Here is a 72,089-nt window from a genome sequence, read left to right as displayed (position 1 = left end):
ATGACTATTGATTGTCATACCGATTGTCATAGTAGTACAATTGAAATTGTTTTTCTGAATACATAATTGATTTTAATCTAATTGAAAATTCTATCAATACAATCAACTGAATTAGCAAGACATTCGGTATGACTATCAATTGTCATACCGATTGTCATACTAGTACAATCAGTTGTCTTTTTAGAATTATCACAGATTTTAATCAATTAACATTCTGAAAATCCTCATTATTAATTCTAAATTAATTAATCAATTTAATTCAATTAATCAATAAATTAATCCTTGCAGATTTAATTTATTCTCTTAATTAAATTATATGACTTAATTAATTAATAGTGAATTAATACTATCCCTGAGCAGCATCCATTCTTCTGACAATCTTCTGAAAGTCTCTGAGACTTATGAATCAATTCCGTCACTTCAATGCTGACACTCGATGTACTGTCTGGTTCATGAGTGACTAACTTTCGTGACGTTTCTTCATGTCTTGACTTTGTTGTTCTGATTGAATCCTTGTAATAAATGATACCTTGACGAGATCTCTGTCACTTGATTAAATCCACGATCTTGATTTATATCACTGAGGCATGATCAAATTCTTGAACTTCTTCCAGTGAATCTTCAAGTCTGCAGATGAATAATGTTTCTTTATTCTTTGACAGATGTTACTTTGTGAGATCTCTCTGATGCTTGATCCACTATTTACTTATTACATTCTTATTTGAGTTGAGTTAAATACTCGAATAAACGAGTAGGCTATGACATATGCCTTTCAAGCGTGGTTCGCGAGTTCTATGCGAACGCGAAGGTCGAGAAGAATGGGTTTTCTGTGGTCCGAGGGCTGACGGTTGATTATCACCCAGCGGCGATTCGCCGTGTGATTGGGCAGCGAGAGAGGAAGCCCGAGGAGGAGAACTGGAATGAGAAGACTGCTGAGGATTTCGACTTGGATTTGATTTATGCTACTCTCTGTAGGCCGGGCACAGTTTGGACCTTCAGGACAGGAACTAATGAGTATCGTCACTTCCCGGCGATCACTATGAACAGGTATGCCCGTGCATGGAATGCATTTATTTGTGCTAATATTCTCCCTTCTTCACATGCACATGAGGTCACAGTTGAGAGAGCGCAGTTGTTGTGGGGAATTTTGAATGAGGAGTACTATGTGGACCTTGGTGAGTTCATCTACCAAGGGATTTTGAAGTTTTTGAAGGGAGCTAAGCACATGAACATCCCTTATGCATCCACGGTCACGAAGCTTTGCCGAGCAGTGGGAGTGAAATGGCCGTCTCATGAGCAGTTGCAGTTGCCGGCCGTTCCGATTGATTCTGGGACTCTGAATGGGATGCAGGAGTGGACCGGTGGTGAACCCGAGGAGCATGGGCTGGGTTATCGTCTTCCAGGAGGGCGTCCAGCAGGAGGTGCTACTATGGCTAGGCCTAGGCGTGATGAGGCTGGTTCTTCGAGAGCTCAGGAGGGTGCTGGGATGGCAGATACCTAGTATAGGAGGCTGTCACGTCGGATGGATGCCATGTACGAGACGCAGAGCAGGTTTGCTCAGGAGCTCACCCTTGCGTTAGGGACTGCTTTTCGGGGCCTTGGAGCTGACATCCCGTGGCCAGTTTTTGGTGAGGACTCTGCATACCCGCCGCCTGATACTCCACCCACTGAGGGTGATGATGATGATGACTCCGAGTAGGTATACCCTATATTCCTTTCTACTACCTTCACTGGGGACAGTGAAGATTTTAAGTTTGGGGGTGGTAGTTAAGGAATATTTTGTGTGTGTGTCATATAGCTGCATATTCATGATAGTTTAGTTCATATAGTTGCATAATTTTTGTAATATAGTTTTTTTTATTTATTTATAGCTTTATTTGTTTATCATATCGTATAGCTCATGCATATGCCATGACCCCTTTTGCGATGATTTATCAACTAATTTGTGATGTTGATACGAGTGTAGTGATGGCATTAAAGTGATGATTGAGTCGTGTAAGTTGATATGCATGCTAGAAGCACTTGTATTTTCACTAAGTCTTAGAGAATGCTTAAGGACTAGATTGTTGTTATGATCTGATTGTTTTCGAGGTTAATCTAGTTATTATGCTTAGAATTTGATAATAGGTTCTTAGTGATAAAGGCATAAAAAAGAAAAAATGGAGTAAAAAATGGAATTTGTTGCTAGTTGTGGCTAGGCGTCAATTGGCTAGTAGCCGGCTCGCATGTTATGCGAGCAGTCTAGGGTTGAGCAAGATGGAGCGAAACGCACTTGCTCAGAAGTTTTGAAAAAAAAAGGAAAAAAAACAGATAAGAAAAAAAAAGAAGTATGTGTTTATGCATAACTGATCACGAGTGGGCTCTTTGGTATTCGAGTTATTAAGTTCTTAGGGGACTTTGTGCCTAGTGACCTAAGGCTTTTAGAGTCTGGGATCTGCTAACCTAACGCTCGCTACATGGATATCATTGTATAAGTCTTTTGTGGACCTCACTCATTGCACGGTCAAATAAGTATTATTGTTGTGAATAAAAAGCATGATTCTGTAATAAGCTCCATGATTCTTGTAGTGTTATAAGTCACTTTGTGCCTAGAATTTTTATTCTTTGTATAATCATGTGATTGCCTTGATGATAGTTGAGTCATAATAATTGGTCTAGTTCCGAAGCATATCTATAAGCATCTGCACACACCACGTTTCTGGCTGTATGTTTGTTTGCATGATTTGATTGATCTTTAGTCGCCTAATTGCATTTGTTGAGATGTTGTAAGTTGGTTGGACTGGTCGTAGTAAGGGGGATCGCTGCATTTCATATAGATTGCGTTCATGCATGTTTTTATTTATTTTTGAGTCTGTGACGCTTGAGGACAAGCATCGATTTAAGTTTGGGGGTGTGATAAGTGGCATTTTATACCACTTAGAACGTCTTAAAATGGCTTAAATTGGTGTCTTGAAATCAAGTATTTTGTGTATTTGATGCGTTTTTCTAGTGTTTGTGCATTTCAGGGTATAAGTTGTATTTCGGAGGAGTAATCATCAAGAATAAGCCTTGGCATGTGTTAAGCATTGCGAGAGGAAAGAAAGGGGCAGATTGCAGCGAGGAAACGGAGCAAACTCAGGAATTTTCCAGTAGGGTTCTGAGCGTCCGCTCAGCTATGCTGAGCGGCCGCGCAGAAGGCTGAGCGCCCGCTCAGCTATGCTGAGCGACCGCGCAGGGTCGGGAAAAATAATAATCTGTTTTAGACTTCTACTTCTGTTTGGCTTCCAACTTCTATGTAATCTGAGTTTTATGGGACTATTATATAAGTAGATTTGGAGACGTTTTCACAAGGTAGGATCGTTGTATTAAGCAAGGAACGAAGGAGATAAGGAAGAAGACCATTTTAGCACACCGCAACGAAGAGGAAGCATATTTTCTTGTGATTCTTATTTCGTTGTAACGTTGGATGCTAGTTTACTTGCTTTTGAACCTAATTACTCTTGTGACGTACTCTGGTTTAATATAATTAGTTTAGTTATTATTTTCTTGTGTTTATTTATCATGTTTTCATATGAACCCATGATGACGATAAGTGCTATCATGGGCTAATCGTGATCATGAGGTCGTTACGGATTTGCTATGGAATTCTTTAGTTAATTGTTTAATACCTTAGTATGTGATGATTGTATGATATATAGTATTGGTTGTGCGTATTCGTCTTATGTGCGTCGCGAACATATAAGATAGGGTGTTAATCTCTTGTGAAGCGACGGTGGATCTTGAGATTTAGAACTTGCCATGCTAGCATAGGTTCATGTATGATGTGCATGATTAGTGGGTAACTCTAACCGTTTTATTCGCCCTGTGTAATCAAAAGGGAATAACTTGCGCTTAAATCATTATGTTGTCAATTTCTGTAGACATATAGGGACTCAATATAATTGATGCATATTCAACTTCTTTCTTAATTGTGGATGTTTGGTAGAATGGTATTAGTACAATGAGAGTTGGCTTTTATCAGTTTCGTATTATTCGATTAATATCATCACTGTTGCATGCTAAGGGTAATAACAATAACTATTGAAGGAAGTAGTAATGAAGTTGTGATCTCATGAGTGTTTTAATATTGTTAATTTGAAGTGTTAATTAGGTGATTAATTAAATAGTTCATTGTAGTTAATATTTAGTCAATAATTCTAAGTGTTAGTGTCTTAACATTGAGAAGTAATCATACATTGGTGAGTGAGTTTAATTGAACAATAATTAGTCTGAGTCTCTGTGGGAATGAACTAGAAAGTATTCTATATTACTTGTGAATGCGTATACTTGCGTGTATTATTAGCGCGTGTTTTCGCCCTAACACTTCAGAAGTTAAGGTTGCACCCCCTCATCATTCAAAGAAATTATGATAGCTGAAATTGCTCAAGGTGAGCTGGAAGATGAAAGTGAGTTCTATACCTAGGAGGAACTCGAAGAGTTGGAAGATAAATCATAGGCAAACATGGTTTCAAAATTTAGTCATGTTAGATTTAGAAGAAAGCCCAACTACAAGTCAAGGAGTTCATCTGGAAGATTTCATAAAGAAAACTACTCATCAGCATCAAACTCCAGAGGAGGGTACAAGTTAATCTGGGTGGATAATAGCATAATAAGATGTTTCACATCTGAATGCAGAAAGACCAAGGCAGCAAAAGGAAAAGATTCTTATGAAAGAAAAAAACTTACGAAGATATGAAGAAACAGAATGAGAATCTAACATCTAACACAGAAGCTGAATGCATATGTGGTTAAGGAGACAGAAAGATCATACATTGTTAAAGGAAAAACTGGGATGATACTGATTCAGATGAAGATGAAGAGTATATGAATCTAGCTCTAATTGCAAACTCTGCTGAAGAATCACCATAATTATCTCAGGTTCCTAAACTTACCACTATTGATATATCTGAATTTGAATACAAATCTACTATGCATGAACTTACTTTAGAATGTACATGCTTGCATATAAACTTGAAAATGATAAGCTAATTTTAAAGTTGAGAGTCCGACCTTAAGGAATGAAGAACTAGACTTGATTATACTTGCCTTAAAAGACCTTAAGCTGAAAAATGAGTACCTGGAGAATAAGGTTAAGTGCAACACAACCATAGAGGCCATTCTTAGAACCCAAAATTTTGATCTAGAAAAGAAATTACAGTCCTTTAAGAATGCAGATATGACTCATAAGGAGATAATAGATAGTCAAGGGTTTAAGACTAAGACAACTATAGGACTTGACTATTCTAAGTTATCAGGTATGAAACATGTTGGTGCATCAGAGACAAATGAGTTTGTCCCTGAGAAGGTACCATATGTTATTAAGAATGTTATATCTTCGTTGTTCATTGAACCTGTTTCAGAACCTTTAGATGAAGTGAGTTTGTTAATCAATGATGATTTGATTGCTGAGGATAAGGAGAAGAAGAAGGTAGATGAATCCCCTAAAACCCCTAAAGTTTCAGTTAGAGAGGAGAAACCCAAAACTGACCAAAGTAACATGGTGGATAAACAAAGACCGAACACACTTAAGAAATTAGAGACCATATATGACTCTAAGGGTGATGGGAGTGTTAAGGTTAAGTCTAAGAAGAACATGAATGGAAAAGTAGGTGTGAATAAGAAGTCTAATTTTGCATCTTCCTCATCTACATCTATAAAATTGTGTAATAATTGGAAATCTGTTGCACACCTTACACATGCATGCACTAATGTTAAAGTAGAATCTGTTGCATCTTCTAGTATGCATGTCATACCTAACATGCCTAGTTTTCATGAGCCCAGTGGCATAGATGATTGTATACCATGTGCATTTGTTACCATGTCTGAGTATTTTAAATCTTTTCATGCAACTGCTAGCACTTGCATTGACACTAAGACAAGCATGAGTAATGAGCACACACAGGCAAAGACTATAGTACCTTCTAAAGCTGGGAAGGTTGCACATGTCTCTAAGTTTAACAGTATAGACATCAAGACTAGCACTGAGAAGGAAACAATTAAAGTGAAAGCTAAGCCTATTAAGGTCACAATAAATGTTGATTCTGTTTTTACCCCTAAACCTTTAGGACCCAAGCAGACTTGGGTACCAAATTCTTCTTAATCAATCTGTGTTTGTAGGGTAAGGTATGAAAGGAGAAGATCATGTGGATTCTGGATAGCAGGTATTCTAGACATATGACCGGTGAAAAATCCCTACTCACAGGTGTGGTTGAGAAAGTTGGAACCTATAGTAACCTTTGGAGATGACAACAAAGGATTTACTACGGGATATGCAATTTGGAAATTGGGAATGTCATAATTGAAAATATTTCTCTAGTGGAAGAATTAAAGCATAATCTTATGAGCGTTAGTGAATTTTGTGACAAGGGATATAGTGTTGATTTCAGACCTAAAAGGTGTTTGATCTCACATATGAAAGATGAAATGCTTGCTTTACAGGGAGTAAGACTAGGTAACATGTTCGTAGCTGAATTGAGTTCTACTTGTGATGGGGTGATGAGGTGTTTCTACAGGAAAGCTTCATCAGAAGAAAGTTGGTTATTGTTGCGCCCTACAAATCAGATGTCTAGATTTGGGAGTCACTAACTGATAAATAATAACCTGATATGCAAAATAGAATAAATAATAAATATAACCCCTTCATGCAACTAAATCGATCATATGTTATAGTATGAAACATGCACTATTACAAATTATAGGTCTATTTAGGTTTACAAACTATTTCAGATTTTTAATTACAACACACTACTATACTAGTTCAAATATCTCAAAACCTCTACATGTACAAGTACACCAAAACAAAAGATCTTCTAACAATTTTGGTTCAAAACCCTTCTTCGGGTGGCGGATAAGAATCCTGCTCTGGTTAGTTGAAGAATTAGAGTAATAAAATAAGTATGAGCCAATAAAATGCTCAGCAGATATATATAATATCGTAATCAAGCAACAACAATATATAACATGAAATCAATATGAAATATTAAAGAAATATTTGGATCATAAATCTTGTAATAAGTGAAATAATCTTTATCATAAATCTTTAACCAAATTATGTTTAAGAATTAAAAACTATACTTTCATTTAGTCTTTTATGATTATCAATAAATGATTGAAATCTCTCAAGACACATGTGTTACCTCCGATGATCAGTAGTGAAGCAACACCGGCATGCCAAAGCATATCCAAAAACAGGGGTATCCAAAAAGGTAACACATTGGTCTATAATAATAATCATATATATATATATTATAGTATGATGTAATGTATGCACACGTTGGGCCGGCGCCACGGCCTCTTACGCAACCATCCAATCTAGAATTTAAGAATTCAGTAAAAAGTAGAATTCTTATACAACAATAAACTAATATTCCTATTTCTCGGAATAGTCTCAAAATCAATATTTATATCAACAGTGTATCTCACTGTTCAACAAACAACAAAGGAGCCATTGTTTTAAAAATAATATATGAATTTGGATTCTAGTCGAATAATTACTAGAATTATATCTCAATTGATATCATAATGAAAGCTATACTGAAAACAATATTGAAATTTAATTGCCAAGATATCGAGTCAAAGTAGAAATACTTGCCTGGTATGCACAACCTGCTTTCTAGTTTTTTCTAACACCTGACTGGTACTTTTGGCCACTCGATTTTATAAGAAAAAGTACTATTTTAATAAACCAAAGAAAACTCGGTTGACGTAACTATACGTCTTAACGTCTAATGTCCACCCGATCGTTCTATATCTAAACTGTAACGCCCTCCAGACCTGGGGTATAAGTCTGGGGGTTACCAGCTAATCACCAAACATGTACAACCTGTATAATATTTAAGCATATATATATATAACCCCTTTAATACTAACTAAGATCTTTTTAGGTTGATATCGGCCAAATATCGAAATCACAAAATCGTACATGAAATTTAAAGGTTAATAGATTAAATTAAATCTTATAACATATATAATGAAACCCCTAATTTCTAAACAACTTCAGCTTCTTCTAAAATCAAAAACGATTCAGTTAAAATTAGACATAAACCCTATAAATCGAATTCATCTATTCAGGTGTCGTTCGGTCAATTAAATACCATGAATCGATCAGAAATCATCATATAAAGTTATATCAATCATCAAATCATCCTAATAACTCTAGAATCAAAAAGTCCTAATTCGGGTATAAACCCTAGAAATCAAAATTGAAAAATAACAAATCAAAACATGAAATTAATACCAGGAATCGAAAGAATAGATCAAGAGGATGAATTTTGATACTCACATCGATCGATTTGATGCAGAAATCATTCCAAAATCACTGCTAGATTGTTCAACCTGACCCTGGAAGATCCGACCCGAAAACAGAGAATTTTGATAATTGTTCTGATTTTTAATAATTAATTAAATAAAAATTAGGCTATTTATAGTAGTAATATTAATACTCCTAATTAAAATTAAGGCCCTAATTATACATCTTTTAAAATTAATTGGCCCCTAATTTTATAATTTTTGAGTATTAATTTTTTATTTTTATATATTTTATATATACAATATATATGCCGAAAATTCCCAAAAATTGTGAATAATTCAAAAAGGAAAAGAAATGGTATAAATGGAAGTCCTATAATTTTATAAAAAAAATATAATTTTGTGGGGTTTTTAACACCCAATGGAGATCGGAAAAGTCATTTTTCACGAAACGGGAAAATTTATAAAATATCTAGATGTTCAGAATAACGCGATGGTACAAGCCGTTCTGAGAAAAATAAGACCAATTATTTTATTTGAAATAAATGTAATTAAAACATAGTTCGAGTCGTATAACTTTTGATACGAAGGCTTTTATTACAAAATAAAATATCTGATAATTACCCAGAAAATACCCTGACAATACGGAATACACGTGGCACGTAGCAATTAGGCTTTTATAGCTAATTACACATAAATGACATAATAAAACACATAATTTATTTTTATTACGATATAATACAAGCGTAATTTCCTAGTCATTACATAAATAATGCATTTGAAATAGTTAAACAGGTAACACATACCCCACATAACATGTAAAATTGTAATTCACGTAACATAGATCATCATCAAAAGAAAGGGTTTGATATTTTTAAACTGAAATCGGGTCACGAATACGATTTTTCAATAATTATCCGACTTAGAAAGATTTATAAAAATGAGCGATCTTTTGATACAAAAGAATTTACGTATCGAAAGCATTTTAAATGAAAGCAAAATAATTTTCTGAGTCTAGACACGTTCATTTTGTAACGACCTATTTAATATATTAATAAAATACAAATAATTCGATTAATAATAATATTTATCGATTATTGAATAGTTTTATAAATTTTTAGAAGCTAAAAACAAATTTGAAAACTTTATTTGGATTAATTATAAATAATTACATTTTATTTAACTATCTACAAAAAAATTAATTGATTAAATTAATTAATCAACTAATTAGATTTATAAATATTTAACTAAAACAAATTATAAAAAATTAAATCAACTTAAAATTTTAGAAAATAAAGAAAATAAAATCTGGAATTTAACTAAACAGATTTTTAGATTTTAAAAATGAATTTCTTGAATTTTTAAATAAAAAACAGTTTTAGCAAAATGGGTTTGGGGTTGGGGAGATCAAAACCGGGTCAACGGATCAGAGAAACGGGCTGCCAGGATTAACCAAGAACACGCCGGAATTTTGGCAGATTTCGGTGACGTGTGATAATTTGGCGAGCCTCGTTCGAGTCCAATATTAGCTCTTTCATGTCCGGTTTCGTGTAGTTTATACTCAAAATCAACCCAGAACTCAGACCATCGACAAAAATGATGAAAATTAATCCAGAAATCGTTGATTCCGGCCAAAGATGAATAAAAATCCAGCGAACATTGTTAGAAATATGTTGTGAACTTGATGATAAGTTAAATAAAACACCTTAGTAGATTTAACTTATTGAATTTTGTAACTCTCGACGGATGTTCTAATATAGTCCCGATGGATGAACTTTATAGTCTCGACGAATGACAATTTGACATCCATCGAGAGTGTAGCTTATGTAACAAATAAGTACTGTAGCACATTTCTGCAAACAACATGTTTTAGTCTAGTAGATTCTGTAGGATTCCTAAGTCATGTTGACTACTAGATTGATATGCAGAATAGGTTGGCTAATTGTAAATATGAGATGTCTTGTGATTCTGTATAAGTGAAATGGAGTCAAGTGACAGATAGAATCCCGACGGATGATCTACAAGTCTCCCGCCGGATGATCAACATATTCCCGACGGATGTTCAACATAATCCCAACGGATGATCATGTTCAAAATAGCTGTTGATAATGACAACACAGTCACATGCGTCGGGTATTTGCAAAAGGAATTTGGCAGCCTGTTAAGCAGGATTTTGAGAACAAAGAAGCATTACCATTTCCATGCAAATATGAATATATTCAAAGATGCTGGATAGAGTAATGTTGCAGCATGTTATTAGACTAGATTTATTTTGTTTTATTATCTTGTCTTATTTTCATGTAACTTGGTGATATATAAACCAAGTGTAGCAAGTAGAATAACTAACTAAGCAAAAACATTTTTCAGAGAGATAGCTAAAGTTGTACTTGTTAAGAATTTCTCTATAGTTACTTTGTTCACTTGTAAAGCAGTTGTGTGCTATTCAAAGCATCACAGAGTTCTCAATCTGATATATATATATATATATATATATATGGTGGATACTTTCAAATCCACCAGAAAGTTTTAAATCTTGTGTTTTATTACTTAGTGTTTTGATTTTTATTATTCTTTCATTCCGTATTACAGCAAATCAAACACTGTTATATATATTAAGTTAGAACATTTTTAAAATCTCAAAAGAAACCAGAATTACATTTAACCCCCCCCCCTTCTGCAATTCTTGCTGTATTGTTAGGGAATAATAATTGAAATTAAAGCAAGCTCTTGAAGTACAAAGAGTGTAACGATCACAACAATTAACAAGATGAACAAAAAGGATGTTAGAGTTAAAATTCCATTTTTGGATAAAGACAACTATCACCACTGGATGGTGAAGATGCACCTACATCTTCTTTCTCAAGATGAAGCTTATGTGGATTGCATTGAAAGAGGTCATCATGTCCCTATGAGAGCTGCTACAGGGAATGAACCATCAGTTCCAAAACCTAGGCATGAATGGTCTGATCCAGACATTGAACAAGTCAGGAAAGATAAGAAGGCCATGAACATACTGTGTTGATGGTGATATGTTTGATAACATCATTAACTGTAAAACAACCAAAGAGGTTTGGGACACAATACAGATTATTTGTGATGGTACTGAGCAAGTAAGGGAGAACAAGATGTAACTCTTAATTCAACAATATGAGCATTTTCACTGTGAAAAAAGTGAGTCACTCACTAATATTTTTAGTAGGTTTCAGAAACTATTGAATGCTCTAAAACTGCATGGAAGAGTCTATCAGACAAAAGACTCTAACCTCAAGTTCCTTAGATCTCTCCCAAAGGAGTGGAAGCCAATGATAGTCTCATTGGGAAATTCACAAGATTACAAGGAGTTCACCTTGGAGAGACTGTATGGCATCCTGAAAACCTATGAGCTTGAAATAGAGCAAGTTGAAAGGATGGAGAAAGGAAGGAAGAAGGGAGGATCCATTGCACTTGTTGCTGAGTTGGAAAAGGAGAAATAGATGAAGTTGGAAACTATTGAGTCTACATCAAAGGTCTGTAAAAGTAAGAGTAAAGGGCTGGTAGCTGAAAATGAAGAATAGTTGAGCCAAGATGACATGCATGATATTGATGAGCATCCAGTAGTCTTATCCAAGAGATTTGCTAAGTCAAATTTAAGAAGAATTTTGGACCAGCCAAGCCAAACAGAGACATGGTTGATAAGTCAAAATTCAAGTGTTTCAAATGTGGCTTGGCAGGCCAATTTTCTTGTGAGTGTAGAAAGTCTGATTCCAACAAAAAGAAGTTTGAGCCTGTTGATTATAAGCAGAAATACTTTGAGTTGCTCAAGCAGAAGGAAAAGGCTTTCATAACTCAGGATAATGACTGGGCTGCAGATGTATTGGATGAAGATGAAGAAATCAACTATGTCAATCTAGCCCTAATGGCCAAGTCAGATGAAACAGAAACAAGTTCATCAAGCAATCAGGTAATCACAACCAACCTAGCTCATTTGTCTAAAGCTGAGTGTAATGATGCAATAAATGACATGTCTACTGAATTATATCACCCGCGTGTTACACTCAAGTCTCTCACTAAAGAAAACAATAAAATCAAAGAGAATAATGTATTTTTAAGTGAAAGAAACAATGTACTAGAGTCTCAATTTATTGAATTTGAAAAATTGAGAATTGAGTGTAAAATTCTAAGGATGAATTAACTGAGTCCTTGAACAAAGATGAGATTTTAAGAAAGCGGCTTGAGCGAGAACATGAAGTAATTAAAGCATGGAAATCATCTAGAGCTGTTCATGCTCAAATTACTAAAGTTCAAGGTATAGAATCCTTTTGTGATGCAGCCTGGAAAAAGAGCAAAGAGACGCTTGATTCCAATATGGTTGAAGGACTCTTTACAGATGTGGACTCGACGGATAATGAAAATCATCCGTCGGATAATCAAAAGGATTATCCATCGAGAGACAAGGAGCCACATCTATCGGCTGTGAGTAAACCAGTTAGCAAAGCTAAGTTAGTTAAATTAAATGAGAAATATGGATCAGTTTCTAAAAACTTTGTTCCAAGAGAATCAAGTCAAGTTAGAAAAGAAAATAAAGCTAATGTTGGTCATATGTCTATCAAGCAATTGAATGACAGACTAGAAAAGATTGAGGTTAAAACAGAAGCTAAAAGGATAAACAATAGAAATGGGAATATAGGGATTAATAAACATAACAACTACACACCTGATAAATATGCACCAAGAAAAATATGTGTTAAGTGTGGTAGTGTTAATCATTTATTTGTTAATTGCAAGTTTGCTATGCCTACTCCCATGTCTGCACCTTCCTCTTTTTCTAACATGACTGCCATGTCTGCAATGTCTATGAATGCTATGCCTGCTCAGATTATGAGTGCACAATTTGCTAATATGCCATTTGCACCTAATCCTTATTATGCTGCATTTAGTATGCCTCAAATTCCATTTAGCATACCTTACCGGAATAACATGTTTGTAAATAGCATGCCTTTTTCATGTAAACCAAAATGTGCATGATAATTCTATTTCAATGATTGGTTTCAAAGGTCCAACTCAAATGACTAAGGATGAATATGAGATCCCTAAATCAAATGAGGTCAAACCTAAGAAACCAAAGAAAAAGGCTAACAAGGCAGGACCCAAGGAAACTTGGGTACCAAAATCAACTTGATTTGGTTTTGATGTGTGCAGGGAAACAGAAAGAATCTTTGGTATCTAGACAGTGGTTGCTCAAGGCACATGACTGGAGATTCTACCCTGCTCACTGAGTTCAAGGAAAGAGCTGGCTTAAGTATCACTTTTGGAGATGACATCAAGGGTTATACTGTGGGATATGGCTTGATTTCAAAAGATAATGTCATCATTGAAGAGGTTTCCCTAGTGGATGGACTCAAGCATAATTTTTTGAGTATCAGCCAACTTTGTGATAAGGGAAACTCGGTCACTTTCAATTCTGAAGCCTGTGTTGTGACCAACAAAAAAAGCAACAAAGTGGTTCTCACAGGAGTGAGAAAAGGAAATGTGTACCTAGCTGATTTTGACTCATCAAATGCAGACTCAGTAACTTGTCTTCTCAGTAAAGCAAGTCAAGATGAAAGTTGGCTATGGCACAAGAGCTGTCTTATATAAACTTCAAGACCATGAATGAGCTAGTCAAGAAAGAATTGGTCAGAGGTATTCCTCAAGTGGAGTTTACTAAGGATGGATTGTGTGATGCCTGCCAGAAAGGAAACCAGATTAAAGCATCATTCAAAAAAAATCTTGATTCAACAATTGAAGAACCTTTGCAACTGTTGTACATGGACTTGTTTGGACCAGTCAATGTGTTGTCCATCTCAAGGAAAAGATATTTCCTAGTAATTGTAGATGATTTCTAAAAGTTCTCTTGGACATATTTTCTAAAGTCCAAAGATGAAGCTAGTGAAATCATCATCAATCACATAAGGCAAGTCAACAATCATCCTGACTTCAAAGTAAGATGAATCAGGAGTGACAATGGAACTGAGTTCAAGAATTCTGTGATGAGATCATTTTGTGAAGAGAATGGGATTATGCATGAGTTTTTTGCAGCTAGAACTCCACAACAAAATGGAGTGGTGGAAAGGAAAAACTGATCTCTAATTGAAGCTGCAAGAACAATGCTAGAAGAATCAAAGTTGTCAACATATTTTTGGGATGAAGCTGTGAATACTGCATGCTACACTCAGAATATTTCTTTGGTTAATCAAGAAAAATGCATAACACCCTACCAATTGTTCAAGAATAGGAAGCCAACATTGAACTTTCTACATGTCTTTGGCTACAAATACTATATCTTAAGGAATCAAACTAATCAAAATGTAAAGTTTGATGCCAAAGCAGATGAAGGAATATTTGTTGGATATGATGTGGGGAAGGCATATAGAGTCTACAATCTAAGAACCAAAATTGTTATGGAATCTGTACATGTTGTGTTTTATGATAAAAATATTGAAGGACTGCAAGATGGAGATTTCCATGAGAGCCTCAAATTCGATAATGTTGAGATGGTTAGTGATGACAGTGATGATGAAAGTGATCAAGAAATAATGGCTAAGGACAATGCAGAAAAATCTACAACTAATGAAGCACATAACTCAACATTCGTCGAGTTACATAAAGCTTCATCCGTTGGTAGACAATCAGCTTCATCCGTCGAGATACAAAGTGCATCATCCGTCGGAACAATAAGAGAAGCTTAGAGTCAAAACAGATCACTTACAGAAAGAACCCCATATTTAAGTCAAAGATCTACAAACTCAGGGGGAGTTTCTTATAATCAAAACTCAGTCACACATCAAGAAAACAATGAGATTTCTTCATCCAGAGTTAATCTACCACAACATAGAAAATGGACTAGAGATCACCCTTTTGAGCTCATTATTGGGTGATGCATCTTCTAGAGTTCAAACAAGGAAAGCAACTCAAGAAGAATGTCTATATAACAGGTTTCTTTCTAAGGAAAAACCAAAGAAGGTAGAAGAAGCTTTGTTGGATCCTGATTGGGTTTTAGCTATGCAGGAAGAGCTAAACCAATTTGAAAGGAACAAGGTATGGAAGCTGGTACCGAATCCAAAAGGAAAGAATTCAATTGTTACCAAGTGGGTATTTAGAAACAAGATGGATGAAAATGGCATAGTTGTCAGGAACAAAGCTAGATTGGTTGCTAAGGGCTACTGTCAACAAGAAGGAATAGATTTTGATGAAACTTTTGCTCATGTTGCAAGACTTTAAGCCATCAGAATTTTCTTAGCCTCTACAGCCCAAGCCAATTTCAAAGTCTATCAAATGGATGTCAAAAGTGCCTTTCTAAATGGAGATTTGGAGGAGGAAGTCTATGTCAGTCAGCCTCCTGGTTTTGAAGATCCAAATTTTCCAGAATATGTCTACTATCTTTTGAAAGCACTTTATGGATTGAAGCAAGCACCTAGAGCCTGGTATGATACTTTGTCAAAGTTTCTCTTAGAAAATCACTTCACAAGAGGTACTGTTGACAAAACTTTATTCTTTAGAAATATTAATGTCTCTAGTATTCTTGTTCAAATCTATGTAGATGATATTATATTTGGCTCTACAGATGAAAAACTTTGCAAAAATTTTGCCAAATTGATGCAAAGTAAGTATTAAATGAGCATGATGGGAGAACTAACTTACTTTCTTGGTTTACAAGTTAAGAAAGTCAGTGATGGAATATTCATTAGTCAAACCAAATATATTTATGATATTTTAAAGAAGTTTGATCTAATGGATTGCACATCTGCAAAAACCCCCATGGCCACTGCAACTAAACTTGAATTAAACACTACTGAAAAGTCTGTGGATATTTCAAGTTATAGAGGCATGATTGGCTCACTTTTATACTTAACAGCTAGTGGGCCAGATATAATGTTTGCTACTTGTCTTTGTGCTAGATTTCAGGATGATCCTAGAGAATCTCACTTAGTACCTATTAAGAGAATTTTCAGATATCTCAAGGGAACACCAAAACTTGGCATTTGGTACCCTAGAGATTCTGGTTTTGATCTAACTAGTTATTCAGATGTAGATTATGCAGGTTATAAAATTGATAGAAAAAGTACAACAGGAACCTGTCAATTTCTAGGAAACAAGCTAGTATCCTGGTTCAGTAAAAAGTAAAATTCAGTTTCTACTTCTACAGCTGAAGCTGAATACATTGCTGCTGGTAGTTGTTGTGCACATATTTTATGGATGAAAAACCAACTGTTGACTATGGTCTGCAAGTGGACAGAATTCCCATTTTCTGTGATAACACAAGTGCAATTATAATCACTGAAAATCCAGTACAACATTCAAGAACAAAGCACATAGACATCAAGTACCACTTTATTAGGGAACATGTGATGAATGGTATTGTGGAACTTCATTTTGTTCCAAGTGAGAAGCAGCTTGCAGATATCTTTACCAAGCCACTTGATGAATCCACCTTTTCTAGGTTGGTAAGTGAGTTAGGTATGCTTAACTATTCTTAAATCATTTCAGATAATTTTGCAAGTTGTAATGCAGCCAGGAACTTAATTGATTTTTTCTGTTTTAGATGAAATTTGGATAAGTCAAAATTTACATCTCGACGGATGTTCATTATTCATCGAGTTTGATCATCCGTCAAAATAGAATAGCTTAATAAAAATCAATTACTTTTCTGGATTATTTTATACCCGACGGATAATTGCTTTATTCTCATCCGTCGAATTGTCTACATCTTAGCCATTAAAAGTATTGAACATTATCCATCGGATATACTTACAGTCTGTAAGTATGTCACAACAGATAATTGACGGAATTTTGACAGTTTATATTATTTTTAAACGGCTATTTTGGGCAATTTTTATTGGGTCTTTATTTTTTCTTTAATTTTTATTCCTTTTAATCCCAGAATACATAAAAGCCATACTACAGTTTATTTTTAACTTTTATCATTCTCTATTGCAACTAACGGCTATCTTCTTCCTCAAAGAAAAATTCTCTCTTTTACTGCAAATTTCCTCACTTTAACAATGGCACCAGTAGTCAAAATCATGTCTCAGTCAAGGTTCATCTATGAGAAGAACAACTTCGCTGCTCTTGTGAACAAAGAAATTCCTGCATCTGAAGATTTTCACAAAATGATGGACTTTGTGAATGGATGTAAACTCAGTTATGCTATGGTGGAATCATCCACAATCTACTGTGAAGTTGTGGAGGAAATATGGACAACTGTTGTGTACTAGTCTACTGACAAAACCATAACTTTTACTCTTAAAGGTAAGCAATTCTGCATTAACAGTGATATGATTCAAGCATGTTTGAAGATTCCTGAGAACACTACTACTGAACCACACACATATGCTAATTTAGTTACCATGCTTAATTCTATTGGCTATGCTCTTCCTACCACTAAGTTAAGTGAGATAAGAAGGCTAGGTCTTAGAAAAGAGTGAAGTTATTTGTTTGATGTAGTTACCAAGGTGTTTTCTAGTAAAGTAAGCAATTTTGATTCTATAAACACTGTCATGCTTAACATGCTTTATATACTAGTTACTGATAAGTACTATAATTTCAGTGACATGATCATGTTTGAGTTAGGTTACAAGTTAGGGGAAATTAAGAAGAGAAGTAAAAATGTCTATTATGCTAGATTCTTTATGATTCTTGCTAACCATCTTATTGAGGATATTGTCATTGAGAACCCAACCAACAAATTGATTGTTGGGTTCAAGAAAGGAGAGTGATTGCAGATCTTAATAAAGCAAGTCATCATAAAGAGGTGCCCTTTTTCTATTTTCCAATCATAGAGGGCCCTCAGGTAAGGGAGGTAAGCACCACTGTCTCTACTATTCCTCCCAAATTTCTTTGCCTTTGAGTGTGGCTATAGTATCTGTGTCAATGACCCAACAGATGCCTACCCAAGCCACCAAACAAAAATTTACAAATCCAAACCAAAGAAACCCCCTCTGGTTTCTCGCAAAAGAAACTAGTTGCAAAATCTACCAAAACTAAATAGGGGAATGTGAAGGGTGGTAAGGTAGGTGAGGGACAGGGTGAACATCAAAGACCCAAGGATAAGGATGGAGAGGTAAGTGTACCTAAAGCCAAGCCACACTACAGTTTCCCAACAAAATGTGGTGATTAATAAGGAAAGCAGCTCACTTCTAGTTTCATCCTCCCAAAAGGATGTTACTATTGAAACAAGCTCCCAACCAGGAGCACATGCCAAGAGGGTTAGGGACACAAGCTCACCCCAAACTTATGCCAGAAAGAAGAGATCCAAAACTATTGGGGATGCACAGGGAACACACATAGTGCAAACTGAAGCTAAAGACTCAGTCATTGCACCATCTCAAATTCAGATTGATGTGGCTCCAATAAATGTTGAGTCACGGCCAAAATCTTTAATCATAGAAGCACCACAAATACCAAACTCTCCCACAAATTCTCTGGATGTAGATATAATCAAAACATGAATTCCTAATTCCCCTTCTTTAACTCTGTTGGGGAAGCCAAAGTCTAGTACAAGTGAGCATCATCTTTTGGATAATTTGTTGGCTCACTTGCCAATTCTTTCAGAAACTGTTGCGACATCTGTGCCAAAATTTTCATCAATCTGCATAGAGTCTACAATAGTATCCACTCCAAACTCATTCATTTCTTCAATTCCAGTGGATATTGTTCATCCGTCGATTAGTGATTGTATTCCGACGGATATGCCTAACAGCAGTCATCCGTCGACTATCCTAACTACTAACCCGATGGATGTTCCTCATCCATCGGTACTCACTATACACACTGAAATATCAACAATTGTTACAAGTGTAGATGAGTTAGTAGTTGTACAATCACTCTTATGACTGAGGGAAGGGAGTAAATTGAGTGAGAGGTTGAGTTGCTCTCAGGCAAAAGGAGAGGAAAGAAGTGAACAAATGCAGACTATTTCTTCCAGCCTGGCAAAAGAGAGTGAGAGGAGTTCCACCTTAGTAGGTGAAGGTGGGGGTGTGAGGGTGGTGAGCCAAGGGGAGCCCTTGATGGAAGAACAGAGAGAAAATGAGAGAAAAGCAGGTACAACTGAATGGGAAGAGCCCATTGTAAGTGAGTTAATGGATGCCAATGAGGCTGACAAGAGATAGCTAATTCAGCAAGAATATCAAGCTGTTTTAAACTCTGTTTCTTTTGAAGCTGAGGCATTTACTCACCTTGTGGCAGCATATCAAGTTCTAGTTGAACAGGACAATGTGGCTGCAGAAAAGATGCTTAACTTGGTGCATACAACTGCTTCAATGCAAAGAGAAAAGGATGCCATCACAACCATGCCACCTAAAACTGGTGATGATGTTGACTATAGAACTGGTGAGTCTGAAGAGTTCTTTGGAGATGAAGATGGTGATGAAGAAGAGTTCATGGACATAGGGGGAGAAGCAGGCCCTAGCTCTAGATCAAACATTCCACCTTGGGTGTTTTCTAAAGAGTGTGATGAGCAATATTTTAAGATAACTCTTTTTCACATCATTCAACAGACACACACTGCTCTTCAAGCTAGTACTAATGCTAGCACCAAGAAGCTTCTACAAGCACACCTCAACTCTCTACAACTACATCAAATACAAGCTCTTCAACACAATCAAGATGTCATTTCAATCAAAACAGAGATTGACCAAGTCAAGAAGGATGTCTCTGAAAGATTGGATGCTAAATTTCCAGATACAACAGTGCTTGACATCAACAGACAGTTGAGGAAGAATTCTAATCTTGCAACTAAATTGGATTCCTTGGACACAAGACTGAAAGCAGTAGAAGCCTCTCTCACAGCTATTCATCTACATCAAGCACATCAAACAGTTGCTTCAAAAGCTGGTGGCTGCACAAACTTCTATTTCCACTCTACTTCATGATAACAAAAAGGGGGAGAAAGATTCAATTATCCCAGTTAGTCAAAGAGGGAAAACCAGTGAGGGGAGCATGTGTTAAATGTTCAAATCAGCCAAGTAATAGTTCCAGAAATTACATTACCAAAGCCACCAGTATTGGACAGTATTGATCTAATCCAAATAGCAGCTGTCAAGCTTGATTCAAAGATAAATCTCAAGATGCTTGATGTTGTAGCTGTTGAGAAGGAACTGGATGACAAGTGGAAGAAAATAGATGAAGAAATTCAGAAGAAATTTGGTCAGATACAGAAACCAGACAAGATCTTTCATCACCACTCATAAGTCAAACAAATCTATGTGAATGAAATGAGTCTAGGTAGCTTGGAAAAGGGCCAACCTTCATGCATCAAGTCTCCAAAGGCCAATCTGGTTTTGAAGCCTAAACAGAACTATCCAAAGTTCTCAGACAAAAATCATGTGGATCTTATATTTGAGACACCAAGGCCAGATGAAAAGAAGCTGTTGGCAAGGTCAATTGCATTCTTCAAAGATCCAACCGATTCAGTGCTGAAAAGAAGAATTTCCAAGATCTACAGGAATGGTAAGAAAATCTGTGTGGTGGCTGGACACCCTCAGTTTGTAGAAGTCAAGAAGGAAGAAAAGGAAAGAATTAAGCAAGAAAAGAAGCAGGCTGCCTTTGATGCTAAAAAGCTCAAACAAAAGAAGAAGCAAGCTGCTATCTTGGCCAAACTTCAAGCTGTGAAAACTAAAAATGAGATTTCTGAGAAACCACATGTGATTACTGAAGCTCAAGATCAGAAAATGCAAAATGAATCTCAACAGAAAAGAAAATTCGAATACAAGCTTCATTCTAAAAGAAAATTGGACTTCAGTGATGAGAAAATGGAAGACTACATTCCCAAACAGTCTACAACTTTAACTCAAACATCCAAGCCCTCAGTGGTACATGAGGAATTCAAGGTGGATCCAACAAAGAATTTTCATGGTGAGCCTATAATTCCCAAGGATGAGCCAATAGACTGGGAAAGTTTGCCAATTCCTGAACTCAGTTTACCTATCTTCAACAAGCCAAAGAAAACAAAGATGAGAGCAACCAAAAAGGTCAAGCCTGTGACTCTCAGAACCAAAGCCTTAGCCAAAACTCAACCAACTGTCAACAAGGGAGATCTACTCTACATCTGTGACATCAATGAATTTTCTAATATAAATCTCTACTTGGATGAATTGGAAGAGGTAAGAGGAATTGATGCTCACAGACATCTTCCTGAAAGACTAGTGTTTAAGTACAATGAATGGAAAGAGATCACATGGCCTCTTCACAGGATTCTTCAAGAAAGCCAATCTATACTGATAAAGGTCTTCTTATCCTTCAAGAAAAACTTTGGTTATAATATAACTGCAAGGAAATTGGTCCTAAATAAGATAGAAGATCTAAGGAGTAATAAAGCCAAAGATGCACTCCCAAAAACTCTATCAATTCCCTTCACAGGAAATAGAGTGCATTTGAGGCCTTATTGGCTGATGGTATTCATGGATGACAAGGGTGTTAGAAGATTTTCAGACTGGATGACCAATTGAGTATCTCTAGCAATGAGACTCTATTGGAAATACAAGAAAAGCTGGATCTGTCAGATGCGGAAGAACTTGAATTCCACAGGCAGCTCCAAAATCAAATAGAGAAAAATAACAGGAAGCTTGGGAAGAAATCCAGACAATCAAGGAAATAGAAATCATCTGCTCAGACTAAAGGAGCACCTTGATAATGATTGTGAGAACTCTTTGTACAGTTTTACTTTGTTCAATTTTCAATAAATTTGTAGCACTTATCAGTTTTATCTACTATATTTTAATCTGTAAATTTAGGGTGTTTTGTTATCATCAAGTTTCTCTTAATTTATGGCTACAATTCTAGTAGACATAAATTGGGGGAGATTGTTAGGAATATGTTGTGAACTTGATGATAAGTTAAACAAAACACCTTAGTAGATTTAACTTAGTGAATTTTGTAGCTCTCGACGGATGTTCTAATATAATCCCGACGGATGAACTTTATAGTCCCGACGGATGATAATTTGACATCCATCGAGAGTGTAGCTTATGTAACAAATAAGTATTGTAGCACATTTCTGCAAATAACATGTTTTAGTCTAGTAGATTCTGTAGGATTCTCTAAGTCATGTTGACTACTAGATGATATGCAGAATAGGTTGGCTAATTGTAAATATGTGATGTCTTGTGATTCTGTATAAGTGAAATGGAGTTAAATGACAGATAGACTCCCAACGGATGATCTACAAGGCTCCCGACGGATGATCAACATATTCCCGACGGATGTTCAACATAATCCCGATGGATGATCATATTCAAAATAGCTGTTGATAGTGACAACACAGTCACATGCATCGGGTGTTTGCAAAAGGAATGTGGCAGCCTGTTAAGCAGGATTTTGAGAACAAAGAAGCATTACCATTTCCATGCAAATGTGAAGATATTCAAAGATGCTGGATAGAGTAATGTTGCAGCATGATATTAGACTAGATTTATTTTGTTTTATTATCTTGTCTTACTGTCATGTAACTTGGTAATATATAAACCAAGTGTAGCAAGTAGAATAACTAACTAAGCAAGCACATTTTTCAGAGAGATAGATAAAGCTGTACTTGTTAAGAATTTCTCTGTAGTTTGTTTGTTCACTTGTAAGGAAGCTGTGTGCTATTCAAAGCATCACATAGTTCTCAGTCTGATATATATATATATATATATATATATATATATGGTGGATACTTTCAAATCCACCAGAAAGTTTTAAAGCTTGTGTTTTATTACTTAGTGTTTTGATTTTTATTATTCTTTCATTCCGCATTACAGCAAATCAAACACCGTTATATATATTAAGTTAGAACATTTTTAAAATCTCAAAAGAAGCCAGAATTACATTCAAACCCCCCCTTCTGCAATTCTTGTTGTATTGTTAGGGAATAACAAACATCAACTACCAGAAAAACTTGGCAAAACCAGACGAATAATAGCTCAAAACAAATCTGAGATTCTTGCAAACACAATTATATAATCAAAATTTGTAATAACCCCAATTTTTGAGAAATTTTGAAACCCTTATGAATAGTGTTTTTGCTGAACGAGAAAACTTTTCATGCCACGCTATGTAGGGGTTCTGTTATTGATCTTATGGGATATTATTAGTACTCTATGTGGTATATAAGTGTATGTAAAGATCGTCAGAATCCAATTCCGAACACTTTGATTTTTCCCGGAAATTCACAAGATACGGAGAGAATTGAGTATAAGGTAACAGGATAAAAAAGGATTTAAATTAAAGGATTATAGGAGAGGATCATAAAAGGAATATAATATATTGAGAAAGGTTAAGGGAACCTAAGTAATAAGATCCCGGGTATGATCCCTCAAACGATAAACGAGAACGAAAGATAAGCGAACCGTAAAACAAATAAGTGACCAAGAGACAAGCTTGTACAAGAAGCCAGGGATTGTGACATCATCAAACCACAAGGTGTGGACAAGTGGGAGCATTATGACATGTGCAAGGTGACATAGGCATGACAAGAAAGGAAGGAGATGTGGTGACTTTTTAACCACACAAAACCAAGGGCAACTAGGTAATTCACTAAAACAAACAACAAAAATCAACCAACCAAAAGCAAATCAAGCCAAAACACAAAATTCTCTCTTCTTCTTCTTCATGCTCTCGGGTGGTTTCTTAAAAAAATGAAAGTCCAAGCTCCTCCACTTACTATTTAGCAAGGTAATTATCTAAGCTTCCCCATGGATAGTTACATACTTCCTATAAGTTTAAGCTTCTAATTCCAAGCCAATCTTTTTCTATAAATCATGAAAGAAGATGGTGAATAGTGTTTTCAAGAACTAAAATTTGTGTTCTTGAAGTTTTGTTTAGATTAAGCTTGGATAAGGACTTTAAGGGTGATTCCAAGCCATTCTCTTGATTCTCCACTCTCCAAGGAAGGTATAACTTCTCAAACCCTTAGTATTAAGTTTTGTTGGTTTGGATTTCATAATGTTAGATGATGGGTTAGTGTAATGAGTGTGTACTCATGATAGAGCTTTGTTTAGTAAGTGGTTTTGTTGATTTTGGAGTTAGGAGTGATGCTTGTTAGATTTGAAGTTCTTGGTCACATTTTTGACTTGGTGTAGATGAATAAATTGGTAATATTGAGTTGATTTGGGGCTGTTGTGGTGTAGTTTAATTGGAGGTTTGATTGGGTTGTGAATTGGAGTTGAAATTGTGGTTGATTGAATTGGTTTAAATTTGGGAAATCGCGTAAACATAGCCGTCGTAACGTCCGATTTTCTGTAGACTGTTTTTGTGCATAACATTAGGACCCGAGAACCCCCTGCTAGATTATGACCACTGCCATGTTTAGATAGCTCATGTTACGAGCTTCGTTTTGATATGTAGTTCGTTCGATTCCGATGCACGGTTTAGGAGAAACGACCGTTTCAAGTAACGGCGTTTCGCGAACGAAACTTTTCCCCTCGCCTTACTTTGAAACATAGGTTAAAGACCAAAAAGGGTTAATTAATGTATGAAACATTTATGGTAAGTGTGTTAGGCAGTTGGTAAGACACTCGCGAAGGAATCGCTTTAAAACTCGTAAAGGTTAAATTATTAAAAATGGTGGAGCCGAGGGTACCCGAGTGACTTAAGCGAATCAGTGAGCGCAAAACAAGCGTTAGAGTCTAAGTTAGTTAAAGTATAGATTTACAAGTGACTTTGGTTTAATTCCAACTTACTTGTTGCTTATAGGTTACCAGACTCGTCCCGACCCATTCGTAACCCCCAGTCGCTCAGGCAAGTTTTCTACCCGTTATACTGTTGTTGTGATGTAAATATATGTATATGCATTATCTTGTGATAAGTGCATGATTGTTATTAGCAATTCTTGCGATATATTGTAGCATGTGATATGGTATATATGCATGCCTGTTTCATATTCTTGAAATATATATCTGTTGGTTCAGTTGATAATACCTATGCTAGAGGATAGCGGTATCTTGCATATACCCTTAGTGTAGGGACCCAAAGGTGAAAAAATTTTCTAAAACCGGGAGTCGAGGATCCCGAGTAGATTTTGTATATATATGGATATGGATATATATATATATATATATTTATATATATATATGGTTATAGTTTTCCAAACTATTAATCGAATAAGGTTTATTCGATAACTTTAAACTTTATTTTATTTAATGAATATTATTACGAATATTCATTCGAGGACTTATGACTCCTTTATTTTATTATTTGAATATTATTTGAATATTCATTCGAGGACTTATGACTCAGTTTATATTATTTAATGAATATTATTTGAATATTCATTTGAGGATCTATGACTCCGATTATTTGCTGAGATATATTCTGTATTTTATTAAAGAATAATGTTTCGATAATCAAACTTATTTTCGGTTATTCAAATGAAGATAATACTTTCATATAAGTATATCTTTGGTTATTTAATACTCGTTTCAAGTATAAATTTTAATACTTCTACTTCAATTATTTTTATAAAGATTATTCTTTATGGGAATATTATTTAATTAATAATATTCAGATATTTTCTAATATTCGGGGGACTGATTTACTTCATTAAATCAGCTTTACTCCAAACACTCTATAAAGTGTTTTCGAGTCTTCAAAATGATTTTTAAAAGTTAGAGCGGATCCCAAAACTCATTTTTTATATTTAAGATCTTCCTTTTTAAGGGGATTTAAATACTCGCTTAAAACCTGAGGGATCCGGCTCTGTGGTGTATTTTATATTCGCAACAAGGTTACAGTTTTGGTAAATGAATTGATTACTTACCCAACGTTCGGGAAGTAAGTCCATCTATTGAGTCGGCATAAGCAACATGGGCTCAGTGGGCGTCCATGATAGTGTAAGTGGCTCAGTGGGAGTCCATCAAATGCATAAGTGGCTGAGTGGCAGTCCAGCATAGGTCCTAATGCGGCCAGGGTGATGACCAGTGGGGAATTCGTCCATCTACTAGTAGAAAAGGTTACTTATGGGTATCTTTGCCTGATCAGCAAGATATCTGGTTTATGCCAAAATTCTTTTCCTTTCCAAAATTTATTGGATGTTTCAAACTCTGTTCATACTTTACATAACAGAGGTTCCAGGAAATGTTTAAGAGATATATATATGTGGATATATATATATCGGGACTAAATAAAGTATCTCGTAACTTTATTTCATTCAATAATATTTCAAAGATTGAATCTATTCAAATCTTGTCTTGTAGTCTCATCTATGTGATGAACTTTTGAAACTGATTATAACTTGAACGGTGGTAGTTCAAGTAGTATTGGGAAAGATATAAGTATATTGGGGTATTTGGTAACCTCATCTTTTAAACTTATATCTAATTAATAATTGTCTTATGAATGACAAAGATTTTCAGAAAAACGTTGAAACAAGGTTAGATATATGAGATCACCTTGCAACGATATTTTTTTATACAGTTATACACTGGGATTTTGTGTATATTATGCATGGAAGAGGACTTCCAATATTTTGAAAAGTATGTATGTATATATACTGAATATTTTGCGACTTCATCGCATTAAGATATCAAACTTGGTTCATTTCTTTTGACCAAGACTTTCATGAGTACTATGAGAAGGCTCATATACTAGTAAGTATATACTAGTAATTATCTTACACACGATAAAAGATTCTAGTAAGTATCCATTTAGATACTTATATTATTGTTATCACTATATATTATCTTGCGAGCTGTAAGGCTCACTCTTGCTTTATTTCTTCATCACACAACAACAGTTAGGAAAGATGGCCAGACTCCAGCAGACTCAGCGCAAGCGCGTGGGAAGCGTCCCGCGTCTTCCCGATGATGTTGTGGCTGCTATAGCTGCAGAGGTAGATCTATTGGTAGATCAGGCATTCTATTTTTGAGAATCAAATTATGTATAATTATAACTTGTGGCAGATAATGGCAATTAACTGTATATTTATCAAGTAATCATTTTGGGTTGTAATAATTTTAAATTGTGGATTCAAAGACTTGTACTTATTTCAATTTCATCTCTGAGACTATAACGGGGTGTGGTGTGTGTTAGTGTGGGGTCACAGCATAAGGTTATTATTATTAATTAAGTGAAGTGATATTGTGGAAAGAAAGACCGTGACGACCCGGATCCCCGACCCCGGATCTGGGGGTGTTACAGAAATGGTATCAGAGCTAAGCGTTATAAACCTCAGAGATGATGGGACGTTAAGATAATAAGTTAACTAAGATAATAAGAACTCTTGCCAAGTTCATAGTCGGGCTACCTAACGTAGTACTGACAGTTAAAACCCTTATGGGAACCCTTATAAATATCGTGATAGGAGCGTAGTTCGTTATCGTATATGGTAGCGGGACTCCGAACCCTGAGGTTGAGGAGCAACAGCGCGATGATGTTTTATTACTAATTGGAGATCGGATTGTGGATCCGATAGAGTGTCCTAATGCAGGACCGGATGATGTTGATATTGAGGATGTAGCGGTTGAGGATGTTGTCCTAGAAGGGTTAGTTGTTGAGGAGGATCCCATGGAGGATCCTGACAGGATTTGATAAAGGACCACTGATGAATTGATGACCATGGTTTGGTCGACTACCAGAGGTAGGATTGGCCGGTCACTACCGGAGGTTCGTTCAAGTTGTAAAGATAGTAGCCCCTTTAACGCGGCTTACTCATAAGACTGAGAAGTTCGAATAGACAGAGAAATGCGAGAACAGCTTTTAAGAACTGAAGCAAAGGTTGGTGACGACCCCTATGTTGGCGTTGCCGGATGGAAAAAGGAGATTTTGTGGTTTGTAAGTGACGCTTCGCATAAGGAATTAGGGTGCTTCTTAGCACAGCAAGATAATCGCGTCTGCGTCAAGACAATTAAGGTAATATGAAATTCGATATCCCCGCCCATGAGCTTAGGCTCGTGGCAATAGTTTTACCCTAAAGATTGGAGGCACTACTTGTATGGAGAGAAGTACGAGAATTACCTAAGCCATAAGTGCTCTAGTACATTCTTACGTAGAAAGAGCTCAACATACGCCAGAGGAGGTGGTTAGAGCTAATCAAGAATTATGATTGGGAGATTCTTTATCATTCGGGGAAAGCCAATATGGTGGCTGATGCCCTTAGTAAAAAGGAGAGACTCAAGATGATAATGTCTTTTGGAGAGTTTATAAGAGATTTTGAGAAAATGGAAATAGTAGTGAAGGTAACCGGAGCCGGTACCGAAAAGCTGTTTGAGATAGCAATACAGCCCGAATTATTGGAAAAGAACATATTGTGCCAGTAAAAGTGATGAATGAAGGCAGAGAGCCAACAAATAAATATGAGATTAATACCGAGAAAGATGATAAGGGAATAATGAGGTATTCCTATAGAATTTGGGTTCCGAAAGTTCAAGAGCGTAAGGATGAGAACTTAGATGAGAGCCATAGTTTGAGGAATAAGATTTAGAGCAAACCCTGAACGTGATAGTCAGGGAGGTCGCCATCAAGATAGAAGGAACCCATGACATATCGGAGTGGAAAATGAGGATTTAAATTAAAAGATGACCCCAATTATGGGGAGTAGGAAGAAATATTTAGACTGAGGAATCAAAAGTCGAGTAAGGAAAGGAGACCCGAGATGGTACCCCTATACGGCAATTCATGGACCTATCTAAAGAGAACTTAGACTATTATCCCCAACCACCACCCTGAGGAGACAGTGCGGTGGGAAATTCTTTCATGACCTTTAAGTCGCTAAGCTCTCAGAGTCCCAAGGAACAAGCTGACCCAGTCGAGGCAAGAGCCTGGCTAAAGGAAATAGATGAATCATTTGAGACTCTAAATGATTGACGAATCTCAAAAGGACTGTTTTTGTCACTTACCCTCCTAAGAGAGAGACCACCCGCTGGTGAAAGACCAAGAAAGGCACGGAGCAAGAGATTATAATAAACTGATTTAAGTCCAGTCAATTGTTTTCGGGAAAGTAATTCCCAAAGATAAGGAGATAGTGTAAAAGCTTTAGAGCCAGAACAAAGGCAGACAAGTATGATAAATTATGAATCTAAGTTGTAAAAGTTGTCAAGATTCGTTCTGAGGACACGAATCCAGAATGACGGGATGTTTGAAATCAATGCTTATATTGTGATTGGTTTGTGAAATAATGATAAGAGAAAGGAAAATAAAAAGAAACTGAAGTGGAAAGGAATATAAAGGCAATAGAGTTTGAGGAATGATAAGGGAGTTGGGTATGAGGAAACCCTAAAGACTCATAGCAATAGAAGGTAAAGTGTAAGACCGGTGGCATGATACCCAGAAAGGGAGACGCCAGATATGAAAGATATCCCAACATTGAGATGACTGTTGAGATAAACAACAAAAGTAAATAAGGAATTATTAAGAAGAAGTTCACGTTGAACATGACCAATATCTTCCAGAACATCCATGTTATCATTACCAAATCAGGAAAGACAAGCGGATAACCGTTGTTATCTTTTGGAGGCCATATGGATTGACCTCAATTTGAATAAGGATGCTATTATGAAGCTAGGTATAGACTATCGAGGTGGAAATGATTGAACAAGATACCCTTATCAGGGATATATGACTTTATTTATCCATGGAAGGATGCTTGTACCTTTTTAGAGGTGGAATTAAGGATAGAACATCGGTAACTTAAAACGAATCCTAGGGGAATGCATAAAGGTTGGCATTTCACCCTTAATAGGGATAGTATGAGTTTTGACAGTATGAATTGGAAAGGATTAAGGTAACAACAACCTTTAAGGATCAGTGGAGAAATTTTTCAGAAGTATATAGACAATGGTTCTACTATTAGTAAATGGTATTGTGATATGCCCTGTATCTAGGGAATACAGGAGGAACGATTGAAGGATAACCTTAGAGGTTTTATAAGGAAAAAGGTAATATTCAAAATTTTCAAGAATAGAAATGTGGATAAAGGAAATATGACGTAATTATAATGATGCCAAGTGGGGCACGTGTTAAACCACGAGAAAGTATGGATCGAACCAGTAAAGGTCGAAATTATTCAGGGCAATTAAGACTTAAGATAAAAGATGTTCTAAGTATGATTGAGAGTCAGTCGAGACAGTGATTAACCTCTAAAGACTGAGGCAATAACTTATGGAAAAATGGTGATTTTTTTTTTACTCATCAGATTTTAAGGAAAGCATCTTCACTCAAGCAGTGATCGGAAATAAGGTAGAAAATTTATTTGGAGGTGGTTAAAATGACATTGATTGTAAGGAAATTTTACTATCAGGAAAGGCCAAAGAGGTGGCCGACACTTTAAGGGTAAGAAGATAATTATAGGCGCGTGTGCCAAAGGAATACAGTAATGATGGTTGAAGCCGTAAAGGTTGTATTATGGTTTGGAAGATTGACATTCCTTCTGATGACTGTGCAATACCCGACCGTAATAGTAGTTGGTAAAGGTTTAATTCGCGTAATCGCCATGAACGGGCTATCTATCTTAGAAGGTCCTATCTTGAGAATAATCCAGGACCATGTTTCAAAAAGGACTAGATGAACCCTTGAGTTAATTCTTCTATTTAGGGCGTATGATTAAGAATGGTATTAACCTGCTATCGTTGCTTTGATTAAAACTCTTCTGCACTTTTATCTGCTTCATGTCATGTATGTATGTCAGAATCAGGAGTGTACTCCATGAATCATGAATGGTGATTATGTTACCTCCTTAGAAGGATTTGATACGACATGTATGGACTCCGTATGGTTAGATATTAAGACTTCATGGAAAATGAATGACTACAGTAGGTCAGTGGTGGACCATAGTAAGGCAGCAATGATTCTGCGAGTAATGAGCTGATTACAACCGTGAGAGTTGTATTGGAATGGGTGTTGAGATTGAGTACCACTAATCGGGTAGTGGTAGTGTATAAGTTATCATTGATAGACTAATTAAGTAGAGTATCTACCTATTGAATATTTATTCTTTCTTATCAATAGAGAGTCGTATTATTATACGAGGAAGGTTGCGGTGCAAGCATAGAATTCAAGTAACGATGATGTCTAGAATGAGATCCCAGATTCGATTTTCGATGTCGAGGGAGTTTCAAAGGTAATTGTGTATAAGCTCGAGGAAGAGCATGGGTCCATAGAATGATGGACGGGATAGCGAAAATATTTAGGCACGTGAAATGCGATGCTATAATACTTGATGTTGATATAAATACATATATGTTTTGTTCTTCTATGACAAACCTCTATAGTTCAGAGGTAGATTCCAAGCCAGATATTTTATGGCAATAAAATTTTTTTTATGAATATACAATTCTCTTCAATTCGTTCTTTTCTCTTCTTTTCATTTCATGTAAGCTGAGAAGAACAACCCTTCCAGAAGGGGAGGTATTGCCGAATGACTATCTATCTGTGTGATAGAAGCCGAGTAGGATACCAGCTATTGTTTAATTGCTTGTCAAGTACTAAAGGCTGGCCACCTTCTGTACTAACTATGCGATATAACAAGTGTTCATGATCATAGTGATCTCTCAACGAATTCCTTTACTTCTATTTGATTGATCAAACTTTGGAAAATAGAAACAACTGAAAAAGGAGTAATAAAGTGGTGGTAGTATGCGGAATGGGAACACATTCGTGATACTAAGGTTGACGTGGTTATTAAAAGATTATAGAACGCTAGCGAGCAAAAGTATAACCAGTATAATATTAGGAACGAAAGGTGATAGCGATTACGAACTGGAAAAGAATGGGTATTGAAAAGCAAAAGTTCTAATGCTAAAAGCTATAATGAGAGTCTGTGCAATAGACTTGAAAGAATTTGGAATGATCATTTAACGCGGATTAAGTTATCTTACGACAATAGATCATATGTCATTATCGAGATGTCGCCTTATGAGATCCTTGAGGGAAGACAATGTCGATCTCCCTTATGTTAGGATGAAGTTGTAGAGCGCAAGATGCTCGGACCCGCAGTAGTCCAAAGGACCAAGGATATAATAGATCTAATCAGAGGACGGCTGGTAGTAGCCCAAGATGGTCATGATAAGTATGTTGATTTGACACGAAAGGATAAAGAGTATGAAATAGGGGACCTAGTAATGTTATAGGTATCCCTTGGAAAGGATTGATGAGGTTCGGAAAGAAAGGAAAGCTAAGTCTACAATTTGTTGGACCCTTGGATATATTAAGACGTTTGGGAAGTTAGCATATGAGCTAGCCCTAACCCCGAACATGTAGCAGGTCGTAACGTGTTTCACGTATCAATGTTAAGGAAGTGTAATTCAGATGCCAGATAAATAGAGGCATATGAGCGCATAGATATGCAACCCGACGTAACCTATATGGAGCAACCAGGAAGGGTTATAGAGTGAAAAGGAACAAGTGCTTAGGAGAAGGATTATCAAACTAGGCAGAGTTTGGTGGTAGAACCATAATGTGGGAAAATTGACTCGAGAGTTAGAAAGTGTAATGCTAAGAAAGTATCCCCAATTGTTTTCTATCTGATTCCGAGACGGAATCCTTTTAAGGAGGGGAGACTGTAATAACCCCAATTTTTGAGAAATTTTGAAACCCTTATGAATAGTGTTTTTGCTGAACGAGAAAACTTTTCATGCCACGCTATGTAGGGGTTCTGTTATTGATCTTATGGGATATTATTAGTACTCTATGTGGTATATAAGTGTATGTAAAGATCGTCAGAATCCAATTCCGAACACTTTGATTTTTCCCGGAAATTCACAAGATACGGAGAGAATTGAGTATAAGGTAACAGGATAAAAAAGGATTTAAATTAAAGGATTATAGGAGAGGATCATAAAAGGAATATAATATATTGAGAAAGGTTAAGGGAACCTAAGTAATAAGATCCCGGGTATGATCCCTCAAACGATAAACGAGAACGAAAGATAAGCGAACCGTAAAACAAATAAGTGACCAAGAGACAAGCTTGTACAAGAAGCCAGGGATTGTGACATCATCAAACCACAAGGTGTGGACAAGTGGGAGCATTATGACATGTGCAAGGTGACATAGGCATGACAAGAAAGGAAGGAGATGTGGTGACTTTTTAACCACACAAAACCAAGGGCAACTAGGTAATTCACTAAAACAAACAACAAAAATCAACCAACCAAAAGCAAATCAAGCCAAAACACAAAATTCTCTCTTCTTCTTCTTCATGCTCTCGGGTGGTTTCTTAAAAAAATGAAAGTCCAAGCTCCTCCACTTACTATTTAGCAAGGTAATTATCTAAGCTTCCCCATGGATAGTTACATACTTCCTATAAGTTTAAGCTTCTAATTCCAAGCCAATCTTTTTCTATAAATCATGAAAGAAGATGGTGAATAGTGTTTTCAAGAACTAAAATTTGTGTTCTTGAAGTTTTGTTTAGATTAAGCTTGGATAAGGACTTTAAGGGTGATTCCAAGCCATTCTCTTGATTCTCCACTCTCCAAGGAAGGTATAACTTCTCAAACCCTTAGTATTAAGTTTTGTTGGTTTGGATTTCATAATGTTAGATGATGGGTTAGTGTAATGAGTGTGTACTCATGATAGAGCTTTGTTTAGTAAGTGGTTTTGTTGATTTTGGAGTTAGGAGTGATGCTTGTTAGATTTGAAGTTCTTGGTCACATTTTTGACTTGGTGTAGATGAATAAATTGGTAATATTGAGTTGATTTGGGGCTGTTGTGGTGTAGTTTAATTGGAGGTTTGATTGGGTTGTGAATTGGAGTTGAAATTGTGGTTGATTGAATTGGTTTAAATTTGGGAAATCGCGTAAACATAGCCGTCGTAACGTCCGATTTTCTGTAGACTGTTTTTGTGCATAACATTAGGACCCGAGAACCCCCTGCTAGATTATGACCACTGCCATGTTTAGATAGCTCATGTTACGAGCTTCGTTTTGATATGTAGTTCGTTCGATTCCGATGCACGGTTTAGGAGAAACGACCGTTTCAAGTAACGGCGTTTCGCGAACGAAACTTTTCCCCTCGCCTTACTTTGAAACATAGGTTAAAGACCAAAAAGGGTTAATTAATGTATGAAACATTTATGGTAAGTGTGTTAGGCAGTTGGTAAGACACTCGCGAAGGAATCGCTTTAAAACTCGTAAAGGTTAAATTATTAAAAATGGTGGAGCCGAGGGTACCCGAGTGACTTAAGCGAATCAGTGAGCGCAAAACAAGCGTTAGAGTCTAAGTTAGTTAAAGTATAGATTTACAAGTGACTTTGGTTTAATTCCAACTTACTTGTTGCTTATAGGTTACCAGACTCGTCCCGAGCCATTCGTAACCCCCAGTCGCTCAGGCAAGTTTTCTACCCGTTATACTATTGTTGTGATGTAAATATATGTATATGCATTATCTTGTGATAAGTGCATGATTGTTATTAGCAATTCTTGCGATATATTGTAGCATGTGATATGGTATATATGCATGCCTGTTTCATATTCTTGAAATATATATCTGTTGGTTCAGTTGATAATACCTATGCTAGAGGATAGCGGTATCTTGCATATACCCTTAGTGTAGGGACCCAAAGGTGAAAAAATTTTCTAAAACCGGGAGTCGAGGATCCCGAGTAGATTTTGTATATATATGGATATGGATATATATATATATATATATTTATATATATATATATGGTTATAGTTTTCCAAACTATTAATCGAATAAGGTTTATTCGATAACTTTAAACTTTATTTTATTTAATGAATATTATTACGAATATTCATTCGAGGACTTATGACTCCTTTATTTTATTATTTGAATATTATTTGAATATTCATTCGAGGACTTATGACTCAGTTTATATTATTTAATGAATATTATTTGAATATTCATTTGAGGATCTATGACTCCGATTATTTGCTGAAATATATTCTGTATTTTATTAAAGAATAATGTTTCGATAATCAAACTTATTTTCGGTTATTCAAATGAAGATAATACTTTCATATAAGTATATCTTTGGTTATTTAATACTCGTTTCAAGTATAAATTTTAATACTTCTACTTCAATTATTTTTATAAAGATTATTCTTTATGGGAATATTATTTAATTAATAATATTCAGATATTTTCTAATATTCTGGGGACTGATTTACTTCATTAAATCAGCTTTACTCCAAACACTCTATAAAGTGTTTTCGAGTCTTCAAAATGATTTTTAAAAGTTAGAGCGGATCCCAAAACTCATTTTTTATATTTAAGATCTTCCTTTTTAAGGGGATTTAAATACTCGCTTAAAACCTGAGGGATCCGGCTCTGTGGTGTATTTTATATTCGCAACAAGGTTGCAGTTTTGGTAAATGAATTGATTACTTACCCAACGTTCGGGAAGTAAGTCCATCTATTGAGTCGGCATAAGCAACATGGGCTCAGTGGGCGTCCATGATAGTGTAAGTGGCTCAGTGGGAGTCCATCAAATGCATAAGTGGCTGAGTGGCAGTCCAGCATAGGTCCTAATGCGGCCAGGGTGATGACCAGTGGGGAATTCGTCCATCTACTAGTAGAAAAGGTTACTTATGGGTATCTTTGCCTGATCAGCAAGATATCTGGTTTATGCCAAAATTCTTTTCCTTTCCAAAATTTATTGGATGTTTCAAACTCTGTTCATACTTTACATAACAGAGGTTCCAGGAAATGTTTAAGAGATATATATATGGATATATATATATCGGGACTAAATAAAGTATCTCGTAACTTTATTTCATTCAATAATATTTCAAAGATTGAATCTATTCAAATCTTGTCTTGTAGTCTCATCTATGTGATGAACTTTTGAAACTGATTATAACTTGAACGGTGGTAGTTCAAGTAGTATTGGGAAAGATATAAGTATATTGGGGTATTTGGTAACCTCATCTTTTAAACTTATATCTAATTAATAATTGTCTTATGAATGACAAAGATTTTCAGAAAAACGTTGAAACAAGGTTAGATATATGAGATCACCTTGCAACGATATTTTTTTATACAGTTATACACTGGGATTTTGTGTATATTATGCATGGAAGAGGACTTCCAATATTTTGAAAAGTATGTATGTATATATACTGAATATTTTGTGACTTCATCGCATTAAGATATCAAACTTGGTTCATTTCTTTTGACCAAGACTTTCATGAGTACTATGAGAAGGCTCATATACTAGTAAGTATATACTAGTAATTATCTTACACACGATAAAAGATTCTAATAAGTATCCATTTAGATACTTATATTATTGTTATCACTATATATTATCTTGCGAGCTGTAAGGCTCACTCTTGCTTTATTTCTTCATCACACAACAACAGTTAGGAAAGATGGCCAGACTCCAGCAGACCCAGCGCAAGCGCGTGGGAAGCGTCCCGCATCTTCCCGATGATGTTGTGGCTGCTATAGCTGCAGAGGTAGATCTATTGGTAGATCAGGCATTCTATTTTTGAGAATCAAATTATGTATAATTATAACTTGTGGCAGATAATGGCAATTAACTGTAAATTTATCAAGTAATCATTTTGGGTTGTAATAATTTTAAATTGTGGATTCAAAGACTTGTACTTATTTCAATTTCATCTCTGAGACTATAACGGGGTGTGGTGTGTGTTAGTGTGGGGTCACAGCATAAGGTTATTATTATTAATTAAGTGAAGTGATATTGTGGAAAGAAAGACCGTGACGACCCGGATCCCCGACCCCGGATCTGGGGGTGTTACAAAATTTATCAATCACTTCACAATAATTCAGAAAAATTGAACTAAACAATCGATTAAAAGTGTTAAACTCGACCAATTAAACTAACTTATAATCTATTATAAATTATTTATTAATTGATTCTAAACAATGATAAAAATATGATTATGACCATAAAATCAACGAACAATTGACAGGTATGAATCCCCAAATCGAAGAGTATGAACATAAATCGAAAAAATTCGATTCGATTACCCTCGATAAAATGTGATGGTAGAATACAGTAGTACTATTTGCAAGCTTCGAATTTGATACTCGAGCTTCGAAAACGGGGATTAAAATCACCTTGAAACACTAGATTGATTCTCAGGAATTCAAGAACACGAAACCCATACCCCAAACTGATTTTCTTGATTTTAGGATAATTATGTAAATAAAGTAATAATATTTTATATTTATATTAATCAAAAAAATTATACCCCTAAAATCAATTCAGGGTATTTTATTCCCTTAATTTAAAATTATTAGCCCTAAAATTAATTTTTATGGGGAATAATTTAAAAAAAATATTTTTGAATAAATATAATATAAATGTCAATTTTCCTCAAAAATTATGAATATTTCAAAATGCAAAAATAACGGATCTTTGAAGTACCCGTGATTTTATAAAAATAAAAACATGAATTTTGTGGGCTTTGGCATACCGACAGGGGCTTGGTTCGATATATTTTTCTAAAATAAAATATTTTTTAAAATAATTATAAACCCCGTAAACAAATATTAAACATGTTGGAATACACAACATGTTACAGAACGGATAACACATAATACGTAGCGATAATGATGCTTTAAATTACATTTCTAAATTTAAAAAAAATGAAGATGCACCAAATTAGGATAATAAAACATATATTGTATTATTAAACACATAATTTATATCACAAAATTTCTCAGGTATTACAGTTTTGGGCAAGAAGCGCTCGCACTTGAATTTCAAGACAACGAATTAAATGGTAAAGAGGGAGTTGATAGGTTTACCAAAGATGGAATTTTGTCAAAAAGGACTCTGTGAAGCATGTGAAAAAGGGAAGTCAAAGAAAGCATCACACAAAAGCAAGGAAATGACAAGAATAATTGAACCTCTTCAGTTAATTCACATGGATTTATTTGGTCCAGTGAATGTGATGTCACTATCAAAGAAGAAATATGATTTAGTGATAGTCAATGACTACTCAAATTACATATAAGTGTTGTTCTTACAATAAAAGGATGAAGCACCACAGATGATTGTTGATCATATAAATAAGATTGAGATGAAATCGAAACTACCTTTCAGGTTGATCAGATCAGATAATAGAACATAATTCAAGAATGCATTTCTTAATGAATTATGTATAGAGAAAGGTATTTAGAGACAATATTAAGCTCCAAGAACTCTATAGCAAAATGGAGTAGTAGAATGTAAGAATCGAACCTTGGTTGAAGCAACAAGGACAATGCTAAGTGAATCAAGACTTCCTACCTACTTTTGGGCTGAAGTAGTTAACACAACATGTTCCACTCTGAATCGTACCCTGATAATAAAATCATGACAAGACTCCTTATGAGATCATGGTTTATAGAAGACCAACACTGAAATACTTTAATGTATTTGGAGCTAAACATTTTATGCTTAAAGAAGGAAATGAGCATCTGAGAAAGTTTGATGCTAAAGCAGAAGAAGGCATATTTCTCGGCTACTATCTGGAATCTAAGCATACATGGCTTATGTGATTACTGATCAGAAGGTGATTAAAAGCCTTAATGTAACATTCGACGACACCAAGTTTTCAAGCATCCAAGTTTTCAAGAGAAAATGATTCTAAATCTCTGGAATTTGAGAATCTTTCATATGATCTTTTATGAGACGAACCTAAGGTTTCTCCTGTTATACCTACTGTAAATGATAATAATGATCCAGAATCAAATGGTGGTAGTGTTGGCAATGCGGATAATACAGTAAGCCCTATTAGAACAACTCCACACAGATCGGAATCATCAATCCATGGTGGCAGTAACTCAGGGGGAGCAGAAAAATGATCTACAGTTCAAACTTAACATAATGATGAATAAGGGGAAAGGTCAAGATCTTATCTACCAAGACAAAGAGTATGGAATAGAGACCATCACTTTCAGTTGATCATTGGTAATCCTGACACAGGAGTGAGAACTAGATGTGCCACACAGAATGAATGTCACTTCTCAGGGTTTCTTTCAGAATTGAGCCTAAGAAAGTAGATGAGGCACTTGAAGATCCAAATTGGGTTATTGCTATGCAAGAAAAACTCAATCAGTTTGAAAGGCATAAAGTTTGGAAGCTGGTACCCCAACCAAAAGGCAAAATAATGATAGATACTAAGTGGGTATTCATAAACAAATTAGATGAAGACGACATTGTAATGAGAAATAAGGCCAGACTGGTAGCTAAAGGTTCCTCTCAAGAAGATGGTATAGATTATGATGAAACCTATGCTCCAGTAGCTAGGCTTGAGGAAATCAAGATGTTTCTGGCATTCACAGCACATTCAGACTTCAAAGTTCATCAAATGGATGTGAAGAGTGCATTCCAAAATGCAGAGCTAGAAGAAGAAGTGTATGTGTAACAACCTTCAGGCTTTGAAGATCCAAATCCAGTGGACTTTGTATACTTTCTATTCAAAGCTCTTTATGGTCTCAGGCAAGCACCAAGGACATAGTATGACACTCTCTTAGAATTTTTACTTGAAAATGGTTTTACTAGAGGTGTTATAGATAATACTATGTTTCATAAAATGCATAAAACTAATACGATATTAGTGCAAGTATATATTGACGACATTATATTTGGTTCTACTAATGATGATCTTTCTAACAGATTTTCCAAGCTAATGCAGAGTAGGTATGAAATGAGCATAATGGGAGAGTTGAACTACTTTCTTGGACTACAAGTTAGTCAAAGGACATATGGAATATTATTTGTCAATACAAGTACATTAGAGAACTTCTCAAGAAATACAATCTGGAAGATTCAACTTCGGCAAAGACTCCAATGCCAACAACCACTAAGCTTGATCAGGACAAAACCGGTAATAAGGTTGACATCACAAGTTATAGAGGTATGATCGACTCACTATTATATCTTACAACAAATATGCCAGATATTATGTTTGTAACATACGAATGTGATAGGTTTCAAGCTGACCCTAAAGAGTCTCATCTTATAGCTGTTAAACGGATTTTTAGGTATCTTAAAAGAACTCCGAATCTTGGTATTTGGTACCTAAAGGTACATGTTTTGACCTTTTGGATATACAGATTCAGATTTTGCAGGTTTTAAGATTGATCGGAAGAGTACTTCAGGAAGCTGTCACTTTTTTGGAAGAAGACTGGTGTCCTGGCATAGCTAAAAACAACACTCAGTATCCACATCAACTACTGAAGCTGAATACATAGCTGTTGGAAGCTTGTGTGCTCAAATCTTGTGGATGAGGAACCAACTCCGGAATTATGGTCTATTATTTTCAAAGATTCCAATATTTTGCGACAATACTAGTGCCATAACAATCTCCAACAACCTAGTTTAACACTCGAAAACTAAGCACATTGATATCAGGTTTCATTTTATCAGAGAGCATGTCACAAATGGTACTGTGGAATTACATTTTGTACCCACGGAGGATCAAATTGCAGACATTTTCATAAAACCGCTTGATGAATCCACTTTCTCTAAGCTGGTTAGTGAACTTGGAATGTTAAACCTTTCTAATTGATCAAATTAGAAGTCAATAACTTCATTTTGTTTCGAATAAATTCACTTGTTAATTATTGTCAATATTTTTAGAACATGTTAGTTTATTTGCCATTATTTAATTCTCATAAAACAAATATTAGTATGCTTGTATCTAATTAATACTCCCTCCATCCCGTTGATTTTTATACGTGCACTGTTTGCACATATTTCGAGGCTTCTATAAAGTATAATGTCATAATGTTTTTTAAAAAAACTTTTTGAATAAAACTTTAAACATGAAACTTTTATTCAGAAAAAAAATTAAAAAAATTGTGGAGTTATGCTTTAAAGGAGCATTGAAAAGCTTGTTGAAAAGTAATGTATAAAATTCAGTGGGACAGAAGGAGTAAATATTTAAGCACACTCATATTTTCAGTTCATCTGAAAGTAATTTAATCATTTTTGATTAAATTATCAGTAAGATTAAAACAACATAATTTTATCTTGAATAAGTGTATAATATTATCAAATTAATGATAATTATTGTAATTTTGTGAGTAAAATTGTGATATTTTAATTTTGATGGACTTTAAATAATTTAATATATAAAGAAGATCATTAAACATGACAAATTAAAGCAAATAAATATCATTCATAGTTTACGGATATATATATCAATCAATAATATATTCGTAAGCAAACTGCAGAATAATATTTGTGAAAATTTTAGAAATTATTTTAAGTGTTCCGTTGCGCTAAGGGAAGGCTCAGGAGGCGCAAGTAGATTTATATTGGTCTACTTAAAAAAAATTCTAAGTGTCTACACTATAGGCGCAACTATAGTTTTCACTGTAGGCGCAAGTGCAAGACTTGGAAAGATTTCTAAGACCACTAGGAGCAACTAGAGAGTATTTAGAATGTTTCTAACTGACAATTCTACTTTAAGCGCAAGTAGACAAGGGTGACCACTGTAAGCGCAAGTGGAATTCCCACTAGGCACAGGTGGCTTTTCGCACCCCTATAGGCGCAACTACGCTATTTTGCATGTTTTTATCACTTGTGCTAAATATAAAATCTTTCAGAGATTATAGTTTTTAGATATATACATACATACACATGAGGCACAAGAAGGGTTCTTGAAAATCATTTTTTTGATTGATCGAATACATAACAAAACTCTGCCAAATTTTATAAAAACCATAGATACTTAAAGCCCAGGTCTTAAGCTTAATTTTATATATATTTCAAGTGCTTCCATTCGGGTTTTAACAAATCTAAATTTGGAAGTTTCACAGTTAAGGTTGTGTTTGGTTATTGTTTATTTGGGTGAATTGACTTAATTTTGAATCGTTTGATTTAGGGTTTAACATTTATTTGTTCCTTATTATTTGTGTGTGTTATCTTCGTGATTCAATACTTGTGCACAATATAATTTATTTTAAAATCTAATATTTTATTCTCATTTTAATTAAATGGTGGATAATTTTAGTATTCTAAAATTAAATTATGTTTCTATTGTAGAACGCGATCCGGTAAAAATGGATATTTTTGAAAAATGGAACTGCTTTTTAAACGAACATTCAATTGTGCACCATGCATTAACTACTAATGTCTAGTTGAATGGTGAACTTCTCAAGCATATTCACACTACAGCTGAAGATTCTTCGGATGACAATCTATTAGGTAATGAATACAACACAAGGGAGGTGAATGTGTTTTGGATATTTTTAGGACTTTTTGAATGTTTGTTACTTGGTGAACAAAGTAGATTAGAAATGCAGTAATATTATGTTAACTCAAATTAAATAGTGCACACAATATTTCCAAACTCACTTAATTTTGTATTAAAATCAAGCTTGTGTTTTGCTTCAAATCCTGGTTTCTTTGTAAGTAAAGAACTCAGCTTCTTCCTTGAGAGAGTTACAAGAAATTATAGATCTGTTTCATACTATCTAAAAGCAAAGGACCAGTATTTACTTTATAGATTAGTAAACACGGGTTTACACAGCATGCAATAAGATGTACTAAACCCTACTTTATGTTATCTCTAAAGATTTCCATTTATGGCTTAGTGTATCTTTGCAAATCCTTTGGATCTATGACTTTCTTTTGTCAGTTAATCTTGGCCTTTGATCTTTTACTCTTCAAGCTGCTTTTGTAGGCTTTTCAATCTAAGTGATTAGATCGTTTTTTGATTGATAATCTTGAATATTCAACTTGTCTGCATTCTGTACTTTGAGGTTCATATCGAGATCTCCAGTTTGAACTATAGAGAACTGACATCTCGATAAGTATAATGGCTTATTGAGATCTCTTAGTTCTCTATAAGTGTTTTGACTTGTCGAGGTCTCTTAGTTCTCTATAAGTGAACTTGGCTTGTCGAGGTCTCCAAACTTCTGCATGTAGAAATGACATATCGATATCTCTGAGATCTCTAATGAGAAAATTGACTTGTCGATATCTCCAAACTTCACATCTTCATTTTGACTTGTCGATATCTCCGAGTTCTCTAATGCAGAAATGACTTGTCGATATCTCAGAGATCTCTATATACATTTTGACTTGTAGATATCTCTGAGATCTCTAATGTTAATTTGACTTTTCGATATCTCCAATCTTCATGTCTTCATTTGGCTTGTTGATATCTCTGAGGCTTCTCACTAAGCTATTTTGGACTTCTCGATAAGTCATTTTGGAGTTCTCGAATGACTTCTCTATATGAATTGATCTGTGACTTGTAGATATCTTGACTTAAAACATTTTTCCTAAAACAGATTCATTCAACTCCAAACTTCTTCATAATTTCTCCGAGGCATGATCTTCTTGATCTTCTTCCAGAGTTTATTCTTAGGCTTGAGACTGTTTACAGAAAAATACTCCAGTCTAATCTTTGACATTTTTACAGACTCAGGTAATACAGTACAAAATATAAATTTAGATTATCATGTAACTAATTCTTAGGGCTTTCAATTTGACTTAGTCTTGTTATGATACAGGCATGCCTTGCACAACAATCTCCCCCAATTTGTGAGAAGGTTGCTTATCACAAATGCATGCCTGGTAACAAGACTAAACCCAAGTTACAATGACACAATTAAAAGATTACATAAAAAATTGACAGAACTACAACTTTTATACATTAAGTGATTAAATCAGTTTGATAAGTTCATCCATTACACAAATTTCTCATAGCCTGTTTCTTGTCTAATGAGACCCTTTAAGTCTACAAGTACTTGCAGTTCTTCTATGATTTGTGTTCCTCTTAGAGCTTCCACAAGCTTGAGCCAATCATCTAATGAATAACTATTCAAGTAACCAACTCTGATTCTTGAGAATCTGCCAACTTTAATGGTCAGAAAATGTCCATCCTTGGAAATTCTGCTCATCCCCTTTGCCTTGAGTTCTTCAGATCTTTGCTCAAACATTTCTATCTCTTCAACATATTTCTCTCCCTCTCCTCTCTCTCAGCCTTTTCCTTTGCTCTTCTTTCTTCCCTTAATATCAACCATACAGCTAATACAAACCTCCATTGTAACACCCCCAAATCCGGGGTCGGGGATCCGGGTTGTCACGAGTTCCATTTCCCTTAATAACACCCAATCTTAATAATTAATCAACTACTCTGTACTGTGACCCCACAATAAACATACACACCACACGTTATAGTCTCAGAGATGAACATCCAAAAATAATCACAAGTCATTTTATTCCACAATTATCTGCCAATACACCTTAAAAGGTTTTCTGAATAAATTTACATTTCTTTGCCATTATTACAATTCATAAATATACATAATCTGATACATCAAAAGTTGAAAGCCTAGCCTATTGGCAGTTCCTACCTCAGCTACAGCGACATCAACGCCTATAGAAAACTGCGGAACGTTTCCTATCCGCTCACGAATTGGGAGCTTGGTCATGTTCATCTTGCCTATCTGATGTTGTGTGATGAAAGAAGAAAGCAAGGGTGAGCAGCAAGCCCACCAAAATAATATTTATAATAACTTACAATATATGAGCATTCTCATAGTACTCAAGAAAGTCTTGGTTAAGAAGAAATGAACCAAGTTGATATCTTAATGCGATGAAGTCGCAAAATATTCAGTATATATATATACTTTTCAAAATATTGGAAGTCCTCTTCCATGCATAATACACACAGAGTTCCGGTGTATAACTGTATAAAAATACCGTTGCAAGGTGATCTCATATATCTAACCTTGTCTCAACGTTTTTTCTGAAAATCCTTGTCATGCATAAGATAATCATTTACTAGATATAAGTTTAAAAGATGAAGTTACAAGATACTCCAATATACTTATATCTTTTCCAAATACTACTTGAACTACCACCGTTCAAGTTATAATTAGTTCAAAAGTTCATCACATAGATGAGACTACAAGATAATACTTGAATAGATTCAACCTTTAAAATATCATCAAAATAAAATGAAGTTATGAGATACATCATTTGATGCAAACATCATTTTGAAAACTTGACCCTGCCAACACTCAACAATCGCCCAACCGTAGCCTTTCTATCGAAGTGCTCTGGGTAGTGTTGCAGAAATATCCAATTGGATGATGAACTCATTACGGGAGTTTGCCGCGCCAGGAAGACCACTTACGATGATCAGTCGTAGTAGTGCAACCCCACCATTTTCTACATGTAGAGGAGAACCTGTCGGATTTACTTGTCAACCGAACACTGAACTCCTAAGGAATGGACCGCCTTAGCGGAACTTCCAGGCCATTTGGGCCAATATAATAAGGCTGGGCCGGCGCCACTCGACCACTTACGCCACTCCTAGTTCAGATGAAATCCATGACTCTGAAACGTAAAGCTCGTTCCCCCTTTCCCCAAGTAGAAACTTGTTGATACGGCTCCACCAAGAAGTCGTATCTAGTTGGAAAGGAGAACTCACCGATATTTCCCAGGCGATGCCTGTTAATGGATTAACTTGTTCCAAGAATTTTACTTCCCGAGTGTTGGGTAAGTAATCAATTCATTTAACAAAACAGCAACCTTGTTGCGAATATAAAACACACCACAGAGCCGGATCCCTCAGGTTTTGAGCGAGTATTTAAATCCCCTTCGAAAGGAGGATCTTAAATATAAAAATGAGTTTTGGGATCTGCTCTAACTTTTAAAAATCATTTTGAAGACTCGCAAAACATTTTTAAGAATGTTTGGAGTGATGCTGATTTAACAAAATAAATCAGTCCCAATATATTAGAAAATATCTGAATATTATTATTTAAATAATATTTCCATAAAGAATAATCTTTATAAAAATAATTGAAGTAGAAGTTTTAAAACTTATACTTGAAATGAATATTAAATAACCAAAGATATACCTATACGAAAGTACTATCTTTATTTGAATAATCAAAAGTGAGTTTGATTATCGACACCTTATTCTTTAATAAAATAAAGAATATATCTCAGCAAATAATCGGAGTCATAGATCCTCAAATGAATATTCAATAAATAAAATAAGCTGAGTCATAAGCCCTCGAATGAATATTCAAAATAATATTCAATAAATAAATAAGCTGAGTCATAAGCCCTCGAATGAATATTCGAAATAATATTCATTAAATAATAAGCTGAGTCATAATACCTCGAATGAATATTATAAATAATATTCATTAAATAAAATAAAGGAGTCATACATCCTCAAATGAATATCCAAGTAATATTCAATAAATAATATAAAGGAGTCATAAGTCCTCGAATGAATATTCGAAATAATATTCAATAAATAAATAAAGTTATCGAATAAACCTTATTCGATTAATAGTTTTGAAAACTATAACCTGTTAGGTCCCAATTTGTTTGTAGAAGGGGGGTTGAATGCAAACAATACCGTTTCGTCGAATAAAATGCGGAATAAAATTGTGAAACAAAATTCAAGTTAAATAAAACTTTTATTAAACTTGAAAGGTGTTACAACTACGGTATCGATTACAAGGGTTAATCTCAAATCAATTATTACAAATTTAGAATAAATTCGACATGAACTTTTTCTATTTTTGTAATTAAAAGATCAAATGCTAAAAGCGATTTGAGATTAAGTTCTAGGGATTTTAATCCGCTAGATTGATATACAAGAACAAGATAAGTAATTCTAGTGGTTTGGATTTAACATTAACAAGCTAGAATATTTGATCTTGAATAAGCAGATGGAAGATGAAATATTTTTCTTTTGTTCTCTGCTTTTTCTTGTTCTGTGTCTTGCTGCTCTGTATTTTATCAATGTTAATATGAGATAGTGTCTTCTGCTTCTTTTAAACAATCACAGCCGAAGTTGTTGAGAATTGGTGTGACAATCCATTTGAGCTTGAATGACTTTCGGTGAGACAATCTAATAGAGCTAGGAAGACAATTAAAATGAACTAGCAAGACTTTCGGTATGACTATTGATTGTCATACCGATTGTCATATTAGTTCAAATGAAATTGTTTTTCTGAATACATAATTGAATTTAATCTAAGTAAAAATTCTATCAAAACAATTAACTGAATTAGTAAGACATTCGGTATGACTATCAATTGTCATACCGATTGTCATACTAGTACAATCAGTTGTCTTTTTAGAATTATCACAGATTTTAATCAATTAATATTCTGAAAATCCTCATTATTAATTCTAAATTAATTAATCAATTTAATTCAATTAATCAATAAATTAATCCTTGCAGAGTTAATTTATTTTCTTAATTAAATTATATGACTTAATTAATTAATAGAGAATTAATACTAACCCTGAGCAGCATCCATTCTTCAGACAATCTTCGAGACTTATGAATCAATTCCGTCACTTCAATGCTGACACTCGATGTACTGTCTGGTTCATGAGTGACTAACTTTCGTGACGTTTCTTCATGTCTTGACTTTGTTGTTCTGATTGAATCCTTGTAATAAATGATACCTTGACGAGATCTCTGTCACTTGATTAATTCCACGATCTTGATTTATATCACTGAGGCATGATCAACTTCTTGAACTTCTTCCAGTGAATCTTCAAGACTGCAGATGAACAATGTTTCTTTGAATCCTTTGACAGATATTACTTTGCGAGATCTCTTTGACGGTAGATCCACTATTTACTTATTACATTCTTATTTGAGTTGAGTTGAATCCTCGTATATACAAATAGGCTATGACATATGACTTACAATCTCCCCCTATTTGTTTGTTAGACAATAACACACAAATACCTAGAGGATAACTCAACTAACAAATAAGAAAAAGATATAAACATACATGCAAAGTAAATAGCAGAAAAGTTCTGGATGAGATTTAATATTTTCCAGATTCCAAGTAGATGTTCCTCTAGACTGAATATATCTTCAAGTAGTTCCATCTTCATTTGTACAACCACATTTCCTGTTGAGAAGCCCATATCTCTTGCTTCTCCCCCTATGAGAATCAACTGATTAAATAAGATCACCTTCGTTTTACCACCTCTCCCGTACAATAGGATCCGCAGATAAAAACCAATGGTACTCCCTTAACAGCTTCTTCCCTTATCAGAAAATCACCTTGTGTTTACCACCTCTCCCGTACAATAGGATCCGTAGTTACAAACAACAATGGTGTGGAGTAGTGTACATTTTTTAGGATCTTTTTCTTCCTCCCTGCTATTTCTCCCCCTTAGTTGAGGAATCCTCCAACCTATTACTTAAGCTTTTATCTCCCCCTTAAAGAAGGAATGTATGCCGTCGTCTGAAGGAGTTCTCATATTTCACTTGGTTGGAAAAGAAATAACAAGTGTTTCTCTTTCTTCCTCACTGTGAGTGTGTGATTGTGTTTTAGTGTACCTCACATGTGTTTCACTCTTCTCTCCACTCATGTTTACACTCATTCTCACAAGTGTATCACTCCTCTCATAGCTCCATAATCCAGCTATACCTGCAAGGAAAATCACCTTAGCCATCCTTAAGGAGGTCACAGGTGGTGCAATGGGAGTTCACAAATCCCCATCCTTGTTAAACTCGTCAGATGAATCTGAGTCATAATCTACAAGTTGCTAGTTTCCCTTTTAGGGTTCCAGATTTGAATTCTGGGAAGGTAAACAATGATCCAAAGATTTTAGCATAAAGATCAAGGTTCCCTTCTAATGTCTGTGAAGACACTTCCTTGTGACTCATCAGGTAATATCTGAATCATTGTCAACAAGTTGCCGATCTGCACCTATGTCAGATCCACTATCCGCAGATGCATCCAGGGGATTTAAGCCTGGGGAGGTAGACACTGACCACTGACATATGGCTTTTGGATCAGTATCCTCTCCTAACACCTGTAAAGGCAATTGGTCCACTAACGAACCTTGAACAATCGAATCTGACCTTAAAATGGTCGAAACTCTTGTTTCCGTCAACTCATCCTTTGTGTGTGTAACCTCTCCTTGTGCATCAAGAATTGATTATGTTTGAAGTGGTGACACTACATCGAATACCTTGGCCGACAGGCAAAATTCAATAGATGCACCCTGTTGAGAGAATGAATCTAGTAACTGATTTTGTGCCTTTTCAACCATTACATCTTTTTGAGAAGATGTATGGGGGTTAGCAGTTGTCTCGGTTTAAATACTACTCATCTATGTAGGAGACAGAGCTACTGGGTTGACTACAGAACCTTCCTTATGTGGTGCACTAAGGCACTATCTCCCTCACGCTCATTCATATTACATTTAGTGGTAAGAGAGTGTTGGTTGGTTCTGTTTTTGTGTTTGTCTTTACAGTCTGGGATAGACGTTGTGGGTTTTCAACCTCATGACTGTCAATGAAAGAAAGTCAATGGAGACTGAACCTGTATCATAGAACATATGGTAATAGAGAGAAAATGATTTACAATAGTGATTTCAAAAGATTTTACATGAAATAAGAAATCACTAATGTAGAAAGAAGTTTAATTTTGTTTTTCAATATGAATGAGTTTTTGATAAAACATTGATCACTTAGGGTAAAGTCTAAGTAATTCTCATTCATGTCAAAAGCTTATAAATATCTGCAACATAATGTTAACGACATATCATTGACCGATACTTGTCAAGTACTTTAGATACTAATTGTTATGTTGCATTATCAATATACCACTGCACATATAAAACAATATGATTGTGCTTAGTGATAAAATAGTTATAAATATGACGACTCTACTAGTTCATATAAGATTACAACTTCTGTTAGAGTGCCATACCATGTCCTTGACGATTGCTTGAGCAGTATACTAGTTCATACCAACCTGAAGTGAGATTGTGAAGAAGAGATTGCATAGTCCAATAGATCTGCAGCTGCAAAGTCCATGAACTGTGGTGCACTGACTTCCTCTTTTAACTCACCAATCAGGAGTACACTTGTACACATCTTACTAGAGTACAATTCCAAGTGTAATGTGCAGCAGGTGCCTGATATGTCATAATATTCTCAAGTCTCGTCACTGGTGCTATATGTTAGATACTGCTTCCTGATAATAACCTAGCACAATATACAAAATTACAATGATAACATTCCCAGCTTGTAAACAGCCATATCCCTCCGTTAAACCTTTGCTGTTATCTCCAAAGGTAACCACTGGGCCAGCTTTCTCAACCACATTTGATAGCAGGGCTCTATCTCCGGTCATATGTCTTGATGATCCACTGTCAAGAATCCACACTACCGGTTATACTTGTTTAATGCCCTGCACTACAAATGGATTAGACCTTCTTCGGAACCCAAACTTGGTTGGGCCCGGCATACTTGTAGAACTGTCCTTTGTCAGGCAAAACAACATTTTTAATTTTAATGGTCTCAACATCCTCAATGACTGAACATTTGACCTTGTAAACAGCCTTAACAAATTTCTGTTTAAGCTTAGGCACAAATGTCTCCTTTCTAGCCTTAGAAGGACTAGCAGTCTTAGACCTATCATGCTTCTTGTTATTCACATGCTGACGAGGAGTAGTCTTATCATTAGACACATGCTTACCATTAAAATAAGCATACATCATATTAAAAGCACAAGACATACAATTAGCAACACCACATGCTTTATGAGAGTGATTAACAGCAGGCAATTTATGCATGGTAGACATGGCATTATTGTTATCCAACTCATGTGTGTCTGAGTTAGTCTCAGTTGTTTTCACAACTTTGACTGGAACTTTCGACTCACTTGACTTGGAAACAATCTTCTCATTAGCATGATCTTCAGCACGTATTTCTTCATGAATAACAGAAGAGGTCGCATCAAATGGTTCAGCAATTGATGCTTTATAGAGGGGTTCATCAACACCCTTAAGCACATGTGGTACTTCTCTCCCTTTAGCACAGACATGAGGAGGGGAATTTATGCCTAATTCTCCAATAGCAGCATTGTAATCATAACCTATTCCAGATGTTTGATTAACAGCTTGCTTACTGTAGAACTCTTTAGCCTTCGAACAAGAATTGAAGTAGGCTCTAACCTTAGTCTCAAGACCGGTGATCTTGTCTTTGAGAATAGTTTCGAGTTTTCTATAACAGTCAACTCTATTCTCTAGAAAAGATACCTGTTCTTTTAATTTGTCTTGATTAATGTGCACAAGTCTTAATTCATTGACCTCTTTCTCAAGGTCTGTGATCTTTAAACTTAACAGTTCATTATCACAACGTGCACAATCTAAGTTACCTCTTAGATGATAAACCATTTCAGCATCAGAAAGTTTTACCTCTATTCTTGACGATGAAGCTTTTCCATCAATAGCCATAAGAGCAAGATTTCCTTCATCTTCATCTTCACTGTCAGTATCATCCCAGCTTCTTCCCTTTGCCAGATAAGCCCTTTCAGAGTTCTTTCTTACTTGCTTTGGCTTCCTACATTCTGTGGCAAAGTGTCCCAACTCATTGCAGTTATAGCATCTAATGGTGCTTCGATCAACCATCCCTGTTTTGTACCCACCACTGCTGGTGTTAGAGGATGAAGATCCACCTTTCTGGAATTTGTTGTAGTTGGACTTGTACTTAAGCTTGGGATTCCTCCTGAATCTGACATGGGAGAATCTCTTGACAATTTGGGCCATTGATTCATCTTCCAATTGCTCCAGCTCTTCCAAGGAATAAAAATCATCACTTGATTGATTTGTAGTAGGAGGATCATATTCTGCTACTAACTCATTTTCCTCACCCTTGGAAAACTGTACCATTCTTTCTAACTGTTGAGATTGTTGTTGTTGTTGACCTTCAGCTACAAGTGCAGTAGATGTGCTGACCATTCTATCCTTCCCGTAGACTTCCTTCTGTTGAATCTGCTCCAACTCATAGGTTTTTAACACTCCATAGAGCCTGTCCAAAGAAATCTCACTCAGATCTCTAGCTTCTCTAATGGCAGTGATTCTATGTTCAAGATGAGCTGGCAGTGTTAAAAGGAACTTTTTGTTGACCTCCCTGATTGAATAATACTTTCCATTGATGTTCAGGTTGTTGATCAACGCATTGTACCTCTCAAACACTTCAGTAATTCCTTCTCCTGGATTGGATTTAAAGTATTCATACTCAGAGGTTAGGATTTCTAGTTTGTTCTCCCTAACTTCCTCTGTGCCTTCATTAATCACCTCAATAGTTTCCCACATGTGTTTGGAATTTTTACAGTTCATCACATGTCTGTTCATCAAGGGATCAAGGGAATCAATTAATATTAATTGAAGGCTGGCATCCAAGGAGGCTTCTTCCTTCTCAGCAGGAGTAAAATCTTCAGGCTCTTTTGGATAGGTTCTAGCTTCAGTAGTCACCACACCATCTATTATTACCTCCGGTTCAATAACCATCGGAGTTTTTATACCCTTCTTTAACAAGTTTGAATATTTGGGATTTGCAACTTGTAAAAATAATAGCATCTTCTTCTTCCACATGATATAATTCTCTTTATCAAATTGTGGAATTTTAACGGTTCCAACTTTATGTGAAGTCATTATGAATTTTTGAATAAATAAAAATTCAAGGAGTTGAAAAATCACAAAAGTCTAGGATCTTGATTTGTTCGTTAATCAGAAGGCTCTGATACCAATTGTTAGGTCCCAATTTGTTTGTAGAAGGGGGGTTGAATGCAAACAATACCGTTTCGTCGAATAAAATGCGGAATAAAATTGTGAAACAAAATTCAAGTTAAATAAAACTTTTATTAAACTTGAAAGGTGTTACAACTACGGTATCGATTACAAGGGTTAATCTCAAATCAATTATTACAAATTTAGAATAAATTCGACATGAACTTTTTCTATTTTTGTAATTAAAAGATCAAATGCTAAAAGCGATTTGAGATTAAGTTCTAGGGATTTTAATCCGCTAGATTGATATACAAGAACAAGATAAGTAATTCTAGTGGTTTGGATTTAACATTAACAAGCTAGAATATTTGATCTTGAATAAGCAGATGGAAGATGAAATATTTTTCTTTTGTTCTCTGCTTTTTCTTGTTCTGTGTCTTGCTGCTCTGTATTTTATCAATGTTAATATGAGATAGTGTCTTCTGCTTCTTTTAAACAATCACAGCCGAAGTTGTTGAGAATTGGTGTGACAATCCATTTGAGCTTGAATGACTTTCGGTGAGACAATCTAATAGAGCTAGGAAGACAATTAAAATGAACTAGCAAGACTTTCGGTATGACTATTGATTGTCATACCGATTGTCATATTAGTTCAAATGAAATTGTTTTTCTGAATACATAATTGAATTTAATCTAAGTAAAAATTCTATCAAAACAATTAACTGAATTAGTAAGACATTCGGTATGACTATCAATTGTCATACCGATTGTCATACTAGTACAATCAGTTGTCTTTTTAGAATTATCACAGATTTTAATCAATTAATATTCTGAAAATCCTCATTATTAATTCTAAATTAATTAATCAATTTAATTCAATTAATCAATAAATTAATCCTTGCAGAGTTAATTTATTTTCTTAATTAAATTATATGACTTAATTAATTAATAGAGAATTAATACTAACCCTGAGCAGCATCCATTCTTCAGACAATCTTCGAGACTTATGAATCAATTCTGTCACTTCAATGCTGACACTCGATGTACTGTCTGGTTCATGAGTGACTAACTTTCGTGACGTTTCTTCATGTCTTGACTTTGTTGTTCTGATTGAATCCTTGTAATAAATGATACCTTGACGAGATCTCTGTCACTTGATTAATTCCACGATCTTGATTTATATCACTGAGGCATGATCAACTTCTTGAACTTCTTCCAGTGAATCTTCAAGACTGCAGATGAACAATGTTTCTTTGAATCCTTTGACAGATATTACTTTGCGAGATCTCTTTGACGGTAGATCCACTATTTACTTATTACATTCTTATTTGAGTTGAGTTGAATCCTCGTATATACAAATAGGCTATGACATATGACTTACATAACCATATATATATATATAAATATATATATATATATAAAATCTACTCGGGATCCTCGACTCCCGGTTTTAGAAAATGTTTTCACCTTTGGGTCCCTATACTAAGGGTATATGCAAATTACCGCTATTCTCTAGTATAGGTATTATCAACTGAACCAACAGATATATATGGCAAGAATACAAAACAGGCATGCATATATATACCATATCAGCATGCTTCAATATATCGCAAAATTTGCTAATTAACCAACATGCATCTATCACAAGATAATGCATATACATATATATATCACAACAACAGTTATACGGGTAGAAAACTTGCCTGAGCGACTGGGGGTTACGAATGGCTCGGGACGAGTCTGGTAACCTATAAACAACAAGTAAGTTGGAATTAAGCCAAAGTCACTTGTAAATCTATACATTAACCAACTTAGACTCTAACGCTCGCTTTGCGCTTACTGATTCTCTTAAGTCACTCGAGTACCCTCGGCTCTACCATTTTTAATAATTTAACCATTACGAGTTTTAAGGCGATTCCTTCGCGAGTGTCTTATCAACTGCCTATTACACCTTACATAAATGTTTCATACTTCAATTAGTCCTTTAAGGTCTTTAACCTATGTTTCAAAGTAAGGCGAGGGGTAAGGGTTCGTTCGTGAAACGTCGTTACTTAAAACGGCCGTTTCTCCTAAACCGTTCATCGGAATCCAACGAACCACATATCAAAACGAAGCTCGTAACATGAAATATCTAAACATGGCAATGGTAAAAACCTAGCAGTGAGTTCAAGGGTTCTGATGTTAAGAACAAAAACAGTCTACGGTAAATCGGGCATTACGACGGCTATATTTACGCGATTTCCCAAATTTAAAGCATTCCAAAACAACCACCAATCAACCCCAATTCACAACCCAATCAAAACTCCATCCATATTACTTTACAACAGCCCCAAATCAACTCATTATAATCAATTTACTTAATCCTAAAACTTGAATTTAAACTATACTACATTCTTTAATCAAATCATAAGATTTCAACATTCCAATCTCCACCATTTCAACCCAACTCTAAACCATCCATCATTAAGCTACTCTAATACCAAAACAACCAAAATCACCCTAATATACAAAGTAAAGCTAGGGTTTGGAGATGTTATACCTTCCTTGAAGCTTCTTAATCAATGAAAGATCCTTGGAATGCCCATGGAAGCCTTGATCTATGCTTAAGCTACCTTGAACTTTCATAAAAATCAAGAAAACCAAAGTTATTTCTTGAAGGTTACTATTCACCATATTCTTCCTTGATTTATAAAAAAAGATTGGCTTGGAATTAGAAGCTTAAACTTATAGGAAGTATGTAACTATCCATGGGGAAGCTTAGATAAATACCTTGCTAAATAGTAAGTGGTGGAGCTTGGATCTTCATTTTGCTAAGAAAGAAGCCGAGAGCTTCATGAAGAAATGGAGGGTTTAGTGTTTTGTTTGATGAAAAAATGAAATGTTTTGCTTGGTTGGTTGAATTTTGATTTGTTTTAGGTTAATTACCTAATTAACCTTGACTTTGTGTGGTTAACATTCAACCACACTTCCTTCCCTCCTATGTCATGCTTACATCACATTGTTATATCATCATCCCTTTCTTGCCCTCTTCTCATTGGTTGGATGACATCATCCCCTCTAATCTCTTTGATTAGCTTCTAATTGTTTGCCTAATGACCGCTGATCTGTTATACGATTCGCTTAACTTTCGTTCTCGTTTCTCGTTTGAGGGATCATACCCGGGATCTTATTACTTGGGTTTCCTAAACCTTTCTCAATACATTCTAATCCTTTTATGATCCTCTCTTATAATCCTTTTATTTAAATCCTTTTTATCATGTTACCTTATACTCAATTCTTTCCGTATCTAGTGGATTTCTGGGAAAAATCAAAGTGTTCGGAATTGGATTCTGACGATCTTTACATACACTTATATACCATATAGAGTACTAATAAAATCTCAGAATATCCATAACAGAATCCCTACATAGTGGGGCATGAAAAGTTTTCTCATTCAGCAAAAACACTATTCATAAGAGTTTCAAAAATTTCCAAAAATTGGGGTTATTACATCCATGCCATTGTACTAGTATCCTTATCCTTCAGTAAGCTGTCACCCTTTTAATTTCTGTGGTTGAAAATATATCCATTAAATTTCTGCCAAGTAAAGTGTAGGATCCATCTTGATAATAGATTCTTACTTCCCTCAATGATACAACCCAAACTTTGACCATTTCTTCGGCTAATTGTTGAAAATAGTCATCATTTGTGATGCACCGGTTTAGAGGTAGAAAATTATTTTGTTTGAAACAGTTCCAGATAGTCCTCTCATTAACTTGTAGTTTCTTTGGTTTTTTTATAACAAATTTTTAGTGAACTTTGATTGGTGGCTTGACAGAAGGTAGGTTTGAAATTTTCTTTAGAGAAGTTTGGCTGAAAGTGATTGGTAATTTTAGTATGGTGTTTGCGGTTGGTTTGTATAAGAACTTGGGCTTAGAGGTTAGAGGTAGTAAAGTGTTTTAGTTTATTGAATTAGGGGTTTGAGTTTGTTGAATTTTGATTGGTAGGGCATTTTTCTTGGTTCCTGAACCATCCGCCTTCTTCTTTCTTCTTCTCTCATCACCCTTCTTCTCATCATTTTCCTTTTTCTTGGCATCTCTTTTCTTCTCATTTTCATTGCTACCAGTTGCCTTGGATTTGAGCCAGAAGGTTTTTTATCATCTTTCTTCTGCTCATCATCATCCAAGTCATCCTTATTGATTTGAGTTTTGAGAAAATTGGCTTCAGGATCTCTCAAATATCTCCCCCAACAGCTTGATCATTTCTTCATCTTTAACAGTCTTGTACTGCTTAGTCTTCAAGTCTGTCTCTAAAGTCATAATCAGCTTTTTGTTTGCCATGACACATTGCTTAGGAATTTGGAAGTGTTTATAATGTTTGGTGGTAGGACAGATGTATACCACCCCCATTGCTTGGCTGTAAATATGCTTCTGGAAAAGCAGCTACTTGAGCCTTCTTCAATTCAGTTAGCAAGAGAGTGTCTTCTTGAATCACACTGTTGACTTTATTTATCAGAATGTCCAACTCAGATGCCATTCCTGTTATGAGATAGTTAAGGGACACATATATACACATGTCTAGCCCTGAGTCATTTATGTTGGCCACAATTCTTTTCTCCTGAAAATTATCCCTTGTCACCAAGATCGCCCTTATAAATTTTTTTGTCTTGTCCAAGGCCTTCTTGTATGTGAAGAAGTTGTTGTATAGAGAAGGAGAGCCTTGAGCAATTCATCAAATTTCCTGCTTAGACTAGGTCCCTCAGCTGCTTTTATAAGCATCTCCATTCCAACATCAACTTCTGTGGATTTGCCTTTTTGAACAGCTTAGGTAGATGATCTTAATAACTTAGCCCCTATCTCCCCCTTATTCTTGTTAGCAGGCAAGATGAGAGGTGTAGGGATTTTAGGCCTCACAGCTTCTGGAAGTGCAGGCAGTAGAATGTTGAGTGCACCCATGATGGCTCCCAATGAGACTGAATTCTGCATTTGTAGATGCTTATGGGAGTCCACCAAGGTTTGAATATCAGCCTGTTGTCTTTGAACCATGGATGTGAGTTGTGATATTTGATTTGTGAGAGACTCATTTGCTATCTGTAAGGTAGATACTTGAGATTGAAGAGCCTGGATTTGCAAGTTGGTTAATGTTGAGATGGGTTGTTGAGAGCTTGAAGTGAGAGAAGTGCCAAAAGTGGCTTGCACAGCTTCCTTTATACCTTCCATCAAAAGAGCTGAAGGTTCATATCTACTTTGATGAAGTTGATTCAGCTTGAGTCTTTTGTCATTCGAATTTGTAATATGATGTTGAACCACCTCATGTAGAGCCACAAAAGATTGCCTTAGATTTTTTATATTGGCATCCACTATAGTTAGATCAAATCTTGCCATCTGTTCTGCAAAGGTCTTGAATTTTGATTTAATCTCAACTTGTGAAGGGATAATCTCATCCATCTTCTCCCTCACTAATTTTCTGATTTTATCTTGATGACCAGTCAAAGTTAATTGTCGTACTTTACCAAAGAGGTGAAAAGCCTTGATTTGAGCCTTGTAGACTCATTGACCGCATTATACACTTCCTGTAGAGTGAGGATCTTGGAATTACTCCCTAATATGGTGATATATTCCTCTCTGAACCTTGCTAAGACCTCATCCATCTCTAAGGTGAAGACCTTAGACAGCCAAGCATCTACATTGCCATCATTCTCAGCTTCATTCACTATCTTCTGCTTTTGCTTTTTAACGTCTTCATTATAAGTGAGCAGAATTGTCTGATTTTCTTGATTTGTCATATCTGTAGTGAGCAGATGTTGTGTGATGTTTGCAAGGCCTGAGAGTTGATGAACCAGAAGATCATCAACTGTGTTTTGTTGAGATTGAGCATTTTGTAACCATTGTTGGATTAGGTGAGAGAGTTGTTGTGTAGGGTTGGATGTTGAAGGAATATCTGTAGGTTATGAAGAGGAGGGTAGATCTTCAATAGAACCACATGTGACAGATGTCACCATTTAACTCATAGATTGAACTATGGCCATGACAGTTTGTTATTCTCCACTTATAGTGGGAACCTCCATTGGAATTAGAGGGGAGTTGACTAGGTTACTGTCATGTACTCTAGCCTCAAACCCTTATACTTCTTTCAAAGTACTGTCACATGAATGTGATGCACTTGCCTCCCCCATAGCAGGATTATTGGAAATTGAACTCCTAGTTTAAATTGTGAGTGCAATCTCAGCTAGGGTTTTGAGGGGAGTTGTTCCTGCAAGAGGAACCTCCAATTGAATTGGAGAGGATTTAGATATCTCCCCCTTAGGAGTAATACCCTCAAACTTTAAAACCTGTGAAGGTTGATTTACACATGAAGGTGCATTTGTAACTACCACAGGGTCTTTAGTAAAAACTGATGAAACCCATGTGTTTGTATTGGTATCATCAAGGTACACCCCAACATGTAGCCTCTCACCAACTAAATATTGGTGTAATAACCCCAATTTTTTGGAATTTTTGAAACCCTTATGAATAGTGTTTTGCTGATTATGCTGAATAAGAAAACTTTTCATGCCACACTATGTAGGGGCTCTTTTATTGATCTTTTGGGATATTATTAGTACTCTATATGATAAATAAGTGTATGTAAAGATCGTCAGAATCCAAATTCGAACACTTTGATTTTTCCCGAAAATCTACCAGATACAGAAAGAATTGAGTATAAGGTAACAGAATAAAAAGAATTTAAATTCAAGGATTAAAAGAGAGGATCATGAAAGGAATATAATGTATTGAGAAAGGTTAAAGAAACCTAAGTAATAAGATCCCGGGTATGATCCCTCAAACGATAAACGAAAACGAAAGTTAAGCGAACCGTATAACAGATCAGCGGTCATTAGGCAAGCAATTAAGAGTTAATCAAGGAGGTTAGGGATGATGATGTCATCAAACCAACAAGAAGAGGACAAGTGTGGAGGGTGACATCACATGATGACCAAAGCATGACATAAGGGAAAGAAGTGTGGTTGATTTATAACCACACAATTTTTTTTCATGGTTAAAAATGATTAAAACAAAACAAAAGTCAACCAACCAAGGCAAATCAAAACAAATCACAAAAAACATAAAAGCTCTTCCCTTTTCTTCATCAAGCTCTCGGCCAAAATAAACACAGAAACTTCAAACTGCCATATCTCCTTCAATACTCACTCAAATGTTGTGTTCTATAGCTCGTTGGAAAGGTATTGAGATGGCCTACAACTCTTGTTCACAAGTCTCGTCCAAATAAGTATGGTAAGACCCTCATTTTTATAGTTCTTTCAATCGGACTTTTAGAAACTTTAAAGCCTAACTTTGTATTCTTGATTTCTTTGGAAAGATCAAGCTTGTAGGAGGCTCCATAAGGCTTCCTAGTAACTTTCCACCCTCTAAGAAAGGTATAAATCTTCACACCCTTTAGTAATAAGTTTGAATGTTGAAGTTTGGAGATGGTTTGGATGGATGAGTAGTAATTTGAATGATAAGCATGATTCGAGCTTAATTGTTAAGTAGTTTAGTTGAATTTGGAGATGTTATAATATATGATTGGATTGAGATCCTTGAGCTTATTATGACTGAAATCAGTAGCATTGATGTGTATCTTGAGTTGTTGTTGATTGGTAGTTGGATTGATATGATTTGGAATGATAAAAATTTGGGAAATCGCGTAAACATAGCCGTCGTAATGTCCGATTTACTTTAGACTATTTTTGCTCTTAACATCAGGACCCGAGAACTCCCTGTTAGGTTTTGACCATTGCCATTATTAGATAGTTCATGTTACGAGCTTCGTTTTAATATGTGGTTCGTTTGAATCCGATGTACGGTTTAGGAGAAACGACCGTTTTATGTAACGGCATTTCGCGACCGAACCATTACCCCTCGCCTTACTTTGAAACCTTGGTTAAGGACTTTAAATGACTATTTGGGGTATGAAACATTTATGTAAAGTGGATTAGGCAGTTGGTAAGGTGCTCGCGAAAGAATCGCCTTAAAACTCTTAATGGCTAATTTATTAAAAATGGTGGAGTCGAGGGTACTCGAGCGACTTAAGTGAATCGTTAAGCGCGAAAGCGAACGTTAGGACTCTAAATGGTTAAAGTCTAGTTTCTTAAGCGACCGGGGTTTAATTCTGACTTATGTTGTTGTTCATAGGTTATCGGACACACTCTAAACTTAAGTCTATCCGGGAGCACTCAGGCAAGTTTTCTACCCGTTATACTGTTGTTGTTATGTATATATGTATATGCATTATCTTGTGATAAGTGCATGATTGTTATTAGCAAATTCTTGCGATATATTGGAGCATGTTGATATGATATATATGCATGCCTGTTTCGTATTATTGATTTATATATCTGTTGGTTCAAATGCTTATTAGTTGCATAATACCTATGTTAGAGATAAGCAGTAGTTGCGTATACCCTGAGTGTAGGGGACCCAAAGGTGAACATTTTCTAAACCGGGAGTCGATGTTCCCGAGTATATTATATATATATATATATATATTTTTATATATATATATATTTTTATATATATATATAGATATAGTTTTCAAAACTATTAATCGAATAAGGTTTATTCGATAACTTTATTTTTATTTAATGAATATTACTTGGAATATTCATTCGAGGACTTATGACTCTGTTTATTCTATTTAATGAATATTACTTTGAATATTCATTTGAGGATTTATGACTCTGTTTATTCTATTTAATAAATATTACTTTGAATATTCATTCGAGGATTTATGACTCTGTTTATTCTATTTAATGAATATTACTTTAAATATTCATTCGAGGACTTATGACTCTGTTTATTCTATTTAATGAATATTTATTTAATGAATATTATTTTGAATATTCATTCGAGGACTTATGACTCCGATTATTTACTAAATAATATTCTTTATTTTATTAAAGAAAAATGTTTCGATAATCAAACTTATTTTCGATTATTCAAATAAAGATAGTACTTTCGTATAAGTATATCTTTGGTTATTTAATATTCATTTCAAGTATGAGTTTTAAAACTTCTACTTCAAATTATTTATATAGAGATTATCCTTATGGGAATATTATTTAAATAATAATATTCAGATATTTTCTAATATATTGGGACTGATTTATTTTATTAAATCAGCATTACTCCAAACATTCTTAAAAGTGTTTTCGAGTCTTCAAAATGATTTTAAAAGTTAGAGCGGATCCCAAAACTCATTTTTATATTTAAGATCTTCCTTTCAAAGGGGATTTAAATACTCGCTCAAAACCTGAGGGATCCGGCTCTGTGGTGTATTTATATTCGCAACAAGGTTGCTGTTTTGATAAATGAATTGATTACTTACCCAACGTTCGGGAAGTAAGTCCATCTATTGAGTCGGCATAAGCAACATGGGCTCAGTGGGCGTCCATGAAAGTTAAGTGGCTCAGTGGGAGTCCATCAAATGCGTAAGTGGCTGAGTGGCAGTCCAGCATAAGGTCCTATTGTGACCAGGGTGATGACCAGTGGGGAATTCGTCCGTCTACTAGTAGAAAAGGTTACTTATTGGTATCTTTGCCTGATCAGCAAGATATCAGGTTTATGCCAAGGTTTTCTCCTTTCCAAAATTCATTGGATATTGCAACTCTGTTTATAATTTTCATAACAAAGGTTTTCAAGGAGTGTATGAAATGTATATATATAGGTGTGTATATATATATCGGGACTTAATGAAGTATCTCGTAACTTCATTATTTATAATGATATTTCAAGGATTGAATCTATTCAAGTCTTATCTTGTAGTCTCATCTGGGTGATGAACTTTTGAAACTGATTATAACTTGAACGGTGGTAGTTCAAGCAGTATTTGGATATAAGTATATTGGAGTATCTTGTAACTTCATCTTTTAAACTTATATCTAGTAAATGATTATCTTGTGCATGTCAAAGATTTTCGGAAAAACGTTGAGACAAGGTTAGATATAGGAGATCACCTTGCAACGATATTTTATACAGTTATAAACTGGAACTCTGTGTATATTATACATGTCAGAGGATTTCAAAGATTGTGAAAAGTATATATGTATATATATACTGAATATTTTGCGACTTGGTCGCGTTAAGATATCAGCTTGGTTCATTTCTTCTTGACCAAGACTTTTATGAGTACTATGAGAATGCTCATATATTGTTAATTATTATACATATTATTTCGGTGGGCTTGTTGCTCACCCTTGCTTTCTTCTTTCATCACACAATATCAGATAGACAAGATGAACAGGACCAAGCTCCCGATTCGCAAGCGGTTAGGAAACGTTCCGCAGTTTCCTGTAGGCGTTGATGTCTTTATAGCCGAGGTAGGATCTACCAATAGGCTAGGCTTTCAACTTTTGATGTACCAGACTTATGTATATTTATGAATTGTAATAATGGCAAGGAAATGTAAATTTATTCAGAAACTTTTTTAAGGTGTAATGGCATATAATTGTGGAATAAAGTGACTTGTATTATTTTTTTGGTATTCATCTCTAAGACTATAACTTCTGGTGTGTGTGTGTATATTGTGGGGTCACAGTATGTAGTAGTTGGTTATTTATTAAGATTAAGTGTTATTAAGGGAAATGGAACTCGTGACAACCCGGATCCCCGACCCCGGATTTGGGGGTGTTACAGTTGGTCCTGGTGGTGAGCATAGTTTCATGAACCATGTCACATGAAGTTGGCAACACTAGAGAATCAGATTCAAGTGCTTCATTGTATAAAGAAGAAATTTGAGAAATTAGAGTTTGGATTTCAGAGTTGAGTGTTGGAAGCTACCCCTGAATGGATGAGGGAGCTTCAAGAGATGTACTCTCTTTGTGTGTGCCATCCTTATTTCTCCTTCCATACACTTAAATTTGTTCAAGTGTTTGTGCAGACTCTTTACAAGGTGCATTTGGTTGGATGCTTTATTCAATAGAGACACCCTGTTGGGAGGATGCCTCTAGAGTCTGTTTAATTCCTTATTTTACAACTGTATCCTATTGGGAGGGTGCAGAGGTGGCTTGAGTGGTCAACTCAATTTGTTTTGCCTTCTTTGTTTTCTTGACCAAGGGTGACTTTTGTTTTGTTTGGTCATCACCACTCTCATTTATAACAGTTAATGGTGTTTGCTTTCTCTTCTTTTTACCCACTTCACCCTTTTGAGAGGATAAAGTGGTTGGTTTCCTAGCTTATAATGGTAAAGAAGAAGGGGTCTCGGTATGGGAAGCTCCCTGCTGGTGTTCCTGTGTTTGTTCTTCCACAGGTACAAAAACCATTACAGCACTAAATGTAATTGTAGACCTCATGTCAGGCATGGGGTAAGGGTAAGTCCTAAATCTCTCCAACATAAATGAAGTGATTTTGAGACTTACACTTACCTTGTTCTTTGTAGTAAGTGAACCAAATAAAATTTTGGACACTTTCTTACAATTGCCTATTTTTGTCCTATCTATACCATTTAGTAAATGAATGTCTGGAACTTTATGATAAAGTAGACATCATAAACCTGGGAAAAAAGATTTCCTTATCTCTTGTAGCTAGGGGCATTGTGAGCCTGGTGCTAAGTTCTTCCAGGATCAATAGACCAACATTCAAGTGTCTGTTGTGAGCTATGGAGAACACCAGCTTCTAGACCATACTTGATATGTTGTCATACACTGTTTTTCTGCAAGTGAAGGCCCTCACAATGGAATCAAAACAAGAAAGACCATTCCTTCCTTAGGCACTTCTTGTTCAGGCTAGCCAGGTTGATTCTTTCATTGTAGTTAATGAAGTCCATGAACTCAGCTAGCTCATCCTGTGTTTGAATCACCACCAAGTTTACAGTTGGAATGCCCAAAGCTTGATTCACATCTTTTGCTCATTAAACTCCATATGTTGGCCTCCAATAGAGCAGTTGTAACAACCCAAATCCAGGGTCAAGATTTGGTGTCACTAAACAATCTTTACATAAAATAAAAGAATATTCAATTAACCCCATGAATCATGATCGTTTACAGGTTATGGTATGAAACAAGAATCTAACCTTCTACAATTCATAACAATTACAATACGAGTGTAAATACCTTAATGCTAATACTCTTGCCTCATTTTTCTAACATCTTCGTCCTCTCGCAGCGGAGATCTCTCTAACCTCTGTTGTCTATCAAAAGCTATTCACTTTTATCATTTTCTACTTCTGGAAGAAATGAGAATTACGAAGCAAGAGTGAGCCAAAAATGTCCAGCAAGTATATAATTTGAGTTTCAAACATTAATATCAAAGGAAAATTTTCGGACAAAAGCTTTATACAATTTTAAACGATTCTATTTATTTGAGAGAGTTGAGCGAATAAACATTGGTCGTTACCAGCCTTTAATTATAAATCCAAAAATGACAAGCGATTCCCAGATTCATCTCCTGAATCAGGGTTTTATCCGGTTTTGGAATCATAAAACCTTTCGAGAGAGAATGTCGTTAATGGCGATCAACAACAAATTAGACTGGACACTAGTTCGCACCTATATCCTGCTGATCAGCCAGGATACAGTGCAGATCTATATCTCCCTATATAGATCAGTCGGGTACCCATGCTATACGGCTCATCTCAAGGATCCGGTTATGTCCCGGTCCTTAGGATTAAAACACTTAATCTCATACATCAATATCCAGCCCGTGGAGTATTTTGATGTCAAATCATTTTAATTTCAAAACATCCCAATTCAGGGTTCGCAAATAACCCGAAAAAATGGGTATTTGCTCAAGAGAGCAATCAATAATATAGGAACAATAATGAAAAGAACATGCATAACAAGAGTAATTGCAGCGAAATATAATACATTTAACTATTCTGAACTTAGAATAGGAACGAAGAAATATTTGCAGTATTTTGCGAGAAAAGTAAGGAATACTTGCCTCGATAAGCTTTAACCACTATTATCGGTTAACTTTTGGATTGCCTTGAATATTTGTCTTTGTCGTCAGACCACTATCCTATTCTGGCTACGATCCCAACGCTCAGATCTTTCGATTGGAACTTTACTGAGCTCAAAGTCTAACCACTATATCACTCTTAGTCCGACGTCACTACTCGGGTCTTCCGACTAGGACCTACAGGGTTGAAATACCCTAATTCAGATAATCGTTTCGCTTAACATAACACCACTATCCTATTTTACCCATACGATTTCATAACCCAACTCATATTTATATATATTTTTGAAATACATATAGCAATTATGGTCACATCTTCGGAACTCGGTTCAATGTTTGTTTTCGGAAAGTACGTATATTCGTTGTTTTGAACATAGTAGGGTGATTATAAAAGGTTTTGTCATAGCACGTAACCAGATTCGTATAATATAATTATATACTTTCGTTCGACATCTCCGATAATTATAGGTTATGTTCCCGTATTTTCAGAATTAGTATCCCGAAAATCGGGCAGCGTCTCCCTTGTTTATCGGCCTACTCGTCGAATCAATTCGACGTCAATTTCAATCAACAACAACAACAATAATCCACAACTAAAATTCACAATTCCCAAACACCAATGTAATTTCAATTATTTATTATTGTTACTCGCATTTTTATATTTTGATTCGAAATTTTTGTTTCGAAATTAATTTCACGAACTAATTTTATTTCACGAAATCCTCATCAATTTAATTCTTGCAGAAATAAATAATAAAATAATTAAAATCTCAAATCAAACAAGGCAACACAGTCTGCAGAAATTAATAATAAAATAATTAAAATCTCAAATCGAACAAGGCAACACAGTCGAAGCAGAAACCACCAAAACATAGCCACAACGCGCGCCGCGCGTAAAATAGAACCAAAGAACACAATCACAACCTCCACGCGCCTCACACGCCACCACCACACACACCACACACACAGTTAAGACACGCACACAACACACACAGTTCACACACGCACATAACACACACACAGTTCACACAAGGATATATATATATATATATATATATATATATATAATAATATGCCTGAATAAAAGCCGAACAGAACAGTCATGGCACCGCAGCAACGCCGGAAGAAAACAGTGGCGAACCAATCACTGGAGAAGAAGAACGAAAGAACAAGGATGAAAAGAGGAGAGAAGTGAGGGAGAAACGAAGGGAGAGAGAAACAAAATAAGAAAGAATTGAGAGAGAATCAGAGAGATCGAGGGATGAGAGATTATAAGACACAAAAGAGATTGAGCAAGAGAGATGAAGGCGGTGGTGATAGGCCCCGTGTATATATTTGTGTGGTGTTTTTATCATTTTTTTTTCATCATTTTTGTAGCGAAATTTACAATTTAATAAACTGAATTACAACTAAAATTAATCCGAAAAATAACTAAACAAATGTTAAAATTCTCGAACTAATTAAAAGCTAAAATTATAAAGTTTTCATAATTTTTAAATTTTATAAATACTCCGAAGCAAATAAGATATGATTCGCGTACTCTTAAAATATTTTTGAAATGCGAAACATATTCACAATTTATGAATTAACAAACTAATATGCGGGTAAATTTAATCTGAATCATTTTCGAAAAATTTTAAAATTCTTGATAAATTCCAAACTTAATAAAGTAAAATTTTCGTGATTTTTGAAACATTCTGGAAATAAATACTGATTTTATAATTAAATGCAATCAGATAATCATTTAGAGTTAAATAATTAATAAAAATATTAATTTCTAAATTTTATAAACTCTAAAAAATAATAAAGAAAATTATAAAGAAACAAAAATAATTTTTAAAATATTTTTAACATTTATAAGAATAAATATTCAATAAATCATTTTAAAAATAAAATAATGTCATACAGCTCAATAATTAATTGTACAATTAAGGTTCGTATACAACAACTACCCATAATTAACAATAACGTAACACACAATTAACATACCCATCACATATTTTATTTATTTAATAATTCGATAATTACATTTACATATTGGATCCGAAAATAGGTTACTTAGCCGCTAAGTAACTATATAACGATACAATTTTAATACCAGATTTGGATAATTATCAAAACAGGGCCTCTTATAAAATACTTTATACAAAAATAAGGTAATAATACCTCGCCTTTCGAGAATATGAGTTTTATCGATCTATACAATGATTAACGTAACGAAAATTTTACGCCGGGACTCGTACAGGTCAAACAGTATCCCGGATCGAAAAAATCAAAACACGAAAAGTGTTCAGAATTATCAGATTGGGTTAGGAAGGAGTTTTCGGAAGAGTTTCAGGTTGTAGAAACGCAAGAACGGTTGAAGTGGGACGATTTCTGATTCTAAAAAATAATTTTATAATTACATAAAAATAATCATTATTAATTCTATAAATCCTTATAAAATCATATAATAATCTAAAAAATTACCAGAAAATACCAAAATTATCTATATGTAATTCTGGATTATTAAAAATTAAAATATCCTAATTTTATCAGATATCAACACCCAAATATTAATATCAATCATCAAATAATTCACCGAAATTCACATAAAAATCACATAACAATTATTTATTGTATTTTCCGGACATTACATCCTTCCCCCCTTAAAAGGATTCTGTCCTCAGAATCATGCTAAGTAACAGACCATGATATTTTCCAAGTATCTCTCTTATAATTTCTCAGGTTTCATCACTTTACTCACAACTCAACGGTCTCTTACCGACATCAAATCTATCAGTTACTCACGTAACCTGACTCAAATATCCATTTCATACATTTGGAGCTAAACTACTCTTCCTAGTCATATACATTTAAACATCTTATGAACACGTTATGTCTGTAACAACAAGGCCAACTCATTCGCAATCGCTCTATCTATCTCATTGTCTCAAAGGACTAACTTCTTTATACTAATCCGCTTTTCTTTCTAATTCTAATAATTCGTGCTCATGAATGCGTTCCATTTTCACTGGATGTTCTACTTTGCTTTTCAGGCCTTTTTCTATTCGATTAGCCTAACCCATGATGGTTTTCAATTGTATTCAAGAATCTTTAATCGGTCTCCTGTATTTTTCATCCGTCTGCGCCCGATATACTGAGCTCATGGCGTCTGATGCTTCAAAATGTTCTAAATCTGTTCAAAAACTAAAAATTAAAGGGAATAAAATCTCGGTAATTGCATTTAACTCACCACTTTGTAGTATACTTCAATTTCTTTTCAATCACTATCAAGTATATTCATCAAGCGAGAATCTTTTACTATCTGAAAGGAAATATTAATTTGGAATGGAATGAACCATAACTTTATTCAAAACCGAACTCTTGGTAATAATACTCATTTTGTTGTCATATCAAATTAGATATTAATATGAACTTTGATGCTCACAACATTCCATACTGAAGTCAACATCAATCATCTATATTAATACCACCTTTGATATCTAACAATAAAGTAAGTATCAACCGAAAACTGAGTTAAAACATGATCTTCGATTTCTAACTTTTCAAATTCCTTCACTCATTCCCCAGTAATCCTAATGATATTCACTCTTTCTTTTCTACTCAAGACATCTGTCCTTAAATGGACCTTTCATGTTTGGTAGTTAACCAAACAACCGTAGCTTATAATCAATTATGACCAGAATTCATACCTTTGAAGCTGAGAATGCAGTTGCTATTTTTCAACTCTTCGCAAGCATATCTTCAGGTGTTCACCTTGGTCTTCCTTAGCCCTTAAATGGGCGAAGATGTTATTAATAAATACAATTACACTATCCAAATACTTCTTGTACACTATGTTCATTTAACCCTCAGGGATAACGGGTACATAATATTATTAGAACTCATGATACCTATACCATACTCTAAACACGGTCTTTAATGTGACCTCAGGCTTACGACGTCTGGTAATCGATGCATAACTTCATATCTCCATTCTTCTTTTCTATGACCACATTCGTGCATAGCGCGAAACACTCTTTATCTCATTATTCTTTCATTCCACACTCCTGAAGTTTCCTTAACTCATTACTTCATCCCTACTGGGTCATACGATACAGGGCTTCTAACACCATCTCGACTCTGTGCAATAACCGATGAGAAATTCTTACCTCATTCTCCGAAGTAACCTTGGTAAATCATTCGTTGGAACCTTCGGGACTTCGCTTTAATTCCAAAAAATTCCGATATGAGATTCATTATATCGTTCTTCTCTAACCGTTCGCCACTAATACCTTCATTTTATCTTCCCTGTTTACATGCCTCCTTCGAATGAAATTCCTATCTTCAATTGCCGGCGTTTTACTTCATTCCCCTATTAGTTCTGGCACATCTGATGTTCATAATTTGCTTATATCCTGGATTATTTATAAAATTTCTTTATCATTCTTTTGATTCCACTTTTTTTTTCTTATTTATTTCTCCATTCTCATTATTCATTATTTCTTTTAAAATAAGGAATTTCTTTTTCTTGATAATATTGATATGTTCATTATTAAATAGGTCATCTCTGGAGTTAACACTGGATCGAGGACTTTTATTTATGATGTTTAAATTCTTACTAACAGAATTATTAAAATTTATCGGTAACTATTCTCTTAGCCTTGCTTAACTCATCGCGTATTTGACTTTTCCTCATTGGTCAACGTCTCTTTTTCCTGAGTTCACCTGTAGACTTCATTAGTCTCCGTTTTACATTAGATGCTTGAATTTGCGAGCTTTCCGCTATTTTACAGCAACTTCCATTCAATCTCCATTCGAAATGAGTATACATTCAAGTTCTTCCTGGAATGTCATTACAGATGATAAAATCTCTTTGTTTTGTCTTACACCTTCAGTTCTTGAAAATACTCTTCTTGTTTATCACAAAGGTCTATTTATCTAGATAAAACCTCCCACATGTCTGTAGTAACATCCCGCTAATTCTGCTAAACTCTCAATTTCTGTTAATGCCATCACTTCCTTCAAATTACTAATTGCTTTGATTTCAGTTTTGAAAATCATGTCAGAGTTTGACTTAATCTAATTGGGATCGATCTCCATTCAGCTAACCATTAGTTGGTAAAGTTAATCAATTAACTCTTTTAACTAATTAATTAAACCAAGTGATGGCTAGCTAAATGAAATCAAAGACCAATTACATAAAGTCGGTTTGGTCATAAAAACCTTTTCTAAAAACTGAAATCGCAATCATTTGGAGTACCATCGAGAATCTGAATAACATATGAAAGTATACCTCTTGATTCTTAAAAGTAGGGTAATTTCTGAAAATTTGGGCAGCACTTCCCCTATACCATCAACTACCAATCGGGCTCAAGCCGACACCAATAACCAACCAAAGCATCCACAATCAAATCCATCCATTTCTATCAACCAAATTCATCAATTCTACATATCAGAATACACCACGCTGATCATCAGATGTACTATTAACATAACATATATCTTTTAATTGGAATAGGGTCTTAAACCAACAATGATTAATATAACCACACTTTTCTCAGTTCTTTCAGAATATTACAAAATGTTATTAGTGAACTTAAAATTTATCTCGTTTCCTCAAAAAATTTATTTCGCGAATATTTTAACTTATTTCTTGCCATTACTAATTGTGTATAGTTACCTTTAAGAATTGCGCCGCATCCTTCAAATAATCACACCAATCTCCTATCTTTGAGGATACACATTCAATTCCATAAACCAATCTGTTTATTTTTTAATAACCACGCATGGTTTTCATTACTATCGTCACAGTCTGGTGGAAACTCAATTGCCAGATCATTATTTCTTAAAAGGTTTCAAAGTCGAGTCACCATTTCTTCATCTCCACTTATGATCCCGTATCGAACTTTCGTCACCGATCAGATTATGGGTATTAGGCTCACCATAACTTATTTACTCATGTTAGGGAGCCTCACAATTTTTCGAAGAACACGTTCGAAATTCGGTTGAAATTAAGATTTCTTATATCTTGAATCTTCACGACGAATACCTCTCCATGACGAAGGGATGCTTCACATATTAATTTCCTGTCTGAGTTATTGTTCAAAATTCCCTTGATCTTCTATTGTCATCCCGACACTCGTTTTCTTTATCTGATGTACACATCTTTACTTTCTTATTTTATAATTAATTTATTTATTACGGTTCACTAACGATTCATTTCTCGTCGAAATCTTCTAATTTGCAGTGCATCGCGTTAACGCAATCTACCGTACTGGTGAAATCCCCGTAAAGAGAACAACTGTCTGACTTGATATCTTTTCCACGACCACGTTCTCGATGTATCCATTCTTCCCTGCTCGCAAATGTCCACCATTTATCGGCTCGCAATCATACCCACCTTCGACACGTAATTCTACCTGTCACGCGGGACTATTCCATTTCTTTTGTAATTGTCAAAGAATAGACTCTACGCAAGAGGAGAGTTTGTAAATATGATTTTGATTGAAAAGAACCGGATAAGGAATAACAATGCAATAAAC

General features: G+C 35.1%; 1 protein-coding gene across 1 annotated transcript; it reads left to right on the top strand.

Annotated features, from left to right (window-relative positions):
- The first annotated feature begins 39,119 nt into the window (after positions 1 to 39,119).
- Positions 39,120 to 39,623, top strand: LOC141684370 (putative mitochondrial protein AtMg00820). The gene is made up of 2 exons (XM_074489333.1): positions 39,120 to 39,520; positions 39,605 to 39,623. The coding sequence occupies exons 1-2, from the start codon at positions 39,120 to 39,122 to the stop codon at positions 39,621 to 39,623; spliced, it is 420 nt and encodes a 139-aa protein (XP_074345434.1).
- The last annotated feature ends 32,466 nt before the right edge of the window (positions 39,624 to 72,089 follow it).

The sequence above is a fragment of the Apium graveolens genome, chromosome 1, assembly GCF_009905375.1.
Source record: "Apium graveolens cultivar Ventura chromosome 1, ASM990537v1, whole genome shotgun sequence".
Lineage (NCBI taxonomy): Eukaryota > Viridiplantae > Streptophyta > Magnoliopsida > Apiales > Apiaceae > Apium > Apium graveolens.
The sequence above is the reverse complement of the archived record's forward strand: the minus strand, read 5'-3'. Positions and strand labels throughout refer to the sequence as shown.

What these genes read in the sequence shown, in the direction of transcription:
- LOC141684370 (XM_074489333.1), top strand. Translation starts at nt 39,120, where the DNA reads ATGTCACTTCTCAGGGTTTCTTTCAGAATTGAGCCTAAGAAAGTAGAT.